Genomic DNA, 72,089 nt, shown 5'->3' on the forward strand with positions numbered 1-72,089 from the left:
TCTCCCCGACCCTGGCCAGGCAAGGTAGACCCATTCAAATCAGGAGGAACTGGGCCCCTCCAGTTTTCATTGGAGGGGGAGAGGAGGCAATCAAGTGGAGCTTCCACGTTTGAGTGGAACTCTGTTTTAAAAAGCTTTGAGCGGCTTTGGGGCCACCAGTTTGGTGCCTCCGTGTTCCTAAATCTGCTGGGCACCATATTGTCATCGTGTTGGGCGTGTGGTGCTCGATTGGAGGTGTTTGACCAGTGCTTTGTTTCCGGTTCCATTGAGAGTTGTGCATTTGAGGTATGTCCCCTCCCTCCGGTTCTCCAGGGGCTTTTTTCTGAGTTTTATGTGTCACTCGATACCTGTTTTTACATTTTATAATAAAATGTATGTTTTTATAAAAAAAAAAAAAAGCTTGGAGAACCTGATCATGGAGCATTGTGCAGATCCCCTGTTCCTGGTCTAATCTAATAAGAACCGAAACTGTTGGCCAGGTCAATGTAATCTGGACAACACCTTCTGCCTTCCAGATTGGTTGGACAGGAGCTGTCTGGCCAGGTCTTCCAGTACTTGCAGACACTTCTACTACTATATCACCCGACTATCATGTGCGACACTAATATTGTTTGCTGGTCAGATGAGAAATCTATGAGAGTTGAGTCTCCATGCTAATCAAATTAAGTGAAAACATATTTACTCTAAAGATAGGGCCAGAGAAAGTGTTTGCTTTGACCAAACCAGGTGTTCCAGCTTACACATGCACCACCAGAGCACGTGATAAGCAGATAAAACAGAAGATTTTCAGGGTGACAAAGAGAATTATGCACAGCGCTAATCTTTAAATGGGATCCATGCTGGTGACCATGAAGTTCAAAGCTTCAAAATCCTAAAGTACATTGGCCGATATTATCTTCTGTGAGGCCTGCAGCTTTCTCAAGGGGATGAGCCTTTGTTCGGGGTGCCGACAGCTGCATTAATATGCAAAGTTTCAAATGAAGTTACTCTTAGGAATAAGGCTGCAGACGCACCTCTGCTTGGAGGAGGATTGCACTCATTGTGCCCCCCAACGCAGGCCGGCTTTGATCATCCCCAGCGATCATCCCGGCTGCCGTTTTCAGCAGCATTTAAAGCATATCTGACGAGGCTTTTGTAAAAGTGATGCGCTCAATGAAGCTGTCATTAACAAAAATTTCAAGCTGACATTTAATCCTCTTTTTTTTTGCCTCCCCCCTTTAATCAAATTGCTAATTCATTTATTTAAAAAAAACCTTTCCAAGTTTATTACATCCCTTTTTTTTAGAGACCTAGTGATGATATTGCTGGGACAAAGGGCGGACTGACAACTCATGGGGCCCCCGGGCAATAGGGGATCATGAGGCCCCTGTGTCTTTGCACACACTCAAAAAAAGCCTACAAAAGGTACCAAGGGCATTTCATGGGGCCCCCTACTGACCCCGGGTCCTCAGGCAGTGCCCGAGTTCTCGAATAGTCAGTCTGCCCCTGGCTGGGACTTAGTGCTTCTCTATGCAATGCAGGCAGATCATGGATGGTGGGAGGGGCCAGCAAGGTGCTGTACATACCTTCCTGAAAACATCACAGCACTGTGCCTCAGTACTCCTTTCAAGAAGCCCTCGGTGACTTATTTATTTAATGTACTTGTTGTACAGTCTCCTTTATATCCATCAACAATTTATTTATTTCAGGTACTTATATAGTGCCATCCATTTGCACAGCACTTTACATATATATTGTACATTCACATCAGTCCCTAACCCTCAAGGGGTGTACAATCTAAGGTCCCTAACTCACATTCATACATACACATACTAGGGACAATTTGACAGGAGCCAATTAACCTACCAGCATCTCTTTGGAGTGTGGGAGGAAACCGGAGTACCCAAAGGAAACCCAAGTAGGCACAGGGAGAACATGCAAACTCCAGGCAGGTGGTTCCGTGGCTGGGATTCGAACCGGGGACCCTAGTACTGCCAGGCAGAAGTGCTAACCACTTAGTTACTGTGTTGCCCAACTTCACTCTCTCAATCAATATTGACTATTTTGAATCCTTATGTTATTATTATTATTATACAGGATTTATATGGCGCCAACAGTTTGCTCAGTGCTTTACAATGTAACAGGAGACAATACAGGGGTGAGCCAGGAACAGTCAAGCAAGTCCTCCAGCCAGAAAATGAGGCTGTATCCGAATTGCTGCTGCTTCTAATGCACCCTGTGAGAAGCTCTCAGTGTGCAGTAAAATCAGAGTAAAAGCAATTGCAGTACAGGAGAGGAGCAGGTACAAATGTGCAAGACTGAAGGTTAGGCTGGAGTTCAGCTTCAAAACATATGTGATAAGGCTGCATGACCTCAAAATGAACACAAATTGACTGCTTAACGCAGAGGAGGTCATCTTAATGCGATCAAAATATATCTAAAGCCAAACCTTTTTTTCTGGTTTTGAATAGAGTAGAGCAGTAGCCTCCAAACTGGGGCCCGGGGGCCGGATGTGGCCCTTTGCTTCATTTTATCTGGCCCTTGGGGCATTATTCCCTCACTGTCAGCAATAGTGTGGCATAGGTCCTGCCACTGACACCAACAATGGGGCACTATTCCTCCCACTGACACCAATGATGGGGCACTATTCCTCACACTGACACCAATGCTGGGGCACTATTCCTCCCACTGATACCAATGATGTGGCACTATTCCTACCACTGACACCAACGATGGGGCACTATTCCTCTCAATGACACCAACAATGGAGCACTATTCCTCACACTGACACCAATGTTGGGGCACTATTCCTCCCACTGATACCAATGATGGGCCACTATTCCTCCCATTGATACCAATGATGGGGCACTATTCCTCCCACTGATACCAATGATGGGGCACTAATCCTCCCCCTGATACCAATGATGGGCCACTATTCCTCCCACTGAAACCAATGATGGGGAACTATTCCTCCCACTCGCACCAACAATGGGGCACTATTCCTCATATTGACACCAATGATGGGGCACTATTCCTCCCACTGCTACCAATGATGGGAAACTATTCCTCACACTGACACCAATGCTGGGGCACTATTCCTCCCACTGACACCAATGATGGGGCACTATTCCTCCCACTGATACCAATGATGGGGCACTATTCCTTCCACTGATACCAATGATGGGACACTATTCCTCCCACTGATACCAATGCTGGGGCACTATTCCTCCCACTGACACCAATGATGGGGCACTATTCCTCCCACTGATACCAATGATGGGGCACTATTCCTTCCACTGACACCAATGATGGGACACTATTCCTCCCACTGACACCAATGATGGGGCACTATTCCTCCCACTGATACCAATGATGGGGCACTATTCCTCCCACTGATACCAATGATGGGACACTATTCCTCCCACTGATACCAATGATGGGGCACTAATCCTCCCCCTGATACCAATGATGGAGCACTATTCCTACTGCTGATACCAATAACTTTTTCTACTCCCGCTGGCCACAGTCTGGCCCCCCTAAAGATTGAAGGACAGTAAACTGACCCTTTCTTTAAAAATTTTGGAGTAGAGGATGGTAAAGCAGTCGTAAGCTTGCCAAAAAATAAATAAATCTGGCCCCCATCAGGTTTATGTCATAATTTGCTAGTAAGCAATGCATACTAGCACATGATGGCAAACCTACCTTTGAAACAAAGCCCTTTATGTGCTGTCCCCGCTGCTGAGCTCCATCTTCACCCGGTCTTTCTTTTGGGTTCACAGGCTTCAGCCATTTGAATGGCTGGGCGGTGATGATGTCACTCCAATGCATGTGTGTGGGAGAAATGATCACGGCACTCCACTTTACATTCCACAGCATAGTTTGTGACCCTGAATGCAGAGGATCACTGCACATGCACGGGCTATTGCCGAAGTAAATATCTCCAAAAGGAGATATTCATTGTATCTACTGGTAAGCTAAACTGTAAGTCCACACACCGAGCTAACATTTTAAAGTCCCTTTCAAGTTTTGGGGGGTTTTTTCTACTGTCTGTATCCCATTGAGGAGATTTTTCATCACTTCTTGTCTTGGTGACTGTCAAGGTCCTACCTTTTCCCAGAGGTTATGTTACTCCATGTGCTAGCATCCATCTTGGATTTCTGCTGAGCATGATGGGAATCTTTTATGCCTTCAGGTCTCTGAGGTCCATCCCCCAGAGGGGTGTGGCTGAGTACATATAAGCCTGGGATCTGCACATGCTCTTTGCACTTGTGTCTTTGTCTTGCTACAGCTCTGTGTATACGCTCGTGACTCTTCTGGTATTCTGACTCGGCTTGTGACTAAGACCATTCTCTGCGTTTCCCTTTGATCTGACCTTCCGTTGCTGAACCCGGCCCGTGACCTGTGATTCTCTGTCTACTGTTCTGTACTGTTTTGTCCCGTTGTTATTGACCCGGCTTGTCTGACTACGCTATTGTCATTCTCACCAACTACACGCCATTGGCGGCGGCCATTACCGCAGCTGGGGTGTCTCGGGGGCCGCGACCTGGTCCCTGGTTGCGTCAAGTCCATCCCCACCATCAGGGGCCCTGGTGAAGGGCAGCCTGGGACTTAGACTCCGCGCCCTGAGGGACTTCAGTCTGTTGGTGGTGGTTGTCGTCAGCCAGTGCGTTACCCTGCCACTAGGCCTACCTGTCCGTTCCACAGCCCTGCCCTGACAGTGACGGAACAGGAAGTGAGGGAACTCTCATTTTGGATGGTAACCACTGAAATAAGTGACCTCATTGGATGATTTCATCCCTACTCTTGATCTGGTGGCATCTCATAATTTTGGCTTTTCTCTCTCTTCCAGTCTTGGTGACATTGGCCACCAGGACAAAGAAAGAGCGAATCCTCCCAACAGGGACACAGACAGTAATAAAAACCTGAAGGGGCTCTAACCCCTCACCACTCTATCCAAATTTGCATTACTTTATTCAACTGCAAGGCATTGTTCCATCAAGGTTTGAAGCCCATCTTTGGGAAAAGTGTAAGGATTAGGTTAGTATAAGGACTAGGAAATATGAGGTTTAGCTTGAAGCAGTGGTCTCCAAATTGTGGCCCTTGAGGTACTATTCCACCAACTGACACCATCAACGGGGCACTGTTCTTTCTAATGATATGAGGCACCATTTCTCCCACTGACACCAACAACGGGACACTATTTCCTCTACTGATACCAATGATGGGGCACTAGTCTTCCCATTGAAACCAACAATGGGTTACTATACTTTCCAATTTTACCAACAATGAGGTACTATTCCTTCCATTCAAACCAATGATGGGGCATTGTTTATGCCCACTGAAGCCAAGACATTTTCTGCTCCCACTGGTCACAGTCTGGCCCTCTAAAGTCTAAAGAACATTAAACTGGCTCTTTGCTCAGAGAGTTTGGAGATCCCTGGCTTAAAGTTTAGGTATCACCAAAAACTATTTTACATTTTCTGATAAAGTATGGAATAAGAAGTTAGTGGAAATCTGCCAACGTGAGGTGCCCTACTTGGAAAATTTCTCACCATTCCTGTTCTGGGGACAAATTGAGAAGGGTTCAACTCTTCAATGGGGACACAGACAACAATAAAAGGCCAACCCAAGTCCAAACCTTTTCTTTTGTTTTATTTATTATCACACAGACTACAATTGTTTCTTTTTTTATGGTAAAATGGGAACAAGACATTCACAAGTGTACTCAACCAACACCTGCCAGCCAAAACAGTAAGTGCAAGGACTGAATGATGTCTTGCCAGGTCTGTCCACATGAGCTGTAGAATGCATCTCTGAGATCCCCCTTGCTGGGTGTGTATCCTCCTTGTTATGTGTATTATTTGATAATACAGGGTTCTACAATGGAACTTTCATTACAGTCAACACCAGCCACCTTGTCCTCTGCTTGATGAGGAGCTCCTGAACCCAAACCCATTCATTGTAGATTTGCATGCCTCTCCCCCATTCAACTACTGCCGTAATACAAACACCTCCTCTATACCTAGGAGGATGACGGTGAAAGAAATTATCTCTGGCCTTGATCATTGCATTTCAATGGACAGGGAGTCATGAAAAATGCCTGGGTGGTAGTCCCAGCAGTTGTCTGATCCAACACTAATATATATGGGCTTCTAAATCCCACAGGGGCCCTCGTACAGCTGAAAAATGGTGCATCCACCCCGATCCTGAATTCCTGAAAAGTGGTGTACCCAAGGTCCAATGTTTCTCAGATGTGAGGCTAGTGGGGGCTACCAACATTGGGGACTCCCAATGATACCTGGAGCCAGGTCTTCGCTGCTCCGGCAGTATGAATGGCCGGAGCCGCAACGACATCACTCCGTTACGCGCTGGAGCTCTCAGCCATGCCACGGAGCTCTGAAGGACCAACGCACTATGCCGTCCCTTCAGAGCGCATGCGCCGGTGATGTTACTGGCTGCATGTTGTGTGAAAAGTTCCTAAACGGTGCACGTTTAGGAGATATTCACTGTAGAGACAGGTAAGCCTTATTATAGACCTACCTGTAGGCACAACTTACAAAGTGGACTTTACTAACATTTTAAAGAATTCACATTGAACCATGTCATTTGTTTTCTGAAATGACTTTGATGGGTACATGTGATGTGACCAGTATGGATGCTCATAGTCCTGATAGGGGGCAGGGTATCCATGTTCATCAGAGATCCAAGCTGTCTGAGCAGAGATTAGGAATCCAGTAGATGACTCTGCCGAGCCTGCATCCACTTGTCACTCAGTCCAGCCCTGCTACTTAAAGGACTAATTACACTCCCATTTGTCTGTATAAGTCAGCCATTACCCAATTACACTGTAAGCTCCCTCTATAATACAGGCATGCCTGTACCTCCCACTGCGTCTTACTGAGCTCTTGTATAGGAAGCACAATACATGGACGCCGCTGCCATAAACATCATAGGATGGCAGGAATATTTGGTTTAGTAATAGTTCTGTGGTCTATCCATTGTCAGCATTCAAGATTACAGTATACCTACCTGGCTCTGTTCCCCTCACTTCTGTTCAGATAGCTCTGTCTTCCTCCCCTCCACCTAACTCTGTACCCCCTCTTCTGTTCACCTGGCTCCACCCTCCCCTCCACCTGGCTCTGTACCCCCTCTTCTGTTCACCTGGCTCCACCCTTCCCTCCACCTGGCTCTGTACCCCCTCTTCTGTTCACCTGGCTCCACCCTTCCCTCCACTTGGCTCTGTACCCCCTCTCTCCTGTACACCTGACTCCATCCTCCCCTCCACCTGGCTCTGTACCCCCTCTCTCCTGTACCCCTGACTCCATCCTCTCCTCCACCTGGCTCTGTACCCCCTCTCTCCTGTACACCTGACTCCATCCTCCCCTCCACCTGGTTCTGTACCCCCTCTCTCCTGTACACCTGACTACACCCTCCCCTCCACCTGGCTTTGTACCCCTCCTCTTCTGTTCACCTGACTTCATCCTCCCCTCCACCTGGCTCTGTACCCCTCCTCTTCTGTTCACATAGCTCCGTCCTCCCCTCCACCTGGCTCTGTACCCCCTCTCTCCTGTACATCTGACTACACCCTCCCCTCCTCCTGGCTTTGTACCCCTCCTCTTCTGTTCACCTGACTCCATCCTCCCCTCCACCTGGCTCTGTACCCCTCCTCTTCTGTTCACATAGCTCCGTCCTCCCCTCCACCTGGCTCTGTACTCCTCCTCTTCTGTTCACATAGTTCCGTCCTCCCCTCCACCTGGCTCTGTACCCCTCCTCTTCTGTTCACATAGCTCCATCCTCCCCTCCACCTGGCTCTAATTTTGCCATAAATTTAGGCCAAACTGTATTCTGCTCCATGTCTTTGCTAAAAAAAATCCCATTACGTGTAAATTAATTGGTTTACGTGAACTTTTTAGCATTTACAAATGGCGGTATAGATACTGGAATTTTTTTTTTTTTTTTACCAACAATGGCGTCGATCAGCGACTGCAGCTGGCATTTTGACACTGTGGGGGGGAACTGACTTGCTGTCACTGACATCCTCAGTGATACCAATACAGTGATCAGTGCTAACAAAAAGCACCAACACAGTACTAATGGCACTGGGCAGGAAGGGGTTAACATGAGGGGCAATCAAAGAGTTAACTATGTGAAGGGATTTTTTTACTAGAGGGCGGTATGTTGGTGCTTCACTGTAAGCATGCTGCTCTGGATGGCTGTGCTGTGCACAGCCATCTAGAGCAGTGTGGCCGAGCTGACAGGGAGGAGGAGTGTTGGTAAACAAAGCAGCCCTCCTCCCCGTCGGAGATGCTCGGTAATCACTGGCCGGGACCACAAATGGTGGAGCGGATAGGGCGCCCCCTACTTGGAGATGCAAAATCACATAAACATACGTGATTTTGCTCACCCCTGCCATCCTGTAGCAGTATATCTGCTATAGGGCAGCGGGGAAGCGGTTAATATTTTGTTGGGGAATGTTTATATTATTGTGCTCAATGTGTTAAGCCAAAAAAACACAAAACAAAACCCCACAGGGGGTTTAATACTACTTTGACCACTTGCCGAACACTCGCCCGCATTATACTGCCAGCAGCTGGCTCGTACAGGCACAGTCACATGACTTCTTCCGGGTTCAGGGCACACGTGCGGGCCCCCCTACCCCCGGCTGACACAGTGGGTTTCAGCCAATGATTCATAGCTGAGACTTGATGATCGGCTGTGTCCAATAACAGCCCAGAGCCCTGTGTTTACAAACAACACAGGACTCTATATAGAGGAAACGATTTGGTTGTTTGCAGGGAGAAGGAACAGATATTTAATAAAAAGCAGCACATACTACACACATTACACATTGTTCGGCACACAGCTAGCCCTCTGATTGGCCCTAGAGGATAACTGCTTTCCTAGCCAGTGTCATTAGTACAGTGACAGTGTATAGTATTATCACTGTATTAGTATCACTGGTGATGTCAGTGACAGTTCAATTAGTGTACTTCCCAGTCAGCATCAGTTAGTGTCAGATTGCTCACTGCACCATCACAGTCCCACTATAAACCACTGATCACCGACATTACAAGTTTACAAATAAATAAATATTCCAGTATCTATACCTTTGTTTGTAGGTGCTATAACTTTCTCACAAACCAAACAATATACACTTATTGGGATTTTTTTGTATACCAAAGACATGTAGCAGAACACATTTTGGCCTAAATTTATGAAGAAATTAGATTTTTGCGTTTTCTATTAGATATGTTTTATAGCAGAAAGTAAAAAATATTTTTTTTGGTCTTTTTTTCATTTATGTAATAAAACATAAAAACCCAGTGGTGATCAAATACCACCAAAACAAAGCTCCATTTGTGCGGAAAATAAAATGTTTTAAATTTCATTTGGGAACAGTGTTGCATGACCACGCAATTACCAGTTAAAGTAGAGCAGTGATAAATAGCAAAAAAGGCCTGGTCATGAAAGGGGTAAAACTTTCTGGAGCTCAAGTGGTCAAATTGTATTTAAATAGCCCACACGGTGTGATCACCGCGAGGAGGGGGTGAGGAGATGGGCCCATTCACACCATGTACATTGGGGTGCATTTCCAATTGCAATAAGGAACCAAACTTCATTGTCTCCAATGGACAATGCACTGCCTGGGTGTGTGCTGAGTGCAAATAGCACATGGTGCAACTAAATGCATTGCAATGAGCTGCAATAAAGAAAAAAATATTTTAAAAATGATAAAAATATATTTAAAAAAATAAATATAAATACATATATATATATATATATATATAAATACACACACACATACATATATATATATATATATATATATATATATATATATAGTGTTCAATAGTGTTCAGCCTAAATAAGTACACCCCTTTTGAAAATTAAGATTTTGATGAATATCTCAATGAACACGAGAACAATTTTCTACATTTTGACAAAACTGAGTTTTTATAGAACATTTGTTTTGCTCATTACACGAATGTAAGGTTAACAATATCACGTAGATTACAAAATCTTCAGTTTTACTCAAATTAGTTGATACAAAAATGAATCCACCCCACAACAAAAACTACTCCGTCTAGTATTTTGTATGACCTCCATGATTTGTAAGGACAGCACCAAGTCTTCTAGGCATGGAATGAACAAGTTGGCGACATCTTGCAACATCGATCTTTCTCTTTTGAAGCCTGGATGCTGGATGAAGAGTGATGCTCCACTTGTCTCTTCAGAATTCCCCATAGGTGTTCTATTGGGTTCAGATCAGGAGATATACTTGGCCACTGAATCACTTTCACCCGGTTCTTCTTCAGAAATGCAGCAGTGGCCTTAGATGTGTATTTTGGATCATTGTCTTGCTGGAAAAGTGCAAGATGACCGAGGGCACGGAGTGATGGGAGCATCTTCTCTGTCAATATAGAGCAGTACATCTGTGAATTCATGACACCATCAATGAAATGCAGCTCCCTGACACCAGCAGCACTCATGCAGCCCCACAGAAGGACATTGCCATCACCATGTTTCACAGTAGGTGCCATGCATTTTTCTTTATACTCCTCACCTTTGCGACACCATTCAGTTTTGAGGCCATCAGTTCCATTTCATTGATGGTGTCATGAATTCACAGATGTACTGCTCTATATTGACAGAGAAGATGCTACCATCACGTCGAGCCCCTGGTCGTCGTGTACTTTTCCAGCATGACATTTATCTTGGTCTCTTCACTTCAGCGTACAGAGTCCCAGTAGTCTTCTTTTTCAGCCTGGGCCCTAGCCAAATTCTAGGCGAGCTTTTTTGTGCATGGGCTTCAGGAAAGGCTTCCTTTGTGGATGACACCCATGCATGCCATTCCTCTGCAGTGTACACCATATTGTGTCACGGGAAACAATCCCCCCAGTTTGGCTTTCTACTTCTTTAGCTAACTGCATTGAATTTGCATGGTGATTTTGTTCAACCCGTCTCATCAGAAGACTCTCCTGTAGAGGTGTTACCTTCTGTGGACGGCCTGGACATCTCTGTAAGATGGTTGCAATTCCATCTTTGGTCAATTTTTGGATCACTTTTGCTAAATTATTCTGACTGATGAGTAAAGCTTTGCTGATCTTCTTGTAGCCTTCACCTTTCTTGTGTAAAGAAATGTATTTTCTTTCTCAGGCCTTGTGACATTTCTCTTCCATGTGGTGCCATTGCTGACAGCCTGGGAGGGGTTTTCTTTGTTAAGTAACGCCCTTTTGTAATCACCTGTCTGCTGGGCACCTGTTTAATGAATAACTAGACTCACCTGTAAGAAAATTCTTGTTAATTAGGATTTTGTTGTCTAAAATCACCCTTTGCTATTAGGACTTTCATTGGGGGTGTATTCATTTTTGCAACATGGTCTTGAATGAATTTGTCAGGAAAAATACATTTTTGCGTGTGTAAATGAACAAATCTTGTTTGCAATCAAGGGCCCGCATTTGTGGGAGGATTTTGTAGAATAGTGTCCCACAGAAAATGTTGATTCTGAAAGGAATGTGAAGGTTTTCTGATAAATCTGTTGGGGTGTACTCATTTATGCTGGTATATATATATATTACATAAAATTGCGCATCAATGCAGCATAATGCATTAAAACATATATGTCTGTGTGTAATCATGCGCCAAGCAGCGTGCATCTGACCAGGGGCCGACTATTTGGGAACTCGGGCATTGCCCAAGGGCCCGGGTCAGTAGGGGGCCCCATGAGATGCCCCTGCTACCTTTCATAGGCTTTTTTGGGTGTGGTTTGGAGCCCCATGATCCCCTATAGCCCGGGGCCCCATGAGTTGTCAGTCCGCCCTGCATCTGACCCTCCTGGATGCTGCCTGTATGACATGACATAGCAGCCTATACAGAAGCTGTGTGGTCAGGAATGTCGGCCAGTCCCTGCAGACATACACACACATGTGACAGTTTGACCTCTGGGCAACCACATGAATGAATGACTTCCCAGCCGCCGGCCCCGCCCAGCCTTCCCTTCTATGGAGCATCCGCTCAGTTAAAGAGCCACAGCTCGCCACTCCATTGGCCCGTCCGCCGCTGATTGACAGGTCGCTCACTTCCTCGTTCCACGCCAACATCAAAGAAAGGAGCGGGGCGCATGCAAATGACAAGCCGTCGTCGCCCAATAGGCGAGCGGGTGCCGGCGGGCGGGGGCGTGTCCGCGGCTCCTGGGATAAAGCTCGCGTTCCCCATTGTTAAAGAGATTTAAAGGGGCCGTGGTGCGAGGCCGTCGCGAGAGAGAGGCCGGGCGGAGGGACGCAGGAGGCGGCCGCGCCCCGTGGGAAAGGCCGGGGATCGCACAGTGGGAGTAGGCCTCGCCCGAGTGGACTGTCATTGGGTTGAGCGGCGGCGTTGGTTGGAGGTTATAGAGAACGCTGGGGAGGGTGGGGGGGACCCCGCACATTCCGGACTATGGAGCCGCCGGCCGCTAAGAGGAGGTGTTCCGGCCTGAGTCCCCGTTATAAACCGGACTCCCTGCTGGATCTCAGTGCTAAAAAAGTGGCCGAGACCTGGGCCTTCGAGCAGGTAAGACAACCGGGGCCGCCGATCGAATGACTGCTGACATGGGCCGGACATGACAGATCGGCCGATCATCGTCTGTACCGCGTGCCATCACTTCACGTAGCCGGATAATGACACACCGATCGTCCGATCTGTATATATCCGGCATCATTATCGGGGACTGGGATTGACTATGGAGGAGGGGGAATGACGAGGTCATGTGACCGATAATCTCTAATATATATATATATCTGTATCTCTATATACACACATCACGTCACATACTATATACACCCACATCACATACTATATACACACACATCACATACTATATTCACACACATCACATACTACATCACATACTATATTCACACGCATCACATACTATATACACACGCATCACATACTATATACACACGCATCACATACTATATACACACGCATCACATACTATATACACACGCATCACATACTATATACACACGCATCACATACTATATACACACGCATCACATACTATATACACACGCATCACATACTATATACACACGCATCACATACTATATACACACGCATCACATACTATATACACACGCATCACATACTACATCACATACTATATACACACGCATCACATACTACATCACATACTATATTCACACATCACATACTACATCACATACTATATTCACACATCACATACTATATATACACACATCACATACTACATCACATACTATATACACATACTACATCACATACTATATACACACACATCACATACTACATCACATACTGTGTGCATTCTTTCTTCTATAATGTGTGTCTGTAAACATTCAATCTCTAGTAAAAATCTGAACACTACCTATAGATACTATTACATATATACCTCACATAGTCATTTCTGAATGTTACCATAATACTACCGCTACTACCAATAACCATACTACTGATAATACTGCTACTACTACCAATATCCATACTACTGATAATACTGCTACTACTACCAATAACGTTACTACTGATAACACCGCTACTACCGATTCTAACAATAATAACACTACTATTAATAACACCGCCACTAATAATAAAATTATTATTATTAACTACTATAACAATACTAATAGTACAGCTACTACCAATTCTAACAATAACACTACTACCAAATCAACCAATAATAACAATAATATTAATAATACCACCACTAATAATAAAATTACTATTCTTGATAATGCCAACAACCACTACTACCAATAACAATACTACTACCACCAGTAGTGGTACATGTAAGAGTATTATTGGTAGTAGTATTGGTGTTCTCAGTAGTGGCGGTATTAGTAGTAGTACTTTTGGTGGTATTACTACTACCATCACCAATGCCACTACTAATAATAAAGTAGTAGTATTGGTGGTAGTAGTCGTAATACCACCAATAGTACTACTATTACAACCAATACCTATATTACTAATGATAACACCAATACTATTACCACCAGTAGTGGTACTGGTAAGAGTATTCTTGGTAGTAGTATTGGTGTTATCATTAGTAATATAGGTATTGGTGGTGTTACTACTACCACTACCAATACTACTATCACCAAAAGTACTACTACTAATACCTATATTACTAATACCGCCACTACTAATGAGAACACCAATACTACTACCAATAATACTCTTACCAGTACCACTACTGGTGATAGTATTGGTAGTAGTGGTTGGTGGTATTATCAATAATAGTAATTTTATTATTAGTGGTGGTATTATTAATAGTAGTGTTTATTATTTGTAGACTTGGTAGTAGTGTTATCATTAGAATTAAGAAGTATTATTAGTGGTGGAATTTGGTAGTATTATTGGTGGTAGCGGTATTATCATTAGTATTATTATTGGTAGTAGTGGTATTTTTTTTCGATAGTAGCATTATTGTGGATAATATTGGTAGAATTAGTAGTAGTGGTATTATGGGTGGTAGTGGTAGAATTGGTGGTCGTGTTAGTAGTATTTTTGTTGGCATTGGTGGTGGAATTGGTGGTAGTAGTAGTATTGGTCAGGGGTGGACTGACCATTTGGAAACTTGGGCACTGCCCGGGGTCAGTAGGGGGCCCCCATGAGATTCCCCTGGTACCTTTTTGATAGGCTTTTTTGAGTTTGGGCAAGGACACAGGGGCCCCCATGATCCCCTTTTGCCCGGGGGCCCCATGAATTGTCAGTGCGCCTCTGGTATTGATATTAGTTGTGGTAGTAGTACTATTGGTGGTAGTAGTATTGATGGTGATGGTAGTAGTACTGGTGGTATTATTGGTAGCATTATTAGTACTTGTACCTATTTGTACATATTGTAACAATTTAAAAAAAAATTCTGAATATGTCATAAATACTATTGCCTACATGTAGTGTAATATATATAATAAAACATTTATTTTTAAATGATTATCTAGAGAGGGATCTGTACTAGTTATTCACATAGTAAACACAAAAAAATATTAATTTTGTGCATTTTATCATGTGATCAATAGATTTTTTTTTTTTTTATGTTACACTACATATGGGTAAGTATTTGAGTATGTACCTTTTAATAAAATGACAACATTAAACGGGGGGGTAGCAATAGTATTACCACTAATAATGAAAATACAAAAAGCAGGCCTATAAATGGTATGTATCTCGTGTTGATCATGTGATCAATAGAGAACTAATATAGATACATCACATTCTACAGTGTCAGATTTATGACTTCTTGATCTCTAGCCAGGGTCAGTGACTGTGTAACAATAAATATATACATATTGATGGGCTGGCAGCATTTGTTACATTGTAGAGAATTGGCTCAGTTCCCAAATCCTCAACAAAAGGGTGATGTATCTTTTTTTTTTATTTCAGCCATGTGACTGTCATTTTCAGATCTCATTGGAGTCAACTGAAAAGAACTGTCACGGCTCTCAAAATAAGTAATTATATCCTGGCGTGCGAGCTTTGCGAGTTGAAACGATGCAATCCGTGTATGTATAGGTTCAGTGTGTGCGTGTATTTATTATTTAATTAGTGTCCATAATATCTATATGCCATCACCACCTTTTGATTACTTGAACCTTATTCATACTACTATTGGGGAAGTGGGGGGGCGCGGGCTGTCAAAAAATTGGTAGTGACCACACAGACTCAACTCTGCCCCATGAAAGAACAGCTGGGGAGCGAAAAGCTTTCATCTGATTGGCTGTTACACTTTTTGTATGTCACTCGTAAGGGGGTCTTGTTTGGATCCACATGACATTAGATTCCATAGGAATCCTGGGTGAAAGCACTTATAATTAGACCCCTGATTTTTTTATTTATGTGTGTGATAGAGTATATATATATATATGTGTGTGTGTGTATGTATGTATGTATGTGTATGTATATATATATATATATATATATATATATATATATATATATATATATTAGTGTGTATATATACACCCACACTATCTCCCAGAAGTGAGTACACCCATCACATGTATATGTGCGTGTGTGTATATATATATATATATATATATATATATATATATATATATATATATATATATATATATATATATATATATAGTGTGTGTATGTGTGTATATATATATATATATATATATATATATATATATATATATATATATATATATACCCACACTATCTCCCAGAAGTGAGTGCACCCATCACATTTTTGTAAACATTTGATTCTATCTTTTCATGTGACAACACTGAAGAAATGACACTTTGCTACAATGTGACGTAGTCAGTGTACAGCTTGTATAACATGGAAATTTGCTGCCCCCTCAAAATAACTCAACACACACCCATTAATGTCTAAACCGTTGGCAACAAAAGTGAGTCCACCCCTAAGTGACCAGGTCCAAATTGGGCCCAATTAGCCATTTTCCCTCCCTGGTGTCATGTGACTCGTTAGTGTAGTTTTTATTGATCGTTGTATACTCTCCTCCCATATGATTTGGGATGGACATGGTGTTTCTCTTTGGCGCTTTAGCTGGTGAAATCAATGGAGATGCATAATAACGTATGTTGTCACATGTTCTGCATTGAATGGCATCATAACGCATTTCTGTGCATCATGGCGCACGTTGATGCACATCTCGATGTGTGCTAAGGGGCATTTGATACATTTTCCATTTGTTTCAATGGAAAAAGCAACTACTTAGATCAAGTCTTATGGTGGCTCTACACCCGGGGATAAAACAATGGATTATTTTTCAGATCAATCTCGCCTGTTAGGAGTCATTGATCTAGAAGTGACAACCTATTTAGTCGAAATGCCACACGCAGGGAACTGTATTTCAATCAATAGTTAAGATGTGATCATAACTTATTGTAAATTATCGATCGCGTCTCTATCTCCATGTGATTTCATTAGATCGATCAAAATACAATGGTATTCATGAACCGAGTATCTTGGTGCTGCAAATTGATGGAAAATGATTGATCGGTTTGCATCAGTTGACTCCTTGTAATCGAATCCGGTCTAAATCAATTGGAAAGGAGGTTGTGGCTGGTCAACAGTTGGTGGGTCGTTTTGATCAAATTGCAGATCGATCAGATGATAAAATCAGTGTGTGTGGTCTCCTTTTAGGTCGTCTTCAGATGCGGTTTTTACCACCCCCCCCCCCCCCCCTTCCAGCCACCGACCAGAGCTGTAAAATAACAGCTGGATGGGCCTGCGCACCTATTGCGGGCATGACCTTTTTCCCTCGGGATGCTGAGTTTGACAGGTGTCTTGCCCATTGAGTTTAATTGGGCTAGGTCATAATCAGGGGTGTAGTTACCACAAGGCATTTGCCTAGGGTGGCATTTTTCGGGGGGGCAGCGCCGCCCCCCGAAAGAAGGGATGAAAGAAGGGACACACGCAGCATGGGGGCCAAGTGGGATCTGAGAGAGGCTGCTTGAGGGTGTATGCGGAGCCTGACTCTTGCTCCCAGGGGATGTCTGGAGCTGTGAAGGTGAGTGTCTTATCTCTTCCTGGGGTGGGGGGTTGCCAGTGTCTGGGGGGCGGTGGGTGGTAGTGGAATGCTCTCTCGTCTGGGTGGGGTGGTGTTGGTCAATGTAAGGCTCTTTTCATGGGGGAGGGAGGTGCTGGATGGTGTCAGGGGTCTCTCTGTTGGGGGGGGGCAATTTTTGTGTTGCCTAGGGCAGCACGAAACCCAAATACACCACTGGTCAGAATTGCGGGCAATGCGCTCAATTGTGGCATGGTAGGGTTAAATCAGGCGTCGAGGAGACTATTTTAGTTTGTCAAATTCCCTCTGAAAAGTGATTGAATGCAGATTGCTCTTCAGACAGCACTGCACTGTGGGGGTAAAGCAGCCGTTGGGCTTGGCATCTGTCCATCGTGTTGCCTAGTTAGGCGATGGCGGGAGAAATGTGACAGCCGTACGCCACTGCCTGTTCTGATGTAGGGTAGTGATGACGCAGAGCACCTGTGTGAGAAATGTCTGATGGAAGCAGCCATTCCACTCACTTGGGGTTAGATTTGGCTTTTCTAGCATGCAGTTTGTTGATGGCTGCTTTGATCAGAGCCCAGTCACACAGGTGCCTATCCCCCCCCCCCCCCCCCCCCCCAAACAATGGTGTAGATTAGGATGTGACACCCGGCAGGGAGTGATGTGTGTCCTGGGTGCGATTTGCACACGCTGAGCCTTGGCAGTGAATGGATGTGTTTGTTCATGTCACGGTGTGGATCATAGTATCGTCATGACCTCATCATTCCTCATAACTCTCCACCCTCCCCGGACTCTCCCGGCATGCCATCACCTCGGGAGTGTCTGTCACCTGTCCCTTTCCTCTACACCTGTAGTCGCTGCGGGGCGACTTCACCTGACCGGGGAGAGTTCATGTCCAAAATTAATTCGCCTGCGCTACATTTGGCGACAGGATGTGATTGTTTGGTCACATGACCAGGAGCAGACTGACCATTTGGAAACTCGAGCACTGCCCGAGGGCCCGGGGTCAGTAGGGGTCCCCATGAAGTGCCCCTGGTACCTTTTTCATAGGCTTTTTTGAGTTTGGGCAAGGACACAGGGGCCCCATGATCCCCTATTGCCCGGGGGCCCCATGAGTTGTCAATCCGCCCCTGCACATGACTGATTTGTCTTAACGTGCGTCAAACCGATGCCGCCACGAATGAATGGGTGTGTAGGAAACGGTTTGACGTGTGTGTGTGACCAGCAGTGCCACGTTCAGTAACCCATAGCAACCAATCATCATGGTTGTGGCTTACAAACAGGGAAGGAATAAACTGGAATCTGGTTGCTATGGGTAACCACACGGGGCTGTATGGAACGGTGATTTGCGTTGACGGGTGTGCCTCACCTTCATTGAGAATGTCAAGTCCAGTAACCCGCAGCAACCGGTCCTAACTGGTTTAGAAAATGGAAAGGGTACATTGAAATCTGGTTGCTATGGGTAACTGTGGGGGGATTTATCTGTTGACAGGTGCAAATGCCTTTTTATTACAAAAAAAAAAATACAATCCCATATGGTAGCCAATGGCAACTAGATGTCTGTTTACCGCTAACATTTTGCAAATTGGTTATGATTGATTGCTATGGGTTGCTGGACTTGACATACTCCATGCCGGTGACACGCTCCTGTCAAGTGGTTGCGTGCTTCTGTCAACCAACACCTAAATCGCCAGCACTGGGAATGCCAAGTCCGGTAACCCATAGCAACCAGTCCTACTTGGTTTACAAAGAGTAAATGGAAATCTGGTTGCTATGGGTAACCATGCGGGGTGATTTTGTGTCGATTGACAGGTGCATGGGGCTTTTTTTTTTTCTTTAAATACAATCCCACATGGTTGCTAATAGCAACCAGATTTCAGTTTACTCTTGACATTTTCCAAATCCGTTATGGTTGCTACGGGTTACTGGACTTGACAGATACGTGTCACCACCGTTGAGTATGCCAAATCCAGTAGCCCATAGCAACCATTCATAACGGATTTCCAAAATATCAAGAGTAAACTGAAATCTGGTTGCTATGGATAACCATACGGGGTGATTTCTGTGTTGGTTGACAGGTGTACTTTGTTTATTAAAAAAAAAAAAATATCCCAGATTGTTGCCAGTAGCAACCAATTCTGTTTACGCTTGACATTTTGCAAATCATTTAGGACTGGTTGCTACGGGTTACTGGACTTGGCATACTCAACGGTGGTGACAAACGTCTGTCAAGTTCAGTAACCGGTAGCAACCATTCATAACCGATTTCCAAAATGTCAAGAGAACTGAAATCTGGTTGCTATGGGTAACCATGTGGGATTGTATTAAAAATATATATATTTTTTTAAAAAGTCACCTGAGCCTGTCAACCAATTCATAAATCCCCCCCACATGGTTACCAATAGCAACCAGACTTCAGTTTACTCTTGACATTTTGCAAATCTGGTAATCGGGGCCACCAAGGAACAGCAGGTTTTCCTGCAATCTTCTAGAAAGGCCATCTTCACTTTCTACATTCGGGTTGTTGATCTCCTTCACATGTGGCAGGCCTCGCTGCCCCTCTGAAAAGCAATCCGTGGGGTTTGACAGTTGCTGTCGTCCATTCACCACTTTATTTAGTCCAGCAAGCGTGGCACCATCACACTGCAATGGCCCCTTGCTGCACATATAATTGAACCCTAAGGGCTCATTCACATGTGAGGTTAGGGGGTGGTAAAACTCCACTATTGATCTGCGCTTTTACCACTTCCCATCTGCTACTCCCTTGAGCTTCAGGGGCAGCAGCCGGTGGTGTACACACGCCGTGGCTGCAGTTCTTTACTTGGTGGAAGAAGCAGGAGTTATGCCCCCTGTCACTTTTGACAGGTGTGGCACTCACTGAAAGCATACAAATGGGCTGTTCTGTAACTGCATGTAATGTACGCACTTCTGGTGCGGTGATCAGGGGGTTAAATGAGGAGTGGAAGCAATATGCCTCCTCACTGCCTGTCAAATGCTCTCTGAATAGCAATCTGAACATGGATCACTCTTCAGAGACTAAAGCTTGTGTGAATGATCCCTAAGAGATGGTGCAAAGTAAAATTTCATATATTTTCCAGCATGCTGGGAATATTACGAGCTGTTGGGTGTAAAGAAGTGTGGGTTCTGCAGCAGCTCCTCGCCTGCACAAGTGTCAACTGAGCCTTTAAAGGGAATCGGCCATGGGAAGAACATGGGACCGGCAATTGCTGACCTCTCCTGCATGAAATGCCCACTGCCTGGCTGCGATATGACTCTTGGCTTCAATGGCCTACAACAGGAATCTCCAACCTTTTCCCCGTGGCCTAGGACGGGGGTCTCCAACCTTTTCCCCGTGGCCTAGGACGGGGGTCTCCAACCTTTTTCCCCGTGGCCTAGGACGGGGGTCTCCAACCTTTTTCCCCGTGGCCTAGGACGGGGGTCTCCAACCTTTTTCCCCGTGGCCTAGGACGGGGGTCTCCAACCTTTTTCCCCGTGGCCTAGGACGGGGGTCTCCAACCTTTTTCCCCGTGGCCTAGGACGGGGGTCTCCAACCTTTTTCCCCGTGGCCTAGGACGGGGGTCTCCAACCTTTTTCCCCGTGGCCTAGGACGGGGGTCTCCAACCTTTTTCCCCGTGGCCTAGGACGGGGGTCTCCAACCTTTTTCCCCGTGGCCTAGGACGGGGGTCTCCAACCTTTTTCCCCGTGGCCTAGGACGGGGGTCTCCAACCTTTTTCCCCGTGGCCTAGGACGGGGGTCTCCAACCTTTTTCCCCGTGGCCTAGGACGGGGGTCTCCAACCTTTTTCCCCGTGGCCTAGGACGGGGGTCTCCAACCTTTTTCCCCGTGGCCTAGGACGGGGGTCTCCAACCTTTTTCCCCGTGGCCTAGGACGGGGGTCTCCAACCTTTTTCCCCGTGGCCTAGGACGGGGGTCTCCAACCTTTTTCCCCGTGGCCTAGGACGGGGGTCTCCAACCTTTTTCCCCGTGGCCTAGGACGGGGGTCTTCAAACAAAGGGCCAGTATACAATCTGTCGAACCTTAGGAGGGCCTGATTAGGGCCAGTGAGAACAGAAAATGTCCTGGGCCCAGCATCAATGAGAATAAACATGGCTTCAGGGATGTTGGTCAATAGGAGGAGGAATAGTGCCCCACCATTGATATTAGTGGGAAGAATAGTACACCATCATTGGTTTCATGGGAAGAAGTACTGCCCCATTGTTGGTCTCCATTGGAGGAATAGTGCCCCAAGGGCCGGATAAAGGGTAGCAACGGGCCACAGTTTGGAGACCCCTGGCCTAGAAGAAGTCTGTAGATAAGGACGTCCGACTTTTTCTCTCAGTCAATGGTCTGAAACAATTATGTGAACGAGGGAAGTCAAAGTATGGAGCCAGAGGACCAGTATGATAGCCGGGCAACTGGCTTTTTCAGAAGTGAGCCAGCAAGAACCGCTCCCACATGTCTCAGTGAACAGCATTTCTGCCATTTTGTGGGGGGCTTCACCCTACTGGGTCAGCTCAGAGTATTGAGGTTACTGTGGATGAGTAATGTGACCCCTTCCTGGGGAATTTCGATTGAAACGTTTATCAAAGCTGGCGAGGAACATATTGGTTCATGCAGTGCTGATTTGCATGTCCTTTACCTGAGCGCAGCAACGGCTGCCATGTCTGTGCCAAAAGGTGTGCTGAGGTGATCCTTCAGACGAGGACTCTGAGAGCACTTGGAGGGTTCTGAGTGTTCTTTATAGAGGGAGTTTTCTGGGGGGGTATAAAAGCGCACGAGTCACCTCATCCTTTGTTTTTTGAGGTAAACATTTCACAAACTGGAGATATATTGGAATGAAAAAGCAGAACGTGCCGGTTTTATACCAATTTACCACATAGTAACAGCAAAGTATAGTCAAGGCCAGCCTTCCCGCTTTTTCTAGTTTTGGATAGGAAATGGGTTACTATTAGACTTTTTTTTTTTCGTTTTTTTCTGTTTGGTCGGTCTGTGCCTCCATTGATTAGGCTTTTCCTTCCATATCCTGTCTCTGAGCATACAACAGGAAGCGAGGAAATCTCTACAACGTGCCCTGATGAGGGGACATCCTTTCCTGAACACGTGTCCCCATTGGGACCCTGCCCGCCACTTCCTGTTCCATTATCAAACGTAACATTTTAGATTTCCTGTCACCAGGACAAATAGCGACTATTCATCTCCTCCAGAGAGAAGCCAATAGATATTTTAACCCTTTCCTACTAAACCCACAACAGTAAAATCGGTCCGTATATGCAGTAAAGCATGTTTGTTATACTCACTGTGCAGCCTAAGGGGTTAATCCTCCACATTGTGTAAAATGGAGATTTGATCCTATCTTCTCTGATCCTTCCCTTCTACTGTCCCCAATCCACGTGCTTATAGTACAGAGCTCTAGGAGTCACCCTGCACATGCTCAGTTTAGTGTGCATTGCTAGAACGGTTTTTGGGGGTGTTTTTTTTTTTTTGTTTTGTTTTTGTTTTTTCTTTGGGAGAGTGCATGTGGTCAGCACTGTCCAGATAGAGGGTCAGGGGTTATGCAGTCTCATAGGACAGTCAGAGCAGAATGAAATCTCCTACAAGATTAACCAGTGCTCAGCACTGATAGAAGATTGCTATATACTGCTGATAAGAAAAGGTATTTAGTAGTTTATATTTACTAAAATAATTGCAGTTCCATGTTGTGTGTACTGTGGGAGACCAGATATACTCCGATGAGGACAGTCTGTGAAAGGGGCCACTCCGATGAGGACAGTCTGTGAAAGGGGCCACTTGGGTGAGGGGGGGGTGGGCTGCCTGATTTAAGGGGGCTCTGTGATGGCGACGGCTGTTGTAAGTGGGCACTCTGAAATGTATGGTGCACAGAGAAGGTGATAAGTTGCGACGGGAAGGGGGGGGGGCAATTACTGGAACCGATCTCCTGGATGGCCTTTTCTGCAGCAGCTGAAAGCCAGTGGGAGGAAGAGGAGAAGAAGCCAGCTTACAGCTGCTGCAGAGAGCCATACAGGGAATCAGTTCCAGTAATTGCTCCCCCCACCATGCCGATCACCCTCCTTGCCTACATCCAATTCACCCAGCTGCCTGGTCCCCTGCTGGTCTGGGTCCCATACAGAAGTAATGGTGGTACTCCCTTATCCACAGCCCTGGTGATGCCTCATGTAGGGGGGGCTCTCTGATGGCGATGCCTGATGTGGGGTGGGGGGGTTCTGGGGACAATCCATGAAAGGGGGCACTTTGGTGGCAATGCCTGATGGTAAGGGGCACTCTGGTGGCGATGCCTGATGTAGGGAGGGTTCTCTTGGGGACAATCCTTGAAAGGGAGCACTCTGGCGAAGCCTGAAGTAAGGGGGCACTCTGATGTGGGAACCTGATGGTAAGGGGGCACTCTGATGTGGGAACCTGATGGTAAGGGAGCACTCTGGTGGCGATGCCTGATGTAGGGAGGGTTCTCTTGGGGACAATCAATGAAAGGGGGCACTCTGATGTGGGAACCTGATGGTAAGGGAGCACTCTGGTGGCGATGCCTGATGTAGGGAGGGTTCTCTTGGGGACAATCCATGAAAGGGGGCACTCTGATGTGGGCGCCTGATGGTAAGGGGGCTCTCTGATGAGGACAATCCATGGCAGGGGGACACTGTGATGGGGATGCCTGTTGAAAAGGGGGTACTCTGATGGGGACGCCTGATATACAGTTACATCTGATTTAGGGGGCACGGGTTCTGTTTACCAGTTTTTCCCGGTTGGTCACTGACAGTGTGACAGACTGTCATTGACTCAGTGTTGACATTGTGCCCTCTGACTTTTCCTGCACCCCCAGATCAGATAGGCTAGATCTGTCCCTGTTTGTCAGGCAAGAAGGCGCCTGAAATCAAGTTATGTATGTTCTGTTTTTGTTTTACAGATGGGGACAGTTTATAGGGCAAAGCTCCATGCTAGAGCTCCACTTTAAACGAGTCCTACTAGAAAGTAATGCAGAGCGAACGTTCACCGCGCCATGTAAACTGTAGAGGAAGAGGAAAAGGTTTCTACATGGATATGTGAGCCCTCATTTCCATTTGGGCTGTAGAATGACATGGCCAGCTTGGGCATGTCCTCTGAATGCAGTGTGTTGTCCTGTCTGCTGAGAGTCTGGAGGCCTCAGTACAGGATTGATTGAAGAATTGGCCGGGTGTCTATTGCTCATAACAACCAATTCAGTTCCTCCTTTCACCCGCCATTTTCCTGGGAGGAGAAGTTGGCCGCACTTGTGAGCTCTGTACTGTGTGAGAGGATTCTTTTAGGCCCTTTTTGTGGCTGCGGATAGGAATAATCTTTGCAAAGAAATCTTTGAAAGCTGGAATACAGTCATTATACTGGTTAGTGCTTTGGAGAACTAGTGACTGAGGAAAATCTACTGTGTGTGTGCATGCGCTCTCGTGTGACACAAAATGCTTTACTTTCAGAATAAGGTGTGTGTGTGTGTGTGTGTGTGTGTGTGTATATATGTATATGTGTGTGTGTGTGTATGTATGTGTATATATATATGTGTGTGTGTGTGTATGTATGTATGTATGTGTATATTCAAGCCTAACAATGGTTAAGCAGTTGTTCATGTGTTTGTTGTGTTTTTTTTTTTTTTTTTTTCCTGTGCTCTATTAGGGGGGTTTCTCCTTATTTCCTATCCCAGGAAACATGACAGGAAGTGAGGACCGATCTCTCATGATGGTAACCCCCCTCACTTCCTGTGTCCATAAAATTCAGCAGGACAGAGAGTAGGAATCGCTCCAGTGGGGACGCAGACATCAGGAACAACCTTTCAGGGCTTCTAACCCTTCCATTACTTGTGGTCAGGAAACAGGATATTGAGCAAAATGTCTCCAGTATTATTATTATTATTATACAGTATTTATATAGCGCCAAAGGGTTTGCTCAGCGCTGTACAATAGCAAGGGGGACAGAACATGAGACAAGACAGAAACAGTACAGACAGATGTATGAATTAAAGCTGAACTTGATGAATGTTTTGTTTCCAACTCATCCAATTGGAGTGCACCTTGTGTTCATTTATGAAAAAAAAAATACAAGTTGTCTGATGGCAATTCCAAGCGAGTGACCTCGTGTATTCAGTGCACAGAACCCGACGCTGTAGTAGTGCCAACTACTATGGTGATTATCCACTTCCCCAATTGGGTCATAGTATGCTGGACCAATGTGACTCTGCAATAAAGAGCGTGTCTGGACCTTTCCTTTAAAAAAAAAAAAAAAAAAATGGAGAAGAGTGAGAACGTATTGCTCCCTATGTCCATACAGGTGAGATCACCTTACTTCCTGTTGAAAAGAAAGTGAGATGTAATTTCCTAGCGAGGATGCACATGCCTCTAAAACCCAACAGAGGTTGGAACCATTCCACTCGCTAAAACCAGAAATTCCATACTGGTGACAGTTGGGTTAGAACCTCTCTGTATCTTTGTTGCAGAACTAGTAAAAGAACTGAAGTTAGATGGTCAGCATAATAGCCAGCCAGTTAGCATTTTCACGTCAACTGTAGAAGGCCCCCATCTTTCCGTATTATGAAGGGTTTACTTTAAAGGGACTTTAAATTTTAGAGCAATGCATATCTCAGAAGATGTAGGACTTCATGCTGGGCACGCCTCGGGAGCGTGCAGGGGGGGCCTCCCGCTGGGCACGCCTTGGGAGCATGCTGGGTGGGGGGGCCTCCCGCTGGGCACGCCTCGGGAGCGTGTGGGGGGGGGGCCTCCCGCTGGGCACGCCTCGGGCGCTACAACAACAAAAATAGAAAAAAGCGCCAATCTATATGTGTCAAAGAAAAATATGTAAAAGTTGTGTATAAAGCAGCAACACCCCACCAAAAATATAAATAATAAATTTGGCAAATTTTAAACAATATCATATAGGCATGTGCTAAAAATATACAACACCAAATAATTAAGTGTCCGTATTAAACACTGAAAGTCCAAAAAAATTAAAATTCCATTGTGAACTGTGAATGATCCACTACCAAATGAATTAAATAAACTCACCAGAGCTAAATGCTGATCAGATTATAGACCAGCACCAGCGCTTGTGCTCTGGGAGCGATGAAGGCAATGATTTCCAAATATTAGATGAAATAAGTAATCAAATCCTGATGATCAATAATGGCAGTCGGCATAAGGAACAGCATATCTCTATCAGAAGCAATACTCTGCAGCCAAAAGGACTTCTATTATATCCCTCCTTTCAACTCCATCTCTCCATAATATATAGGGTGCACTCAGGGACAAAAGAGAAATATAATGGTGCAATACGTTTTCATAAAAAGTATATATTTAATAGAATCTCCAATACAATACGCCTCGGGAGCTGCAGAGGGGGGGGCCTCCATATGAGCACGCTCGGGAAGGTGCAGGGGGGGGGCCTCCCGCTGGGTATACCTTGAGAGCTGCTGGGGGCCACCCGCTGGGTATGCCTCTAGAGCCTGAAGACCACATGCTAGTTTTTGTTGCGGGCAGATTGGGTCACAGTGATCAGATTTGATGCGATTTTTATATATTTTTTTTCATACATAGATGATTGTTCTGGTCACCCTTTACTTATAAGATTGCCTCTCCCTAGGTAGAAGAACGGTTTTCCAGGGTCCCCGAACCCGTCCAGAAACGGATCGTCTTCTGGTCATTCCCACGCAGCGAGAAGGAGATCTGCATGTACTCCTCGCTGGGGTACCACCCTCCAGATGGCGAACGCGACTCTCGGGTGCCCTTTAACCGCGGCCTGCAGCTCTTCCAGTCCGGAGCGGTGCAGCGAGTGCTACAAGTCGGTAAGTGTTGACACAAGCCTGCGAAGAAGTCCGGTTCTTTCCTGATCCTGTGTTCTCTGCCCTCTGCCTCAGTGAGGAGGCTTTTATCTGGTGTACAATGAGCACAATCTGTTATTATTGTGCGGGCTTTAGATAGCATTCACCATGCCTGCTTGTCCCTCAGGGGCCCAGCCATGCTTGCCGATCAGGTTTAACAGAATTATTTTGAACACAAACATAGGCCTCTCTATAGCAGGTGCCAAGTTTTGTCTGTTTGTGTGCGTGTGTACACGGAGGCAGCTTTTATTCACATGTGGAACTCTTGAGATGCTTCTATGAATGGACTGCATTGTCGGCACTTCGGGGCCCATTTTGGTTCAGGCTGACACCCTGGCAGCCAAGAGCAATAGGCCGGAACCACTGGTGCTTGAAGGATGAGCAGTTGCTGTTGCCCTTAGCAGTCTGTCTTTTGGTTCTGGTTTGGCACACTGCACTGCTAGTATTATTCGGATAATCAGGTTGCTGTCGACTTCAAGAATTTTTTCTTCCTTTGGATGCATGTATGCAGCACAAATATTCTGAATTTCCAGGTTTCCCTGCTCTTGTAGGTTCGTTCAATAAGTAGTACTGTCAGGTTGACCGCTTCTTTTTTAAAGTTTATTTAAAGCAAAACCTTTATTTAGGTTTTTTTGATGAGGTATAGAAGGGTTAAAATCCAGCCAGGTTTTTGTTGCTGTCTGTGTCCCTGATTGCGGTATTGGGGGGGGTTGTCCTAGGTAGAGAAAATCCATACATTTGAATTGTCACCAGAACAGGAACAGAGGGGAATTCTTCCACTAGTGACACTTTTTTTTTTTTTTTTTTTTTTGGAGAGTTTCTCTTCCGGTTCTGTCTACAGAACAGGAAGTGAATGAAAATCTTAGTTACTAGAATTCCCTAGTATTGGTAAAGTACAGATTTATGTTCAAGAGCAATATTCACATTAAGGATTCTTTCACGCTGATCATTAGTGTTTCTATCGTGAACGTAGTTTATTTATTTCAGGTACTTATATAGCGCCGTCAAGTTACACAGCGCTTTACATATATATTGTACATTCACATCAGTCCCTAACCCTCAAGGGGTGTACAATCTAAGGTCCCTAACTCACATTCATACATACACATACTAGGGACAATTTAGACAACAACCAATTAACTTACTAGCATGTCTTTGGAGTGTGGGAGGAAACCGGAGTACCCGGAGGAAACCCACGCAGGCACAGGGAGAACATGCAAACTCCAGGCAGGTGGTGCCGTGGCTGGGATTCGAATCAACGACCCTAGTACTGCCAGGCGGAAGTGCTAACCATTTAGCCACTGTGCTGCCCACGTAGTGCGGGGTTTATTTTTTTGTTTTTTGTTTTTTGTTTTTTGCAGGACATGTGACTCAAACACCAATATCTCAGAAGTTGTGGAACTTCATGCTGGTCATGTCTCGGGAGCCGCAGGGGGGCCACCCACTGGGTGACTCAAACAGAGCACCAAAAACGCAACGCAGTTGCGTTTTTGTTACGTTTTTATCACGTTTTCTATTGATTTCAATGGGGAGGTGATTATGCAATTTTTGGTGCGGTATGAAATGCAGCCTTGAGGTTTGTTGATGCCAGCTTGCACATTTTGTGTGTGTTGTGTTGTTTTTAGTGGTATTTTTATTTTTTTTTCCCCTTCAACACAGTGAATATAATAGAATGACACTTCATTCAACTCTGAGACATGAGTTGTGGTGTCCTGTTGCCTAAAAATACATACTGCATTTTCACACAGCGCATATGTGCAATGTGAACAATGTCTCCTGAATAAGGCTTACATAACCCAACATCTATGAATATCCTGCTTGTGTCCTGTAATGTACAATCTTAAGAAAGATTTTGTTTTCTATGTGCCCTTGCTCTGATCCTGCATTGATCTACCATGATGGGAACAAGCACTTTTGGCTCTCTGTCAGCTTTTCTTGACCTCTCTTCCTCAAAGTAACCCTTGCTGCTGGTTCTGCCAAGTGGCGTTGGACCCAGAATGATACAAAGGGACATTAGATGGGAGAACAATCAACCACAGCCCAAGGAACCCCTAGTAATGGTCTAGAGCAGGATTTCTCAACCAGAGTTCCTCCAGAGATTTCTAGGAGTTCCATGAGCAATTTTCTTCCTCTCCAATAAGTACCCACTGACACCATTCATCTTCTTAGCTATCTGTAAGGGGGTCATTCTTCCCATAAACCACAAGTGTGTAAGGAGCATTCTTCCCACTGACTATCACAATAATGGATCAAGAGTTGTAGATAGTTATTTTTAACTGGGGGTTCCCTGAGACTGGAAAATGTATTTCAATTTTATTTCTTGTGTTGAAAGGTTGGTCTAGAGCAGGGCTCTCCAAACTTTCTAAACAGAGGGCCAGTTTACTGCCCTTCAGACTTTAGGGGGGTCGAACTGTGGCCATTGGGAGTAAAAAGGTTCTGAAGTCAGAGGGAAAAATCAATGCCCCTTCTTTGGTGTCAGTGGGAGGAAATGTGTCCCATTGGTGTCATCCTAGATTGTAGGCTCCAAGGATCAGGCCCTCAAATTCCTCTTGTATTGAACTGTACTGTTGCTGTATTGTCTCCCGTTATATTGTAAAGCGCTGAGCAAACTGTTGGCGCTATATAAATCCTGTATAATAATAATAATTGGGCCCTATTTGTGTCATTGGGAGAAAATGTGTCCCTTTCATTGGTGTCATTGGGGAAAAATTGTGCCTCATTACTTGTGTCCCACCATTGGGATCATTGGCCTCGGTGTCATTGAGAGAAATTGTGTCCCCTTCATTGGTGTCATTGGGAAGAATTGTGCTTCTTCATTGGTGTCAGTGGGGGGAAATATGCCCTCTTGGTGTCATTGGGAGAAATTGTGTCCCCTTTATTGGTGTCATTGGGAGAAATTGTGTCCCCTTTATTGGTGTCATTGGGAGAAATTGTGTCCCCTTTATTGGTGTCATTGGGAGAAATTGTGTCCCCTTTATTGGTGTCATTGGGAGAAATTGTGTCCCCTTTATTGGTGTCATTGGGAGAAATTGTGTCCCCTTGGTGTCATTGGGAGAAATTGTGTCCCCTTGGTGTCATTGGGAGAAATTGTGTCCCCTTGGTGTCATTGGGAGAAATTGTGTCCCCTTGGTGTCATTGGGAGAAATTGTGTCCCCTTGGTGTCATTGGGAGAAATTGTGTCCCCTTTATTGGTGTCATTGGGAGAAATTGTGTCCCCTTTATTGGTGTCATTGGGAGAAATTGTGTCCCCTTTATTGGTGTCATTGGGAGAAATTGTGTCCCCTTTATTGGTGTCATTGGGAGAAATTGTGTCCCCTTTATTGGTGTCATTGGGAGAAATTGTGTCCCCTTTATTGGTGTCATTGGGAGAAATTGTGTCCCCTTTATTGGTGTCATTGGGAGAAATTGTGTCCCCTTCTTTGGTGTCATTGGGGGGGAAATACGCCCTCTTGTTATCGGTGATTAAATGGTGCCCCAAGGGTCAGATAGAAGCAAGCAAAGGGCTGCAGTTTGGAGACCACTGGTGCAGAGGAACCCCAGGGCAGTCCAGGCATACTGTAGGAAATCCATGGCAGCTGTATGCAGTCCAGTTACCAGAACACATGAAACTGATTGCACATTCCTAGTAGATTTATTTCTAGTGATTTCAGGAGGAATCGGGATGGTTTCACCTGTAACTGTCCACACCTGACACTGCAGGCAGTGGCTTGTCATGCAGGTGACAGTTGGTGACAATTATCACATCACACCAGTTTTTCTTTTCCCTTTTGTCCGTCTGACTCAGTGGCCTGAGAGTTGCGCTGGCTTGCCCAGGCCTGTTGCCCTGTATTTAGTCAGTGGGCACGCCTGTGCATGTGCCAGAGCTCCACAGGAACCCAAAATACGATCTGCCTAGATTAGCCGTGATGTGTGTATTGGAGAGCCCGGTCACACAGGTTGTGGCAGTTTCTGAATCCCCAACATCCGTATTTGTTCTAAGTATTAATATGACTTCTCTGCTATTCTTGCCTGCAATCGTTCTGAAAACAAAAAAACTGCTGTATGGGTTTTACAAAACCTCAGATATGTCTGTGAAAATACTGCACCCAATCTATGGAGGTTCTGAATACGACTTTGAAATCGCACTACTTCACTTGTAGTACCCGCAGGTCAGCACGATTTCATGTGCAGTTTGGCATCTGTGCGACTTCATGTCAGATGTCTTTGCAAATCACACATGAAATATACAACAACAAAACCAGTGCAGGAACAGGGGCGCACTGACAACTCATGGGGCCCCTGGGCAATAGGGGATCATGGGGCCCCTGTGTCCTTGCCCAAACTCAAAAAAGCCTATGAAAAAGGTACCAGGGGCATCTCATGGGGCTCCCTACTGACCTCAGTGCCCGAGTGTCCAAATGGTCAGTCCGCCCCATGCAGGAACCCTTCTTCTTTTTCTTCCTTCTTTTCTTCCTTCTTCTTCTTCTTTTTCTTCCTCCTTCTTCTTTTTCTTCCTCCTTCTTCTTTTTCTTCCTCCTTCTTCTTTTTCTTCCTTCTTCTTCTTTTTCTTCCTTCTTCTTCTTTTTCTTCCTTCTTCTTCTTTTTCTTCCTTCTTCTTCTTTTTCTTCCTTCTTCTTCTTTTTCTTCCTTCTTCTTCTTTTTCTTCCTTCTTCTTCTTTTTCTTCCTTCTTCTTTTTCTTCCTTCTTCTTCTTTTTTCTTTGAAATAATGATGAGCATAGTTGGAGAACTGAGCACGCTGTGCTCTCATGCTTAGTGTGGTCAGTTTTTAATAGAAAAGCAGAGGGACTAGCAGGCACAAAAGGGATTTCACACACAGGAGAATTTCATAGAGGTACATCAGGAATATGAAATATTGGGTTCAGGGGCGGACTGACAACTCATGGGGCCCCCGGGCAATAGGGGATCATGGGGCCCCTGTGTCCTTGCCCAAACGCAAAAAAGCCTATGAAAAAGGTACCAGGGGCATCTCATGGGGCCCCTTACTGACCCCGGGCCCTCGGCAGTGCCCGAGTTTCCAAATGGTCAGTCCACCCCTGATTGGGTTTACATATTCTTAAATCTCCAACTGTTCAGCAAGGCTGATGACTGTACTGCCCATATACAGATGGCCACTAGAGGGAGACCTAACAGATCCTTTTTTATATATAATTATAAAAATATACCATTTTATACTTTTGGACATTTAATGATGTGAAAGTCTAATCGGAGAATTTTGGTAAAAGCTGCAAATGTGTGCTTGCTGAAGGTATGCTGCAATCCTACACCAGTAGAGAAGTCCTCAGTGATGTTGGAGTTAGAGAATGGGGTACATGGACATCAAACACAAGAACTCTATTTTATGTGTGTATATTTTTCACCCTTCTACCTGCCACTTTTGATTCTCTAAACCCCCTAAGTGGTACTTGTACAAAGGACAGATGAGAGAAATTTCCTTGTATTTGACCAGCCTGCAGCATTTTTGTGTTAAGGCAGTTGTTTCCCCTTTGTCAGCAAATCTATGGAAATACCAGAACCCCCCCCCCCCCCCCCCCATCTCCATCCCCTGCCTATTTGGGTGAAATTCTCTTTATTAGGATATCAAACCTGAAAGACTAATCCCCCCCTTCTTCCTTTTTTTTTTTTTTTTTTTTATATCACTGCTCTGTTCTGCATGGGGACCCCCCCCCCCCCTTGGGGAGCCCCTCCCTCATTGATGATTGTGTTTTGTATACAGCAGATAAAAGTCTCATTGACAGAGAGGGGCCCGAGGCGTGTGACGGAGGACAATACCAGGCTGATACTCAGTCTGTCATGCGTCACAGATCCCACACATGTCCTGACCGTGGAGACCTGAGACCGACTGAGAGCCCTCAATGGCTTTATTGAGGGCCCAGCAAGCCTGCGCACATCGCTGCACTAAATCGCAGCACTAAATCAGCGGTGGCTGGCTAAACACTCTGCTAGTGAGATGTGAAATGTGTATGTGCTGACCTTGCATATAAACATATCAAGTTATTGTGTTTGAACTCTACTTTTTTCTTCTTCCTTCCTTCCTTTTTTTTTTTTTTTTTTTTTTTTTTTTGACTCTGTAAGGTTAAGCTACATTTATTTATTTCAGGTACTTATATAGCACCATCAATTTACACAGTGCTTTACATATATATTGTACATTCACATCAGTCCCTAACCCTCAAGGGGTGTACAATCTAAGGTCCCTAACTCACATTCATACATACACATACTAGGGACAATTTAGACAGAAGTCAATTAACCTACCAGCATGTCTTTGGAGTGTTGGAGGAAACCAAAGTGCCCGGAGCAAACCCACGCAGGCACAGGGAGAACATGCAAACCCCATGGCTGGGATTCGAACCAACGACCCTAGTACTGCCAGGCAGAAGTGCTAACCATTTAGCCACTGTGCTGCCCATGAGTTTCTACTTCTACCAGTCAGTTGGGGAGGGACTCTGTTGCAAGGATCTCTGTGCCCCATATGTAGGTTTCCCAGTAGGGAAGGACAGGGGAATGTTGGCCCTGGGGAGGCATTTTATAGCCAACCAGCCCTTTCTAGCATGGAAGTATTTCTATGGGATAAACGTGTACCATGGTGCTGCATTCCTTGGTGGTCAGGGTCAAAGGTGGGTGTTCTGAAGAACATGGTCTACTGCGACACTTTTTTTTTTCACACATTCCAGAACTGGCTTTCTTTTTGAAGATCTATGCATTCAGTGACATGACATTTCAGAGCTGCAGAGATGTTGGTGCTGAAAGCCAGTAACTATATAATGCCCATCGATGTGTCATTGACTCTTGATCCTGTTGTGATCAAGTTCTGAATGGTGAAATACCTTTACTTGGGCCACCAACCCAACATAGCTTCTTAGTACTGACCTAATAGTAATGCCCCCAAATATGTCCTTTCCTTGCTCCCATTCTTCCTTTTCTTGTATTTTCCATATTATAAAAAGGAGTAGCCAAAACACATGAAGGTTGGCAGTAACAACCCCCCCAAACTACAAGGTTGGCAAGAACGGTGTTGGGAATTGAATCCAAGACACCAAGGGTTGACTTGGTCCACCAGGCTCTACCATGTATTTTCTATAGATATTCTATGGTCATATGAAAGCTGCATAGTTATCTATATAGTGCCTCTAGAAACATATTGCCCTTGTTTAGCCCCACATAGGCAGATATGTCAGTTGGGGCAAATTCCTGTTTGTTTGTTTTTGGGGTTTTTTTTTTTTTTGTTTTTTGTTTTTTTCAGCATTTATTCAAGCATTCTCGTGGAAGATTTTTAAGTTGCATTAATCTGCAGCAGCTACAGTTTTACTTGTCGTCCTTTTATGCATCAGCTGCCTGATTATCTCGCATGGCCTGCTAAATATCACATGTAACTAGAGACTATTCTATTATGTATAAAGGGGTCCTGATAGCCGGGCCCCTCCTCTCTTCTCCGTGTGCATGAGAATTGGGTTAGGGGGAGCTTGTGAACAGATGGGAAGCGGAGGGTTGGTTGCACCGTGTTGCCCCCATTGCTATGATTGTAGCAGAGATTATAAAATGGTGTCGTGACTCCTCCCTCTGATAATAATCAGGAGTCCATCTGTGTTCGTCCACAGCCCGATATGTCTGTCTATTCTATAATTAATTGAATGTCCGATGCGAGTCTGGAAAATGTATGGGCCTTTTTGGTTGATTTTTGGGTCCTATGTGCATGCAAGTGTGGGTATGCTCTACAATGAAGGGACAATTATAAAGGATTTAAAGCGTTGGACTTTAGATTTTTTTTTTTTTTTTTTTATCAATTACCAGGGGCAGATTTCTTTTTTTGCTGTGAATTCTCACAACCCATAATTAGATTATGCTAGTGGGAAGCTCTATGGAACACTGCTCAATGGGAGGTCAATGAGACAGAAGATTGGGGAGGGGGTGATTTTGAACTGCAGATAACCAGTAAACAAATGGTCTTTTATCTCAACTCTCCTATTGTTCTGTTCACACAATATAAACCAATTTGTGGTGGTTTTTAGATTTGACTTTGGGTTTGGAACTTTAAGGAAACTTAATAAGTTGGCCATAGGTGGATCGAAATTGGCCCAGTTTAGCAGGGACTGGCTGAATTTTGCACCATCTTTGGGCGTTCTCTTTCAAGAGGCGTTGACATGGTGATTCGCTGCTATCAAATGGGACTGTTGGGGAAAAATTGCATTCGATTAGCACATGCAGCCAGTTGGTTACAGTACTGATCAATATATTGTGACAGGGGAGGAGTCCCTCTGTTAGAATACAATAGTGCCGCAGGGTGGATTCCCCATCCACACAATCTGGTGGTGGTGTGTTTGTGTTTTTTGTTTGGTGTTTTTTGTGGTGTTTTTTTGTTTTTGTTTTTTTGATCAGCCAGCTGGCTTTAAGCTTAAACTTGGCCAGTTCAGCAGGGACCGGCCGAATTTCGATCCTGGTATGGCCATGTCTGGACATGATTGTCATCTTCTCACCTCCTCTCCTCTTCTTCTTGCAGGTTTTCACCTCAGTGGGTCAGTCACAGAAGCGGGGGAACCAGAGCGAACCTACCAAGTATCCATTAGCTTTGACAGATGCAAGATCACATCGGTCAGCTGCGGCTGCGAGAACAGAGACATTTTCTACTGCGCACACGTGGTGGCGCTGTCCCTCCATCGCATCCGACGGGCGCGAGGGGTGGAGCTGAGGCTTCCTATCTCAGAGACTCTGTCCCAGATGAACAGGGACCAGCTTCAAAAGTTTGTGCAGTACCTGATTAGCGAACATCATACGGAAGTGCTGCCGACCGCCCAGCGATTAGCTGATGAGATCCTTCAACTGGGATCTGAGATAAACAGAGTGCATGGTAAGATTGGGAGTTCCTTGCTGGGGGGGTTCAGAAGGTCAAAATCTCCAGCAGGCCTCGCTTTATTCTGAATGGGATAAACTCGAGAGCTGCTATTATTGGCTTGTTTTTAAAGGGCTGTCAACTCCATTCTAGCTCCATTGGTTAGCAAATCTCTGACCTGGAAAAGCATGGGTACATCCAGATGACCTAACTTGGCTGTTCACTTGTTCCAGGCAGGGGCGAACTGACCATTTGGTAACTCGGGCACTGCCTGGGGTCAGTAGGGGGCCCCATGAGATGCCACTGGTACCTTTTTGTGCCTGCTATTACTTCTGCTTTGCTATTTAAAACTGACCACACTGACCGCATGAGAGCACAGCGTGCTCAGTTCTCCAACTGTGCTGTGAACTCAGCCTGCTCCCCCACCAGTGATCAGACTTAGCCGTGGTTTACACCAGTGAAACTTGTCATGCGATCTGAAACTGTCAGATCACATGACAAGTCACACCCTATTTGTAACTATGAAACTGGACAAGTCAGTGCGACTTCAACTTTGCGGTGCCGCACTGATTTTGAAAAAAAAAAGGGTTCCTAGACAGGGCGGACTGACCATTTGGAAACTCGGGCACTGCCCGGGGTCAGTAGAGGGCCCCATGAGATGCCCCTGGTACCTTTTTTTTTTTTTTTTTTTTTTTTTTTTTTTTCATAGGCTTTTTTGAGTTTGGGCAAGGACACAGGCCCCATGATCCCCTATTGCCCGGGGGCCCCATGAGTTGTCAGTCCGCCCCTGGTTCCAGGTAGTCAACTACTAGAAGGAATGACGGTAACCTTGGAGCCTACGTCTTCAAAGCCAACCAATGAAAAATCCTGCAGTTCCCTTTTAAATTGTATCTAAAGCCTTTTGATTACCACCATCGGCAAAGCTCATATTATAAAAAAATTGATCTAGTGGGCAGAGAAGGCAATATCAATGTGCAAAAAGGAAGTCCTTTTCAATATTTGATTGGTAAAACTGATTGTCAAAGGGGCTTTCCCAGAACATTTAAAAAAAAAAAAAAAAAAAATACTGGTCAGGTTGCCTACCTTACCACAGAGTAACGCCATCCAATATGGTATCCGAGGAAAACTGCATCTGTGACCACATGTATGAGCCCAAGCAAGCATGCTCTCTATTGTGATTGTATTGCTGTGTATTTGTAACAAATGACAACACAGTTCAGGTTGGGTAGCATTTCTTTTATTCCTAATTTAAGAGACGTTGACAGGTAACTTTTACCTTTTTTAGAAAGTATGAACATTTTTATTATAGGTACTTATTTAGTGTCGTCAATTTCTGCAGTGCTTTACATACTCCCATATGGGCAGCATGGTGGCTAGCACGTCCACCTAGCAGCACTAGGGTTGTCGGGTCCAATACCAACCATGGCACTATCTACCTCAGCGAAGGGGCACACCGCCTTCTTCACAGCCTAGACTGCCAATCTGTTGGAGGTCCCTCCCCGTCACCATTTTTTCTCTTGGTGTCAGGAAAACTTGTCGGAAGTGATTCATGCCGATAGTTGCATAATGAAGCAGCGGACTGAAACGACACTTGATGCTCTGAATTGAGACAAGTACACACTATAGAGGGATATGCTTTGTCTATACTTCATGTCTGAGGTTTACAACCATTTTTGCCAGCACAAAAACGTTGTTTCCACACACATTCAAGGTATTCTTTCATGGGGGCCGTTACTATAATCTAGGAAAACCTATTTCGTATATGTGTAATACTTTTCATACGTCTAATAATTTCCTGCTTTTTAGGAGCCCCAGACCCCACTGCTGGCGCAGGTCGAGAGGATGACAACTGTTGGCATTTAGATGAGGAACAAATTCAGGAGCAAGTGAAGCAGCTTCTGTCCAATGGAGGGTATTATGGAGCGAGTAAACAGCTGCAATCTATGTTCAATAAGGTGAGCGTTACCATTCGTGGTCCAGGAAAGTCCCCGGGTATCCTCCTCCAAATTTCCCTTCTATACCGATTTTAATGCCGTTGCTTAGCAAAAATCAGATAAAATGTGAGTACTTCTGGGGTGTGGACGGTAAATAAACATCCAGATCAGCTGTTGCCTGCTAACTTCTGAGCTTTCAGTGCTTGGATTGGGGGGGGGGGAGGGTAAGGACTGGGGGCCAATCTGGTATGTTTCATACTGATATTCTGACGGGAAGAGATGAGTGAGCATAGACCTGTTCAGTCAGCAGGGAGTGGAGAGAGGATACCATGGTATTCCTTGACTCTGGTGCTATCCACCCGACTGGATTGTGTGGCAGGCCTGTGTAAATCTCAGGACTGGATGGACAAATACAAATCATTTGGCAGGAAAATTGGCTCACAATTGTATTTCAGCTGAGCGTGTAGCCTGTAGTTTAGCTTTAACCCCTTTTGACCATACTCTGCACATCCGCATCTCTGTGTTGAGAGCATACTATCGTAGACGGCTTTCAGTTTGGACTACACATCAATAGCTGGCAAGATGGGCTTACAATCATGTGATCACTATAATAGTGGTCACATCATCACCTACTACCTACCTAACTACTGACTTTTTTTGTGGTGGGGTGTTTTTTTTTTTTTTGTTTTATTTTTTTTCCTTTATTGCTGTATGTTACGTGTCAGGCATACTTGGTACTGAAGGTCTGTGTTAATGTGGCGATTGTGCTTGTTCTATTGGGGTTTTTTAACTTCCTTTTTTATTCCTTTCTTTTCACCAGGTAAGGGAGATGTTGAGAATGCGAGACTCCAATGGAGCACGCATGCTCATCTTGATGACCGAACAGTTTTTGGAGGACCCCCGCCTTGCACTCTGGAGGCAGCAGGGAGCTGGCATGACTGACAAATGTAGGCAGCTATGGGATGAACTAGGTGAGTTTTGTAGCATGTACAGTGGTCTAACTAGACTGCAAAGGACCCTGATCCAGGTTTGGCTGGATTTTATATTACTTTGGCACCTAAAGCTCTGGTGCCAAACCTGTGACCTGAGGGCCACATGTGACCGTTTTGATATGTGCGGTCTTCGGACCTCAGCAGTCTGTAGTGGGAACATTCTCTAGTAGCATTATGTAACATGTTCCCAGTTTACTATTGACTTCAGCATTTCTCCAGCCAAAACTGTATCCTGTCCACAGTCTGACCATCATTTCCTGTATTAGGTCTGCAGTTTCTGGCAGTCCTCTCAAGCATTACATATATTGAACATTTTATGTGCGGCCTTTTGGGGATGTCGGGGGGGGGGGGCCGCAGTTGATTCCCCCTACAGCTCATAAGTTGACAGCCACTGACCTAAAGGGTTTGTGTTCTACATGTAGCTCTATTTAATCCACACTTTAATCATTTGATGCTTAGGATACTGTATACAGATTTTCATGTATTTCACCCACTCAGCCAGCCCTCTCTCCCTCGCCAGCTATGTTTTTTTTTTTCTGCATATGTGTGGGCATGCAGTTCAAGTCTTGGTCTCAGAAATTGCTCCTAAAACACTTTATCCAGTACACCCCACCAATAAATCCGTTTTAAAGGGTTAGTTCAGCTTTTACCGAGTAACTGCCCAAGCAGGTAAGGGTCGCCTGTAGATAAAAACAAACTGTTCCAGTTTGATTAACGCTAGATAATGCTTTATAAGTGTAGGCCATTTATGTACTTCCCAAAGTACGAAGTGTGTGTGTGGTCCACTATCTCCTCTGTCGCAGCATAGCAGAGCTCAATGGTACTGCTGCAGGGAAGAGTGCAGGTGGGAGTGTCTAAATGGTAATCTCCTATAGATAGCAAGGGCAATATTTACCTTTTGGTTAAAGTTTGTTTTTCTCTACAGGTGCCACTTACTTGCATAGACCTCTTTTTTGGTAAAGTTGAGCAAACCCTTTAAATGATCTGTGGGTCTGTCTTCTGCAGCTTTAGAATGGCTCATGATGATAACAGATCTAAGGCTGCAGTGAACAACAGCAAATGCTTTCCTGGGCATACTGTATAACCTTTTACAGTGAAGGAAAGAAGTATTTGATCATTTCTTTGTGAGTGGGCAAACATTCAAAAATCAGCAGGAGATCAGTCTAAAAATCTAATGTTCTGTGTATTGTAACACTGAAAGACTGAATAGCAACAAAAAAAATTCTAAAGAAATGCATGTTTAACAAATGATGCACTGATTTGCCTGTTCATGAGGGAAAAAAGTATTTGATCACCTTCACAAAACATGACTTGGTACTTGGTGGCAAATCCCTTGTTGGCAATCACGGAGGTCACATGTTTCTTGTAATTGGCCACCAGGTTTGCACACATCTCAGGAGGGATTTTGGCCCACTCCTCTTGGCAGATCCTCTCTGTCATTAAGGTTTGGTGGCTGACGTTTGGCAACTCGAACTTTCAGCTCCCTCCACAGATTTTCAATCGGATTAAGGTCTGGAGACTGGCTAGGCCACTCCAGGACCTTAATGTGCTTCTTTTTGAGCCACTCCTTTGTTGCCTTGGCTGTGTGTTTTGGGTCATTGTCATGTTGGAACACCAATCCACGACCCATCTTCAATGCCCTGGCTGAGGGAAGAAGGTTCTCACCCAAGATTTGATGGTACAGTGCCCCGTCCATCGTCCCTTTTTAATGCGGTGCAGTTGTCCTGTCCCCTTAGCAGAAAAATACCCCCAAAGTAGAATGTTTCCACCACCATATTTGACAGTTGGGATGGTGTTCTTGGGGTCATAGGCAGCATTCCTCCTCCTCCAAACACGGCGAGTTGAGTTGATGCCAAAGAGCTCGATTTTGGTCTCATCTGACCACAACACTTTCAACCAGTCCTCCTCTGCATCATTCAGATGTTCAGTGGCAAACTTCAGATGGGCCGGGACATGTGCTTTCTTGAGCAGAGAGACCTTGTGGTTACTGCGGAGTTTCAATCCTTGTCAGTGTAGTGTGTTACCAATTGTTTTCTTGGTGACTGTGGTCCCAGCTGCCTGGAGATCATTGACAAGATCCTCACATGTAGTTCTGGGATGATTCCTCACTGTTCTCATGATCATTGACACTCCACGAGGTGGGATCTTGCATGGTGCACCAGACCTAGGGAGACTGACAGTTGTTCTGTGTTTTCTTCCATTTGCGAATGATTGCACCAACTGTTGTCACCTTCTCACCAATCTGCTTAGCGATAGTTTGGTAGCCCAGTCCAACCTTGTGTAGGTCTACAATCTTATCCCTGACATCCTTGGACAGCTCTTTGGTCTTTGCCATGGTGGAGAGTTTGGAATCTGATTGTTTGATTGCTCCTGTGGACAGGTGTCTTTTTATACAGGTAACAAAATGAGATTAGCAGAACTCCCTTTAAGAGACTACTTCTAATCTCCGCTTGTTACCTGTATGAAAGACACCTGGAAGCCAGAAATCCTGCTGAATGATTGGGGATCAAATACTTATTTCCCTCATGAACATGCAAATTGGGGTATAATTTGTTAGACACGCATCTCTTTTGAATATTTTGTTGCTTTTCTGTCTGTTACAATACAACTACCATTCGATTTTTAGACTAATCATTTCATGAGTGGGCAAACATTCAAAATCATCAGGGGAGCAAATACTTATTTCCTTCACTGTACATTATGTATTTTGGAATATTGCATTTTTTTATTTTTTTTTAAATACTTTTTTTCCTTCTGTGACAGGTGCATTGTGGGTATGTGTGGTTCTCAGCCCACACTGCCGCCCAGAGGAGAGGGAGTCTTGGTTGCAGCTGCTCCGACGATGGAACGCACTGGATATTTGTCCGTTGGAAGAGGGGAACTATTCACTGGATGGTCCAGGAACACAGACGATGCCTCAGAGTTCAACTGCAGGACAAGGTATTTCTACATGGAGGATATGTGCAGGATGAAATCACGGTGTGAAGCAATATATTCCCACAGGATTCTCACAAAGGCTAATCAGTCACCCAAAAAGCTTAGATCTCGTTTTATATCCAAATTGGTTTTGTTTTTTTTGGGGGAGCAACTTGCTTTGCAGCTAGCCTTGTTGCATTGAAACACCAAGCTGCTTTCTGATAAGGGAGGAGTCATTGCTTTGACTTATGAGAGTTCTGTAAACAAACCACAATATTTGTCGAAAAGACAACCTAGAGCACCAACTATTGGACGAATAGAAGACTGCAACATATGTAATTTGAACCTAACTTGCAATAGAGATTTTTACGGCCGGTTCACACTGAATTGCTCAGGAACTCCTGTGCGATTCACATGCAGTCCGGGTGCAGTGTGATTTCAGCCTATTTATTTGAATGGGTGGAAATTGCACCAGACTACAGCAAAAGTAATGCATGCACTACTTTTTTATATATATATAAACCCCCCCCCCCCCCCTCAAAGCAACCAGCTTTATTGGTACTAACATAATACTTGGGGTGTCATTAAGTTTTACTTTGACACCCGCTGCAGGTTGCAATTGCAGTGTGTTTTTTTAAATGTGATGTGGGAAACGCGCATGGAACGTGGGTTTCCCATACCATGTTCTGGTGTGAACTGGTGCTTAAGGATAAAACCACTAAAAAAAAATGGTAAAGGATACTTGCAAGTAGCATATTCAGGAAAAAAAAAATTTTTAGAAAATGACATGGGTAGCATATTGCTAAATAGGGGATTCAAAGGGGTGTTTGATTACCCTTTTGGTTGAATTTATGAAAACATTCAATGTTAAAATTGAGATCAGGATAGAGGCAATTTAGCTTTTTTTTGAGAACTGTACATCTAAAAAAAAAAAAAAAAAAAAAAAAAAAAAAAACTTTTCAAGGCTATAGGTTAGGTAAAGCAAGCCTAAAAGTGACCATTTTGCAGTCAATACCTCATGTTTCTATGCCTGCAGCTCCCCCGTCACCCCGTCAGACCGTTTTTGCCCGGGCTCTCAAGGCTGGAGAGCTGCGCTGGAATGATCCCCACCTACAGAAAGTGCTGAATGGAGAGACTGCCACTCCAGGTGCTGGAGTGAAGAACACCACTGACAAGCTGTCCTATGACCCGCAAGGACGTCCGTTATGGCTAGGAGACCATTTCCCTGTGGCCTGCGCTCGCGTTGACGCACTTCGGTCCCACGGGTATCCGCAGCAGGCTCTGAGGCTGGCTGTCTCTGTGGTGAACACCATGAGGCTTCAGCGACAACATCAGATGGAGGGATTGAAACAGCAGAGAAAAGGTGAGAAGGAATGATGGCAAACATGAGAATTCTGACTGTTTTGCACCAGGTCAATGATTTGTTGTCATGGTTGGTGGTTTTGCTGGTTTGGTCAAGAGGCATTGGGGTAATATTGCAATGAAAACAGGGAAAATTTACATAACATGGTAACATAATGCCACTGTTATTTCAGGAAGGGAATCCTTTTTGAATGAGAAAATTTGCTGTCCTGCTGATTAGCCTTGCCTCATATGGCTCCTATGATGGTCAGTGGCAGAGGTACAGGATGGCTCCCACGGACTCTAACAGTATGGGCACAAACACAGAATCATTCCTATAAGCTTTGCCAGCGTTGGCATCTGAAATCAAGTAAATAAACCCAGAGACTGCGGGCGCAGTGCCGGGGATGACCCAGAGACTGCGGGCGCAGTGCCGGGGATGACCCAGAGACTGCGGGCGCAGTGCCGGGGATGACCCAGAGACTGCGGGCGCAGTGCCGGGGATGACCCAGAGACTGCGGGCGCAGTGCCGGGGATGACCCAGAGACTGCGGGCGCAGTGCCGGGGATGACCCAGAGACTGCGGGCGCAGTGCCGGGGATGACCCAGAGACTGCGGGCGCAGTGCCGGGGATGACCCAGAGACTGCGGGCGCAGTGCCGGGGATGACCCAGAGACTGCGGGCGCAGTGCCGGGGATGACCCAGAGACTGCGGGCGCAGTGCCGGGGATGACCCAGAGACTGCGGGCGCAGTGCCGGGGATGACCCAGAGACTGCTGACCTTTGGGGAGGGAGGGGGAGTGGGTACCTGTATTTGACAGGTACCCGCTCCCACTTCCGCGGAGTTGTCCTCCCTTTAGTGTGGGCACCCGGCTGACAGCCGGGTGCCCTGTGCGCATGCACAAGAAGCGCTGTGCTTTGTGATTGGTCCGGCGTCTTCTGGGAAATGTCATGTGTCCCAGAAGACGTCGTACCATTCACAAAGCGCAGCGCTTCTCGCGCATGCGGACTGGGCACCCGGCCGTCAAGCCGAGAGCCCACACTAAAGAAGCTGGTGTGGAAAGACTGCGCAGCGCTGGACCGAGGAACAGGTAAGGTCCTGCTGCAGAGCTGAGTGGCCGGCCCGGTATTCTGACATGGCGGCGGTGGTAATACTGGACCGGTTGCTCCTTATTCGCTCCATAAGACGCACTGACATTTTCCCTTTTTTTGGGGGGGAAAAAAGTGCGTCTTATGGAGCGAAAAATACAGTATTGCACATTCACATCAGTCCCTGCTCTCAAGGAACTTGCAATATACGGTCCCTAACTCACATTCATACATACACATACTAGGAACCATTTTAGACAGGAACCAATTAACCTGCCAGCATGTCTTTTGGAGTGTGGGAGGAAACCCATGCAGGCACAGGGAGAACATGAAGGTAATGCCATGGTGGGGATTCGAACAAACGACTCTAGTGCTGCTCAGCAGAAGTGCTAACCACTTAGCCACTGTGCTGCCTTAAAACATTCTATTTCCTTAACACTGGGCACATGCTGTATGGATAGTAGCCCTCTGAACTGACTGTAGCTTTTCCATGACCTCTCGATTCTGAGTCATCCCATAATGCACTCCACAAGCAGACCCCATCATCTTGTGTAGAAGGTCTCGGTATACATAAACTTGTCACAACTTTGACACCGATTGGGGATTGGTGCAACCTCTACCTGTAAAGATTTTGCCTTAGTGTCACAAATGCTCTGGGGGACAAAAATTGGATATGGCAATTCTGATTTGTGGGACGTTTTGGCCAAGGAGTTGGTGGTTATGCCTGCAGCCCCTTCCTTTTTAGACGAGAGTGTCAAGGTTTGCAAATGTTTTACAGCTAAAGGTAGAGGTAGGAATAATTAGTTTCTGCTACAATAAAAGTGAGTATTGCTATACATGATCTAGTGATGTGTTTTCTTTGATTGTGTATTCTGAGAGTTTTTGGAGATGGGGATGCAACTAAAGTAGAATTCCAAAATATACTGAATAATCCTAAAAAAAAAAAGCTCCCTTCCCCCCTCTTAATTCCTATACTAACTTGTGTAAGAAAGATCTATATAGTTGCCTGTTTTCAAGATGCTCCAGTCTGGTCAGCTAGTGCCGGCTGCAGGGGAGAGGAGAGAGTGCTCAACGGCTAGCCATGCCTGAAAGTGGCAACCTCACCCATAGGCTTACTATGGCCCATCCATTGTTGGCGCTCCCCTGAAGCCACTCCTGGCTGACACGGAAGCTGGATCACTTGACCGGACTGGAAAGCCCTGAAAATGGGTAAGTATACAGAAATTTCTCTTACAAACAATAATCAGAATAAGTTGTAGGAACAGTTGTGTTTTATCCCAGAATTCTCTAACTTAGAGTTCAAGTCTCTACTGGAGCTTTGTGCTGGTTTGAAAATCACATTCTACATTTCTCAGGTCCACCTCTGATCGTAATCATTTCTTACAGAGCTGCAGATGAAAGGTAGCACCACTCTTACCAATCTGGAGGGGTGGATTGGCCACCCACTGGATCCAATTGGCTGTCTCTGCAGGACCTTCTTAGAAGCCAGTTTGCCCGAAGATGAAGGACCAGCGCCATTCCCAGGTAGGTTGTTTGTTTTTTGCAGTGTTTCCATAAGCTGATACAGTTCATTAATCCTTTTGGATCTAGAGTTGTGACCTCAGATAAAAATAGAGTTGGCTGGTATTGGAGATTTTTCATGTATTTTGGTTCTTTTGAGAATGCTGACACTGTTTGTTTTGCAGAAATAGGCGGGGAGCAGAGGAAGGTTATGTACCAACATGTCCCAGTTCTTGGAGGATCCCAGTCTGGAGAGTCTCTGCTCTGCTTGGCACTGGAAGTGGCCCTCATGGGCTTGGGGCAGCAACGAGCAATGCCGGAGGGACTGTATGCACAGGACAAGCTGGTGCGAAGTGAAGAACAGATCATAGGACTGCTGGGTACATTAGAAATGGGGGAGAGGCTGGTGCAAGTCCTGAGGAAGCAGGCGATGCTGCTTTTAGAAGGTATGCATAAAGCAATGGTAACAAGTCTGTCGCGATGAGGGGTTGACACCTTGTATAGGCGTTTTCTATGGCGCATTCTGCCATACTATGGGTTTGCTTTTTATTGCAAAAGGGCATTACGCATACAAAGTGAGTCTGCCCCAACCCCAGATGGTGGGGGCTAATGGGAGAGTAATATTTTGGCATGTTGTATCCCTGCTTAAAGGAGAAGTTCACCTTCTGAAAAAAAAAAATAAATGCAAATTTTTTTTTTTTTTTTTTTTGCAGGGTAAAAAAAATGCATTTATTTTTTTTCTTGGGAGTCTGTAAAGCATTTCACCCATGATCAGCAGATCGCAGGTGCAATGTCAGGCTCTCGCAGACTGTCTGCCTATACCTCTGATATGGGCAGACCGTTTACTTGAGTCCTAGAAGCTCAGTGGACTAAGAGTGCTCACCAGTGCCCTCACAGTTCATTGAGAACTACAAGTCATCAGCCACAAAGGCTTGTGTCAGAAGTAGGGCTGTGGAGTCGGTAGATAAATGTTTCCGACTCCTCAGTTTTTTGTACTTCCGACTCCTCTATATTAATATGTGAATGTATTTTATACATTCCTTGAAGGAAAGAAAGGCAACATACATGTCATTATCACAGGACTACTGGCTGGGAAGCCAACAGTCTACTGTATTGAACAGTTTAAGCAAAAGACAAACACAATGAAAACTGTTTTTTATTAATTTTTTTTTATTAATTAATCAAGTGGCTGGATAGTAGCAGCAGGCATAAACATCAGGAACAGGAACTTTACCAGTCCAAAAATACAAACCACATTATTTGGTTGTTTTAGAACAAAAACAAAGCTTATCTATATGAACCAAAAACAAAATCTGTAAAACACTATGGAAAGTATAAGTATTGGCGCTCCTAATTGTGCGTTGCGTGCCATATAGTGAAGCACTTGAAAAGCATGCTTCTTCACGGTCACTTAACATGTTCATTTTGCGGTTACGTGAGGCACTGCATGCATTGGTCTTTATTCTTACAGTAGAGAAGTCATTAATTATAAATTTTTGTGAATTGGGACATTTAAACTACAATCTAAATTTAATCGGAGTCGGAGCATTGTTTGCCGACTCCGACTCCAGGTACCCAAAATTTCCTCCGACTCCACAGCCCTGGTCAGAAGGCATGGGAAGGAGATCCTAAAAACGAGTGGAACATGTTCCAAAAAGTGCATGCATTTACAACATACTAATGTGTGTGTGGTTTTTTGTTTGTTTTGTTTTTTTCGCTTCAAGGTGGTCCATTCAGTGGTTTTGGTGAGGTGATCTATAGAGAGAGCGTTCCCATGCATACATTTGCTCGCTTCCTATTTACGGCTTTACTTCCACATGACTCTGACTTGGCCTATCGAGTTGCTTTACGGGCTATGAGGTGAGTTGATGTGAGAACAGTGGCTCTGATCTATTCTTCACTGCTGGACCTGTCATCTGTTCGTTCCTATTTTAATGGTCTCTTCTCTCTTCAAGGCTGCCTGTGCTGGAGTCAGTCCTTCCTCCTCATGGCTCAGACATCATGCCATTGGACTCCATGCTGACCAGTCGCTTCCCCCGCTGGTTTATTTTGGGCCATCTGGAAACACGACAATGCGAGCTAGCGTCAGCCATGTTGACTACTGCCAAAGGCAAGTTCCCTGAAAGGAGATATCTGTGCGTGGGCAAAAATCTTGGTTTATTAAGTGTTCTTGCATGGCAGACCACTTACTGTTATCTCACATATATATTCTTATTATAGCCAAATTTACCACCCTAACTCCTCCCACAGTTTTTACACTACATAGACAGTAATATACCGAAACGTGCGGATTGTTCCCGATTGGTGTGCTATTACTTTGTGAAACGTTTCGCCAAATGGTTCACGAAATATCGGTGTTTTTGTGGTGAAATTGGTCCCATAGGAATAAATGGCAGAATGTTCAAAACTAGAGTGGAAGCTGACAAAAGCTAGAGTGTGAGCTGAAAAATCAGGACCTGATTTGTAAACTGCCATCACTCCCTCATTTTCAAGCCCACCTACACAAATCTTATATCAAAACGTTCAGCTATCCCCGCTGCCACTAAAAATGGCTAAGCCATAGTCCTGATAGTTTTCACAATATGACCATTTGTTTGCAACTCACTCAAGCCCATTGACATTCATTGAAACTCCACTCTAGCCACCTCAAATTTGAAGGGCAATTTCTAAACTGCGACTGTGCCTTTATTTTTAATATTTCAGAGACATACTATGCATCAAAATGTAGGTCTGGGTCTGGTGCTTCTCACAATATAAAGCTCTTCGCTGTAGGATTTACAATTTTTAAACTACAACCGTTTGAAGATGGCAACCGCCAGTGAAGTGAGCAAGTTGGAGCAGTTTGTTTTTAGGCGCTCTTCTCTGCCCTTGCTGTAGAGTGAGTTGCCATAGGAACAGTTACTCCAGCCACTCCACCCAGTTACTCCGCCCACTCCAGTTGTAGACTGCTGGTGGAGGCAAGAACACCACACAATATCCCTAGAAATTGTAGCTTTTCTAGTTCATGTTGGTGTCCTAGAATCAAATGAGATGGGCGGTTTGGCTGCTCAGGAGATGACCACTCTACTATGTTCAGTTATTTAACTAGAAGTCTGATCTGATGGAAATAAATGATGAGGCAGGCTGCTGGTCATTTATTGGCACGTGTCCTTATATTTTTAGCAATACTTTTACATACTGTCGATCAGTTGCTGATTCTCTTCTGTCCTTCTCCACAGGAGATCCTAAGTGGCTTCACACAGTCCTGGCCTCCATCCAGCAGCACATCCATTCCCCAGCTCTGCTCTTCAAGCTGGCCCAGGACGCTTGTAAGACTGCAACACCCCCCAACTCTCCTCCTGACACCACCCTGCTGAACATCTCTCTGGAGCTGGGATTACAGGTGAGAGGCCCAAGCTTCTGAGTGGGCCGAGTGAACTATCAGAATATATAATATGGAGTATTACCCGAACTGTGGTAGCTATGGTAGTCCTAAAATTCTAGTGGATTCAGAAATGTATATTTACTCAATTGAAGGCTCCAAAGCAAAAGGCCTCCAAAGACACCTTTTTACTGAGCGAAATCAGTAGGCTGCCATTGTTGAACTCCTTTTTGAAAATGCCAGTTGCCTGACTGTTGATGCTTTCATAGTTGCTGATTATTGACTTGATATTTCAGCCAGAGGCAGCCAAGCAACTAACTTTTCAGCTATCAGTTTAACATGTGTGGAAAGTAATACATAAATGCTCAAATTTTGTAGTGGTATCCATTAATAAGGTATAAGGCCAGGTGTACACTGGTGCGCTGCAGTCTGGCCACAGTGTGCAACCAATGATTTTCGTGCCCCTCGCCCCCCCATAGACTTTTAGGTTGCGTGTTTTTGCTGCATTTTTGGAAAGTGCATTAAAAGTCTTGCATGCTGGATCTTTTGTGTGTCTTGAGGAAACGCAGCAAAAACACAACCCAATAGAAGGTCTGAGACCGTGACTAAAATGTGCAAAAATTTTGGATACACCCATGCTGTGGCCACAGTGTGAGCCATCCTGAAACATCTAGAGAGGAGTAGAGCGGTTAGGGCCCTTTCACACGGACCGACCAATAGGGTCCGCCTTTCCATTTTTCAGGCATCCCCAATCGGACCACCCATCGTTCTTTGAGGAGGCTGATGGAAATGGACATGTGTTCGTTTACACCTGCTTTGATCTGATCTGATCCGATCTGCTAAAAACAGACGGATGGGGGGATTTGTTTCCAATCCACCTAGTGGATCGGATGACTGTTGTAAATGGACATGCGGTCCGTTTACATCAAACCACCCCTTAGAGAACAGCGGGCTGTGTCCGTGTCCACTATGTACAAATGGAGGGGACACAGATCTGTCATCCACCTGCTTAGCTGGGATCAGTGGACGGATCCCCCGCGGACCAGCTTTGCGGAATCCACCCGTGTGAAAAGGCCCTTAGTAGTTCTTGTATATCACATGAGTCAAGATGTCAGTCTCAAAAACTACTCTAAGGCCGGCCATACATGGTTCGAAAATTTACTGATTTTTTTTTTTTTATCTGAAAATTGTACCTAAGAATGATCCGCTAATTTTTGCTCTGTTAGTGGGTTAATGGCACCGGCTGATTTTCATGGTTCCTCCCCTTTTCGGTGATCAGGCATGTTGGAAAATTCGTGAAAAACGACCGGTTTTCGACTCGGTGATGGTCAAATTGTATGATCGTTTTTCCGAAATGAATATGCGCATAAGCTGTGACCTGGAAGGAACAGAAGTTTCGCCTGTTATATGGGGTGAACTTTATGACTTGGTTGGCCTATTTTCGAAATCAATGATGGCAACTTCGGATTACCGAGCAAACGATGTTTCCGATTTTTGGACTAAAAAATCGTTCGGAATTTGAAACTTGTATGGCCTGCATTAGTAGTCTCCTTACTATGATTTTAACCTAGAAAAATTCCACTAGTATAATGCAGTGTGTGAGCAGTGCAGTCCTGGTGGCATGACTGTATCTTTCTATTATAGGCATGCTGTTTGTAAATATACCGTATTTTTCGCTCTATAATATGCACCTGACCATAAGACGCCTAGGTTTTAGAGGAGAAAAACAAGAAAAATATTCTGAACCAATAGACTGCAGACACAGGTACAGGAGATGACCAGAGGCTGCGGACGCGGTACAGGAGATGACCAGAGGCTGCGGACGCGGTACAGGAGATGACCAGAGGCTGCGGACGCGGTACAGGAGATGACCAGAGGCTGCGGACGCGGTACAGGAGATGACCAGAGGCTGCGGACGCGGTACAGGAGATGACCAGAGGCTGCGGACGCGGTACAGGGGATGACCCAGGGAGGGGGAGCGGGTACTTGAATTTGACAGGTACCCGCTCCCACTTTCGCGGAGTTGTCCTCCCTTTTAGTGTGGGCACCCGGCTGTGACAGCCGGGTGCCCACTGCGCATGCGCAAGAAGCGCTGCGCTTTGTGAATGGTCCGGCTTCTTCTGGGATCTGTCATGTGTCCCAGAAGACGCTGGACCATTCACAAAGCCAGCGCCTCTAGGTCATGCGCACTGGGCACCTGGCTGTCACAGCCGAGAGCCCACACTAAAGATGCTGGCACGGGAAGACTACAACGCTGCAGAGCGGAGCGGCCGTCCTGGTATTCTGACACTGTGGTGGAAATACCGGACCAGTCGCTCCATAAGACGTACTGACATTTTCCCCCCTTTTTTTTTTGGGGGGGGGGGGGGGGAGTGCGTCTTATGGAGCAAAAAATACGGTAACTGAAAGATTGCATGCTAACAAGATATTTGTCCCTGTTATTCAGGTTATGAGGATGACATTGACCACTCTGACATGGAGACGAAGGGAAATGGTGCGTTGGCTGGTGTCGTGTGCCACAGAAATTGGTAAGCGGGTGCAATCATAGCTTGTGTATGCATTTTTTTTCCTTTTACATTCAGCGCCATGATCAAAACTGACCTCTTATTCTTCATGTCTTCTCAAGGCGCACAGGCTCTGATCAGCATCATGCAGAATTGGTACACCCTCTTCACTCCCATAGAAGCCACCAGTATTGTTGCTGTGTCCTGCACGTCCCCGGCCACCCTCCTCCGTTTCAGCACAGACCCCAGACAACGAGAAGAACTCTGTTCATGTGCCCGGGCACTGGCCCTGCAGTGCGCCATGAAGGACCCGCAGAGCTGTGCACTGCCTGCGCTGACTCTGTGTGAAAAGGACCATACATCGTTTGAGGCAGCCTACCAAATTGTATTGGACAGTGCAAGCTCTGGCCCTGGTGCCCACTCTCACCTGTTCACCGTTGCCCGTTACATGGAGCACCGTGGTCTGCCCATGAGGGCGTTTACCCTTGCAACGCTGGCCCTATCCAACCTAAACATTGGCTTCAGCCAGGATTCCCATCCAGCAGTCAGCGACGTCCTGTGGGCTTGTTCCTTGGCACACTCTTTGGGTAAAGTGGAGCTGAGCACCGTGGTGCCCCTAGTCATCAAAAGTGTACAGTGCGCCCCGGTCCTCTCTGACATACTGCGCCGCTGTAGTCTGGCCCCTCCTGGCTTAGCCCAATCTCTTTCTGCTGCTAATGCCCCACGGGGTAGAGGAACAGGACCCCGGGCTGATAAGCCACCCCTCTGCCAGCTTCTGGAAGCCGCCGTTGGAGCATACATCAGCACCACGCACTCCCGTCTTACACACATCAGCCCGCGCCATTATGGAGAATTTATAGAGTTCCTGGCCAAGGCACGAGACACTTTCCTGTTGGCACCAGACGGGCATCGGCAGTTTTCCCAGTTTCTGGATAATCTTAAGCAGACTTACAAGGGGAAGAAAAAATTAATGCTTTTGGTAAGAGAGAGATTTGGCTGAGCAAACAATGAAGGCGATTTCCACCCTCTAAAAGAAGAAGAAATAATAATAAATAATAAATAAAGACTTGCTGCTCCCCCACCAAGGGTCCAGGTAAACGAGTATAGGAGAGGTTCCCCATACCTCCTATCTCTCCATTGGACAGCCCTTCCTGCAGGCGGAGACATAAATATTTTTTTTTAATTTGAAGGAAACTTAATTTTGAAGAAAATCGCCTAGTAATTCTGGGTGAAATTTGTGCTTTTTTTCTTTTTTTGTTTAATAACTTATATTTATTTATAATATTGGTGAAACCTCTCCTCTTCCCCACCGCAGGAACTTAATCCAGTCTATGCGGCCCACTTTGACACTTATGTTTTTAACATAGAAATCCTGTGTACCGACGGCACAGGAGGTGGGTGCATTCGTGTGTGGGAAAGCGGAGCGATCTGCAAAGAGCAGAATTTATATATTTATTTCTGAAGGAATCTCTGTATTAACTTATTAATATTTTTTTGTATGATTAAGTCTGACTTGTAATCGAATCGAGCATCCTTTTTATTTGTTGGATGCGAAACATCTCTACTCCGCTTAACTCCAAAACGCTGCAGCTGATCTATAGCGTAGCTAAGCTTTAACGGGCTTGAACCAAGTATTAAGCCAAAGGCAGCCATTTTGTATGACGCTGGCTTTGATTTTACACGTAAAAACAGGATAGGCTCTTACAAGAGGGTATGAGCGCTGGTCATTTCCCATTATTGCCCATATTTTTTTCATTTAAACATGAAGTAGCTTGGCTATTGTGACATATTTAGTTATGCCTTCACAGATGGGCTGGATATAGCCTGACCCACAAAATGGTCACTGATGCTTGGGGTAGACGAGAGGCTTTTTTTTTTTTTTTTTTTTTCTCTCTTGTGAGCATTGACAAAATGAAATGTTTTAAATGTAATACTACCCCTCTTTCAGGGGTGTTTGTAAGGTTGAGGCAGGGCTCCGTTGCCATCTCCCCGAACCTGTGGGTGCAACTGGCGGTAGTGCTTTTAATATCGCCCTCCCTGTATTTTCAAGCAGGTTTGACAGGCTTCGCCACCAGGCGATCCAGATTCATCAGTTGCTAGGATGCAGGCAGCTAGTCTACATGGCGTCATTGGTTGTTGTGGTGCAGAAGGATGGGCCACCTGCATCCTAGCAACCAAGGATACTATAAAGCCTTTGTCTGCATCCTAGCAACCAATGAAGATGAGTCACCAGATGGTGAATCAGCTGAGCCTACCACCGCTTGAAAAGACGACAAGATGGAACAGAGTAACTGACAACCTCCCTTCACTGCATTCTTAGTGATGGGGCTTGTCACTGAAAAGCCCCTGGTGCTTGATGCAAGTATTGTCCTTCACCAAATATTCATCTTCTTGTTAGATGCTTGGTCAGACAGTGTTGGGTAGAGGGTAGCATTCTGTCGATCTTGCTATATCAGGGCTAACATGCAAAGAAAGATGGGACTAAAATCCTACATGCACTTTGCCACCTGGGGGACAGAACTCCAAGAATGTTTAAGACTTCTTCTTTAAGGACCTCCTTTTTATGTTTGATTAGTCTAAACTAAAATGACCAAAAAGTATGTTTACCTTGTGATAAGGTAAATTTTGTCATTCCAAAACTTGGGTGCATACATCGGTGAGTGGCCATTTTGTGGCTCGGTTATGTCGGCATTTGAAAGGCTGCATCCTCGTATGTATTGCTTTAGGACAAAATGGCTGCCATCCATTGATCATAGGCCTAAGGTGATCTCCTAATTTCTGTCCTTGTATTGGATCAGCCTGTGTTTTCCGTAGAGTGGCAGTAGATTGGAGGTTGATGGTTGACCAAAATTTGCTGTGAAGGTATTTTTGGTGGTCAGCTTGCTGTGTATACTTTGTGTATATTACTCTGTGTGTATGTATATGTATTAACACTGACAGAACTACCCCATGTTATTAGACTGTTCAGGGTAGGGAGAAATCACAGGAGACTAGTTAATTTGGTCTCGATAGCACTGAAAGAACTGATTTTTGGAGGGGTGACCTTGCTTAATACCTCAAAATCCTCCTCATTTCCATATTGCTTAGAAATATGTCGCTTATAATATAACTCAGGAAAGTACAAGCTGTCCATTTGGTATCTCCACAGCGCTGCACTCTGCTTTTTTTTTTTTCCCATTCCTCGGGGGAGGGTCTCTACACCTCTCTGCCCTCCCCCAAGTTTCCCCCAAATGAAGGTTTAAATCCCTTAATATATGAAAGCGACTCACTGATTAATATAATTTTGTCGGGGAGGGAGCTGATCTATTAAAAATGATGACTTTATTGCTGTTTTATTTATTGACTGCTCTGTAATACTTTAATGACAAATACATTTTAAAGAAAATCTGTGTTCTGCTGACTTGTATTTCTGTGAATTTTGGTTTTCTACTGAAGAGCCCAGTGATTATCTTCATGTATACTGCAGTGATCTAGCTGCTGAAACTGTCTGGAAAATCTTGATCGTTGATTATATGCTGACCAGCATCTCCTATATCCTCAAAAATGGTTGAGTTGATTTATTAAAACTGGAGCACTCGGAACCTGGTGCAGATGTAGCCAATCTGCTTCTAACTTCAAAAGCAGAATAGACAAACGACCAGATGCTAAATCCCTCAACCAATGCTGGGTAAGACCAAGATAAGGCCAGTCCCACAGCTGCCCAATGACCATTAGGAGTATGGAGTAATATGAAGAGTATTGAAAATGAGAGGGCTTGTGGTGAGAACCAGGAATAAATGCAATGGTGTTCATGACCAGCAGTCAATGTCTATACAAAGTTTTTAATAAAGCAATAAAACCATAATCGCCATATAAATTGTATCCATGAAATATGATGCAAGAAAAGGATTGGTGCAAAACTTAAGCTGAAAGGAATGGTGGGAGCTGCTTACTGTTGTGTAGACATGGCTATGGGGATCCTGGATGGTGGACTCAGTCGATGGAAGAGTAATGAACCACAGTTGGTGGTAAATAGGGTGTCCATAGGCCAGCAGGTCTGATGAAATGCCACTAGAGAGATGAGGAACCAGGAAGGACCTCCTCAGTGTACCAAAGATCGCGCACCAGAAGTGATGTCACGGCACACCAGAAATGACCTCAGTGGAATGCAAGCATTGTTTGTTAGTGTTCCAATGAGGTAATTTCTGGTGTGCCATTACATAACTTCTGGTGTGTGATCTTCGGTACACTGAGGAGGTCCTTGCTGGTTCCTCTCATCCCTCTAGTGGCAGTTCATCAGGCCACTGGCCTATGGACACACTATTTAGATGGAAGAGTGATGAACCACAGTTGGTGGTAAATAGGGTGTCCATAGACCAGCGGTCTGATGAAATGCCACTAGAGAGATGAGGAACCAGGAAGGACCTCCTCAGTGTACCAAAGATCACGCACCGGAAGTGATGTCACGGTACACCAGAAATGACCTCAGTGGAACGCAAGCATTGTTTGGTTTCCAATGAGGTCACTTCCGCTGCGCGATATTCGGCATACTGAGGTGGTCCTTGCTGGTTCCTCTCATTCCTCTAGTGGCATTTCATCAGGCCACTGGCCTATGGACACCCTATTTACCACCAACTGTGGTTCATTACTCTTCCATCTACTGAGTCCACCATCCAGGCTCCCCATAGCCATGTCTACACAACAGTAAGCCGCTCCCACCATTCCTTTCAGCTTAAGATTTGCACCAATCCTTGTCTTGCATTGTATCATTTCATGGATACAATTTTTATATGGTTTGATTGCTTCAATAAACTTTTTATAGATGCTGACTGCTGGTCATGAACGCCATTGCATTTATTCCTGGCTCTCAACACAAATCTGCAAGCTGATTGGTTTCTATGCAGAGCTGCACCAACTTTTTTGCACTCTCCAATTTTAGTAAATCAACCCCAGTGTGTCTGTTCCACCCCATCCATGTGTCTGAAAGACTGATTGCAGCTCTGTGAAGCAGTGAAGTGGAAATCAAAGTCTGGGTTTGAAACTTATCATCCACATCCCTGTTGTCCAAACCATATCGTACTATGAGCAGTTGAATAGGCAGTTGGTCATTGTAGTGAATGTAAATCTATCAATGGCAGCAGAGGTACTGCTTCAGAGATTTACAGCTCTCTGCAGGCTTAACATAGAATGAATGTTTTGTTTTGGATGGAAAAAGGGAATGATGGAGAAATATTGGGGACATTTCCCTTCACTTTCCATCCAGTGCTGTAGAAAGTGAGAGAAAATACATCTTAGAGGTCACCCAAGCTAGTGTCCCCATAGGACGTTTTCATCCTCTATCCTTATCCTGGTGCCAATTTTCACAATTTCATTTATTTTTCATTAGGCTTGCAAGCTGAACAGAAGGGAAAAAAATGTATCACTTTTTTATCTACGTTTATACAGTGCAAACAATATTGGTCTTCAGTTGTGGCTGTCGTGTTTTGACGGCCAGCACTGGCAGCTGTCAAAATACCACAACAGTGCTTGTCTATCCACCTTCCACTCGCCATATAGTAATATGACGGACGCAAGGTGGTTCTCTCATTCTGGGAGGACGTCATATTACGTCCTCCTATTCTCACCGCGCATGCGCGGCTCGAAAGCTATCGGCGGTGCGCTGTGTCCCTCGGACACAGCAGATCACCGATCATGGAAAGAGCCGAAAGTGTCGGCTCGGTCATGTGATCAGCTGTGTCCAATCACAGCTGATCACATGTAACAGAGAAATGCCGGTTATCGGCATTTCTCTCCTCGAGCTGTCACACTGACAGCTCGTGAGGAGAGGAGAGACGGTAATCTGCTTTCTGCGTCGGGGACATGTACACTGATCATCAGGGCACTGATGATCAGTGTAACCCCAGAAGTGCCACCTGTCAGTGTCCATTGTGTCAGTGCCTCGTGCCAGTGCACATCAATGCCACATATCAGTGCCCATCTGAGCTGCCTTTCTGTATCGCCCATCAGTGCCAGTGAGTGCTGCCTATCAGTGCTGCCTGTCAATACCCATCAGTGTCCGTCAGTGCAGCCTATTCGTCCAGCCCCATTAGCACATATCCGTGAAGGAGAAAAATCACTTATTTACAAAATGTTATAACAAAAACTAAAACTTTTTTTTTTTAAATTTTCAGTGGTTTTTGGTTTAAGAAAAAATAAAAAACCCAGAGGTGATTAAATACCACCAAAGTAAAGCTCGATCAGTCACAAATGATAAAAATTTCATGTGGGTACAGTGTTGCATGACTGCACAATTGTCATTCAAAGTGTATCATCTCTGAAAGCTGGAAATTGGCCTGCGCAGGAAGGGGGTATAAGTGCCCTGTAGGCTAGTTGCTATATGGATGTGGGTAATGTTTGGCTGATCTATTTTTTTTTTTTTCTCTCCACCCACCACCTTTTTGATTTTTCAATGGGAAGATGCAACAAGGCCTATCGCTGAGTATCAGGAACTAGGCAAAATTCTAGCCATGTAGAGCCAGCTTTACTTCCAGTCCCAGTGACACTAGGAGTGTTCTAATGACCAGAGTGAATCTTCCCTAAGAGGACTTAGATGGCAAAAAAAAAACTGATGGGTATTATATCCCCCCCCCCCCCCCCCCACTCTCCAAATCTACATTTTGGCTGTAGAAACACTTTAGGCCACCACTCCCATTGACTTGCATGCCATATACTGCATTATTGTATTGTGGCTGTGTGTGTGTGTTTTGTACTCTAAAGCAGATTTAGGTAGTTTAGCGGCTGGTTCACACCATGTGCCCTCAGCTGGTGTAAAAGGCACATAGACAACGTTGTCTTCTATGGTCCCCATTCACACCATAACGTGGCATTGAGGTGCAGTGTAGGGCCCCATGCACGCTGGGTGTTTGCCCAGCTCCTCTGCGCACATTTTGCTCCTGGAAGGAAAAAAGCAGCTTAACCTCTTCGCGCCGGCCGCACAGTTTGTGTGGCCTCCTGGCGTCTGGGCCTAGAGGCCAAGCGACCACACATTTGCGTTCTATTAAAGGACATATGTGCCGAGAGCGCGCGCTCCCAGCACACATGTCCGGTACTCACGGAAAGGTCCCGATCTCCTCTTTCGATCGGGACCTTTCCCAATCATGTGACCGGCTCGTCACGGCGGTCACATGACCCTAAACCTTGCCTCACCTCCCAACTTCTGGAACCCTTAAAGGGCCGGGAGGCGCTGGCGTGAAGGGGTTAAAAAACATACCTAAAAGCTGCGGTTTGCAAATTCATTCGGTCTTTCCATTGGCCAGATAAATAACTGACCGTTGGAATGAATGCTCAAGTACTAAATGTGCCTAGCGCCTAGATGTGTTGTGTGTTTTTCTGCTCAAATGCTCCTCTCCTGAACACCAAAGTGATGTGTGTTGTGTCCTCCCCCCTGGCCTGTAAATTATGTGTATGTTAGGAAATAAGAAAAAAATTGCTGTAACATTGGCGTTTTTGATGCCCAGTGTACATGAGCCCTGAAAATGCATTTATGACAGAAAAACAAAATGCATGTGTTGTGGTGTGCAGGCTCCCATGGATGAGACCTAAAACTGGCCATGAAGACAATAGGAGGCCCTCTCACTTTGAACAGTTGGAGATTGGTAAGCAAGAGGGAGCCTGGCAAACAAACCAAAATAAAAGTTTTGCCTTACTGTTGTCTTTGTGTCCCTCAGCATGGTGTCACCATTATTTTGGGGAAGATTCCTGAGGAATGCAGAAGAGAAGGTACTATAGTCCAGTGCTCTCCAAACTGTGGCACAGGGCTTGGATGGTTTTTTCTTGGCATGCTTTTTTCCTGCCCTTGGGCTTCCTTTTGCCCCACTCTCAGCAACAATGGAGTATAGTTCCTGCCCTTGGCACCTACAATGAGGCATTATTTGGCGCACGATTTCCCCCCCCCCCCCCCCCTTAATACCAAACAGAGGACACTGTTTATTCCCACTGACACCAAGACATATTCTATTCCTGCTGGCCACAGTCCGGCCCTCCTAACGTTGGGAGGGTAGTAACCTGGCCCTTTGTTTAGAACGTTTGGAGACCCTTGCTGTAGTCCATTTGAAAGTGTCTTCTCACCAGTTTTGGCTGTTCTGTATTCCTCAAGATCTAGCTAAAAGGAGTGTGATGTTTTCCTAGCCCAGGGCTGGAGATGGTGAGGTAGGAATAAACACTCTTCCTGTGGTGGTGTGTGTACATTTTACACCTACTAACCGCTTTCCCGCTACCCTATAGCAGATACACTGCTACAGGGCAGCAGGGATGCGCAAAAGGCTGGTTCCCAGCAGTTGATTACCAAGCACGGGGAGGAGAACTGTTTTGTTTACTAACAGTTCTCCCTGTCAGCTCGGGCACACTGCTTTGGATGGCTATGCACAGCACAGCCATCCAGAGCATTGTGCTTACAGTGAAGCACCAACACCGCCCCCTAGTAAAACACTCCCTGTACACAGTTAACCCTTTAGTCGCTCCTCATGTTAACCTTTTCCTGCCCAGTACCTTTAGCTCACTGTCTGCTTTTTTTTTTTTCCTCTTTTTTTCTTAAAGCACTGATCACTGTAGTGGTGCCACTGGGATTGTCAGTGACACCAAATCAACCCCCCCCCCTGTGTCAGAATGTCTGCCGCAGTCCTGCTATTAAGTTGCTGATTGGCGCCATTCCTAGTAGAAAATCTATACCACTATTTATAGTTGCTATAACTTTCAAGTAAACCAAAAAATTTACACGTAGTGGGATAATTTATTTTATTTTGTTTTTAGCAAAGACATGTAGCAGAATACATTTTGGCCTAAATTGATGACAAAATTTAGATTTTTTTTTTTTTTTTGGACATGTTTAATATCAAAAATATTTTTTTCCTCAATTATTTGGGTTTCTTGTTTTTGTTTTTTTTTTTGTTTTTTTTAAATGGTGTAAAAATTAAAAACGCACAGGTGCTCAAATGACACCAAAAAAGGCTCAATTTGTGGGGGGGCAGGAAGGATGTACATGGCATTTGGGTGCAGCGTTGTATGACTGCACAATTGTCAGTTAAAGTAACGCAACGTCGTAACACAAAAAATGGCCTGGTCAGGAAGGGGGGGGGGGGGGGGGGGAGAATGGCTAACCATCTAATTTGTGAAGGGGGAGGGGCTGGGTTGTGTGTAGGTCTATTCATGCACATGTTAAAAATTCAGGGCTTGGATGCATGTTCTGCACACATTTTGTATACAATATCATACAAACTAACATGTCCCTGCACCTGGGCCTTGGTGGTTGCTGTTTAGTTCCCTGCCTGTAAAATTCCTGTGGTGTACATAAACCGTAAATGCATCTGATCACATGTACAGTCCAGCTAGATGCAATATGGATGTAAGCCCTGGTTCACATGGATGCGGCGCAGCATTCGCAGCGAATTCTGCACCGCATCAGAATCTCACCCTGTTCATGCAAACCGTGGCGGGTGTGTATGTTGAGCTAACATCCTGAAAGCGGTCCGGAAAACACGGTGTGATATGCAGAATCAGATTGCAGAGGTGTGAATACCCATACGTGATCCGATTCTAGTGTGGACCCAAAAAAAGGATCCTGCATGTTCTGGGTGTGGTGCAAATAGAGCCATACAAAATGTACGGCTCCAATCGCACCGCACACAAATCGCATGTGATTTGCACAGGAATGCGGTGCGGTTCCTGTGTGAATCCCATGTGCTGTTCCGCACCGCATATATGTGAACACAGGCTAAATGTGTTTAGATGAATCTAAATGCATCAAAACCCATCCCTTTCTCTTGTTGGCAGGAACCTGCATGCAGCATTAATGTGATGAATATGTGTGAGGCCTAAAGTGGAGTTTCACTCCAAAGTGGACTCTCTGTTTATCTGCCTTTTTTTTTGGGGGGGGGGGGAATTGATTAGCTGGTACCTGGTTTTGTTCTTGCCCCTGCAGCTCTCTGTGACACTTCCCAGGTCCCAGAGGGCTGCGGCTCATTCACATAGTGCAGCACACTTTGCGCATGCGCAGTAGGAGACTGGCTGTGAAGCAGCAAGGCTTCACTGCCTATTCCTCATAGTCAGGATGGTGGTACCAGCACCCGATAGCCGATTGAAGAATCACCCTGGGCTGAGGACACAGGTAAGTGCCCTAATATTAAAAGTTGGTTTACACCAGGGTTCCTTTTATCCCTGGACATTTATAAATTGTTCGATTCACTTTCTTGGGAATACTTGACATATACGCTGTCTAGATGGGAGTTTGGTGAATCATTCCTGACTTGGATCTCTGCTTTATATTCGTCTCCCTCGGCCTGTTTAATATGCAGGGTTTTTTTTTTTTTTTTCCCTCTTTCTTCCCTATTTTCAGGGGCATGAGCCAGGGATGCCCATCATCACCTGCTCTTTTTGTTCTCGCTCTTGAACCTTTAGCTGCAGCCATTTGAAATCACCTGGATCTTTCTGGTGTCCCCTATGCTGGCACGCAATACAAGGCCAACTTTTATGCGAACGATTCCCTATTGGTTTTAACCAATCCTCTCATCACTCTTCCCAACCTCTAGGTCATATTGGACTGTTTCTCGACTATATCTGGCCTTTGCATCAATTTGTCTAAAACCACGGCATTGAATATTATGCTCCCTGCTGACCTGGTTGAACGGTTGCAGACTCAATTTCCCTCCCGTTGGGCATCCCATTCTCTGGCTTATCTTGGCATTACACTTACTTCCTCCTACTCTGCCTTATTTTTGCCAATTGTTACCCCTTCCTGCGCTCCGTTACTTTCCTCCTTCATTCGTGGCAGTTTCCTTCTTTATCATGGATTGGCTGGATACATGCTGTTAAGATGACTATTTGGCTGAAGATCTTATACTTTTTCTGTACTCTCCCTATTCATGGGTCTTGAATCTTCGTCTTCGTGTACTACAGAGCCAGATTCTCCGTTTTTTTTATTTGGGCTCGTAAACATCCCAGAGTGCCTAGATCTACTCTGTATACGCATAGATTACAGGGAGGTTTGGGAGTTCCACGTGTTTCTAGATACTATTTGGCGGATCAGATTTCCCAGTTGTCTGTTTCATGGCACAACCGATATTCCATTGTGGGTACTCTTGGAATTACCCAACTGTTCTCTGCGTTCCTTAACTACATTGCTTTGGCTCCCTCCTAAGTTTCACCCTCCAGATTTGAGCTCTTTTATGCTTCACACTTTAAGAACATGGGATTCTGTTAAATATTCGGGGAATTTGATTTCGTCATTTCTACCCCTTTTTTGCCGATTTACTCATCCTTTATTTCCGCCAGGCCTAGAACAACCCTCTTCTTTCTCTTGGTGGACCTTCCATGGCTTTGTTATTGTACACGATTTTCTGAGCACTCGTACGCTTCCATCTTGAGATTCTCTTTGAGAATCTAGGTGGTCCCGCCACTGGGTCCTATCCCTCCGTCATACCTCTACATATCCTTACCGCAAAACGCCCTTTGAACACGCTTGTCAGCATTCCCCAGGGTCCCCTGCCCTTATTTCTGTCATTTTATGCCTCCCTTAACAGTAGGTCTTCCTCATCACCCCTGTCTTATGTCTCTCAATGGGAGTGAGATCTGGGTGTTTCGATTATGGCGGAGGATTGGCGTAGGGGATGGTGGCAAAAATGTTCATTTTATTACAGTCACTCTTGCAGCAGCCTACAAAGTTCTACTACGGTGGTACTGGGTCCTGGCGTGGACTGTTCACTTTAATCCGACTGGCGGAGATAGGTGGCTCCGGAACTTTGGTCTACGTGGGGGCGTTATGCACATTTGGTGGTCGTGCACAAACACTGGTGTATACAAACACTTACTTGTTAAGATATTTCTATTCAACCTCATGGGCATTAAAGAATATGTAAACCCAACATTTCCTAGTCCTGGTATGTACCTGGTGTACCATGTACTTGTGTTGAAAAGCATCCTGTTCTTTGTGTGAAATCCCTGGTGTTCCTGCCAGTCACTCTTCTTTCCTATTAAAAACTGACCACACCAAGCATGAGAGTACACTGTGGACTGTGTTCTGGTTGTGCTGGGAACTCAGCCTATGCTCAGATCCTGACACCAACCCTGCTTACCCCCTTCCCCAGCCTTTCACTGGGAAGAAGCAAGCAAAATCCTCTCTTGTATTAAAAGAGTTAGACTCCAGCGTGAGAGATGTCATTTTCCCTGGTCCAAATTATTAGTAAGACCTCATCTGGAATATACAGTTCAATTTTGGGCACCAATTCACAAAAAGAACATTGGGGAACTGGAGAAAGTACAGAGAAGGGCAAACAAACTGATAAGAGGCATGGAGGAGATCGGCTATGAGGAAAGATTAGAGGAACTGAATTTATCCTCTCTTGAGAAGAGGAGATTAAGGGGGGGGGGGGTATGATCTCCGTGTATAATACATAAGGGGGGGGGGGGATATGATCTCCGTGTATAATACATAAGGGGGGGGGGGGGCGGCTATGATCTCCGTGTATAATACATAAGGGGGGGAATATGATCTTCGTGTATAATACATAAGGGGGGATATGATCACCATGTATAATACATAAGGGGGGATATGATCACCATGTATAATACATAAGGGGGGATATGATCACCATGTATAATACATAAGGGGGATATGATCTCCATGTATAATACATAAGGGGGGGATATGATCTCCATGTATAAATACAAAAGTGGTTTATATAGTGAACTCGGTGTAGAGTTATTCACCCTGAGGTCATCACAGAGGACAAGGGGGCACTCTTTACGTCTGGAGGAAAAGAGATTTAATATCCAAACATGGAAAGGTTTCTTCATAGTAAGAGCTGTGAAAATGTGGAATAGCCTCCCTCAAGAGTTGGTTCTGGCCAGCTCAGTGGATTGCTTTTAAAAAAAGTGCTGGATTGTTTCTTGGAGACACGGAATATAACTGGATATAACACTTATAGGTAAAGTTGATCCAGGGAATATCCGATTACCTCTCGGGGGATCAGGAAGGATATCTTTTCCCTGCAGGAGCAATTGGATCATGCTTTACTGGGGTTTTTTTTTTTTGCCTTCCTCTGGATCAACTGTGGGTGTGGGATTATAACTTTTGTTTTTTAATGGTTGAACTGGATGAACTTTTGTCTTTTTTTTTTTCCAGCCAGACTAGCTATGTAACTGTACTGCTGTTTCTCCTCCACTCGCTCTTAGGCTCGCTATACATTATACCATTTTCTTGAGAATTGTGCTTTAGGTTTGACCTCATATTATATGATTTTTGGTAAATCTAAACAACACTTTCAGTTGTATCCAATTAGGCAGGCTATTGTACTACACAGTTGAAGGTAAATCTAAAGGAAATTGGGCAGAAAACTGTATAGTGTATGGCCAGCCTTATGCAGCTGAGAACAGAATGTATATGAGTATAAAAAAAGATGGGGAAGGGGATGGTGTATAACAAGAACACAATCTATAGCCAGGGTTTACAATCTAGGTTATCACACCAAACCCACACCAAAAATGCAGAAAGCAGGATTTAAAAAACGCAGCGGACCTGCAATTAATCAGTATGAAGCGTTCCATAGGAATACATGGTCACAGGTTTTTCTTTCCCTTTTTTTTTTTACGCAAAATCAGAAGAAAACCGGATCAATGTGAAAGCAGCCTAACATGCATTTATTTATTTTTTTGCTCATTCAAAATCCCAGAAAACAGACCTGCACTGGGGCGGATTGACCATTTGGAAACTCAGGCACTGCCCGAGGGCCCGGGGGTCAGTAGGGGGCCCCATGTGATGCCCCTGGTACCTTTTTCATAGGCTTTTTTGAGTTTGGGCAAGGACACAGGGGCCCCATGATCCCCTATTGCCCGGGGGCCCCATGAGTTGTCAGTCCGCCCCTGTCTATATCCCAGACATTTTGCTTTTCATTTCTATATTAAACTGAATAAACTGGCTGAATCATCCTAAAGCTGTCCAGTAGGGTTGAAGTCAGGACTGTGGTGTAGGCCACTAAGCGTTCCTCCACATCACACCATATCTACGGCTCTTGTTTTGTACACAGGATTACAGTCGTGCTGAAACGGAAAAGGACCTTCCAAAACTGTAAGGCTGGCCATACATTATACAATTTTCTTGAGAAATTTGCTTTACATTATTATTTTTTTATACAGGATTTATATAGCGCCAACAGTTTGCTCAGCACTTTACAATATAAAGGGAGACAGAACACGAGACAATACAGTAACAATACGATTCAATACACGAGGGGTGCGAGGGCCCTGCTCCTTGGAGCTTACAATTAGAGATGAGCGAAGAAATGAAAAATTCGATTCGACTGATTCGGCGAATTCGTGGACAATATTCGATTCGAGTCGAATAAATTCGCTGTGAATTTAACTTAAAAAAGGGTGTTTCTAGGCTTCAGAGAGACTTAATATTAGTGCAGAACACTGTACCTTTAATTTAAATGCCCTTGGAGTCTGCTGGGGAAGAGAAATAATACTGTCAGTCAGTATGACATGCAGATGAGTGCCGTCGATCTTAGAATCACCGCACACTTCACTCATTTGGGCAGTCACGGGGCCAAAACCAGAGTGTGGAGCCACAGTGTGGCGGTGGAGGCAGCAGCAATGGGAGGCCATACAGCACCCTATGACAAAAATGGAAACCACCAGCAGTGTGAGGAGACCTGAAAGTGGCACATGGCAGAGTGTGGCGATAGAGACAGCAGCAATGGGAGGCCGTACAGGGACCCATGACACACTCTGGACCTGGCAGCAGCATGAGGAGGCGGTACAGGGGCCCATGACAGATTACGGGCCTGGCAGCAGCATGAGGAGTCGGTACAGGGGCCCATGGCAGATTACGGGCCTGGCAGCAGCAATGGGAGGCCGTACAGGGACCCATGACACACTCTGGACCTGGCAGCAGCATGGGGAGGCGGTACAGGGGCCCATGACAGATTACGGGCCTGGCAGCAGCATGAGGAGTCGGTACGGGGGCCCATGACACACTCTGGACCTGGCAGCAGCATGAGGAGGCGGTACAGGGGCGCATGACAGATTACGAGCCTGGCAGCAGCAACTTGGACAGGAGGACGTTCAGCTTCTGCACCGTCGGGTGCGTGCTCGCAAACTGTTGTCTCTTGGAAACGGATTCCAAGAAAGACTGCTGACGGAATCCGTGAAGAGGAGTAGCAGGAGAAGGAGCATCTGAACGAGCGGAATATGCCAACAAGCGACAACAGTGGCCCATGACAGATTACGGGCCTGGCAGCAGCATGAGGAGTCGGTACGGGGGCCCATGGCAGATTACGGGCCTGGCAGCAGCTATGGGAGGCCCGTAATCTGCCAGCACCCTATGACAAAAAATGGAACCCACCAGCAGTGTGAGGAGACCTGAAAGTGGCACATGGCAGAGTGTGGCGATGGAGACAGCAGCAATGGGAGGCCGTACAGGGACCCATGAGAGACTCTGGACCTGGCAGCAGCATGAGGAGGCGGTATAGGGGCCCATGGCAGATTAGGGGCCTGGCAGCAGCTATGGGAGGCCCGTAATCTGCCAGCACCCTATGACAAAAAATGGAACACACCAGCAGTGTGAGGAGACCTGAAAGTGGCACATGGCAGAGTGTGGCGATGGAGGCAGCAGCAATGGGAGGCCGTACAGGGACCCATGAGAGACTCTGGACTTGGCAGCAGCATGAGGAGGCGGTATAGGGGCCCATGGCAGATTAGGGGCCTGGCAGCAGCTATGGGAGGCCCGTAATCTGCCAGCACCCTATGACAAAAAATGGAACACACCAGCAGTGTGAGGAGACCTGAAAGTGGCACATGTTTGGGGCATGATTCATGGCGGATTTAGTCAGTTGTGTCAGGAACTGGTGGTTTGAAATCCAGACTAATCCACGCCTGATTCATTTTCACAAACGTGAGTCTCTCCACACTTTGGGTGGACAGTCGTGTCCTCCGCGGAGTTGCAATACCTCCTGCCGCACTAAACACGCGCTCCGATGCCACGCTACTGGCCGGGCATGACAGCCTTTCAAGGGCAAATTCAGCTAGTTGGGGCCAAAGGTCAAGTTTCGTTGCCCAGTAGTCAAGGGGATTGTCTACCTCGGTTGGCAGGGTGCTGTCCAAGTAGGCCTAAGCCTGTTGTTTGAGGTCCTGCTCCAGGTCCACCTGATGCTGCTGCTGCTGCTGCGGCTGGTTAGTAGTTTCCTCACTGCGCTGGTGAAGAAAGCTACTCATCATCGACTGCAGACTGAGGCAGCCGCTGCTGGTGGAGCTGCCACTGCTCCTACCACCCCACCCCTCCCCTGCTGCCATGGCAGCGGAACACGAGCGCACAGGGCCCACAGTGTCTGAGGATGGACGTTGGCGCAGACAGGCAGAGACCAGCTGACTACATAGGTGTTTTTTATAGTACGTTATTTTGGCCTCCCTCTCAGCAGGTGTGAAAAAGGCCACCATTTTTGAACGGTAGCGAGGGTCCAACAAGGTGGACAGCCAAAAGTCATCCCTCTGTCTGATGGTTATTATTCGGCTGTCGCTACGCAAGCAACCGAGCATGCTATGGGCCATTTGTGCCAAGGAATGCGAGGGACTCCCTGCCTCCATCTCCACAGCATACTGCCACGGTGCGTCTAGGTCCTCTGTCTCCTCTTCCTCCTCCTCTACCAGATGCTCCTGCTCCTCCACTCCTGTCCGCTGAGTGGAAAAACCACCCATTTCACTCAATAATTCCTGAGCACCAATGTCCTCCTCTACCTCCTCCTCTTCTTCCAGTCCTGCCCCCACAGGGGCCATGTGGCGTTGAGATCTGTGCGCCACGTCTACCGCACCCTGACCAGCCATTGTTAACAGCATTTGTTCCAGGACGTGCAACAGAGGAATGACGTCGTTCATCCCATAGTCCTGCCGACTCACGAATAGCGTGGCCTCCTCAAAGGGCCTGAGCAAGCGCAGGTGTCACGCATGAGCTGCCAATGGCTGACATCTAAGTTACACAGGGAGTACCTTTATCTGCTTTTAACATCAGGAAATCTGTGATGGCCTTTTGCTGTTCGTAAAGGCGGTCTAACATATGTAGGGTTGAATTCCACCTTGTTGCAACGTCACAGCATGAGGAGTCGGTATAGGGGCCCATGGCAGATTAGGGGCCTGGCAGCAGTTATGGGAGGCCCATAATCTGCCAGCACCCTATGACAAAAAATGGAACACACCAGCAGTGTGAGGAGACCTGAAAGTGGCACATGGCAGAGTGTGGCGATGGAGACAGCAGCAATGGGAGGCCGTACAGGGACCCATGAGAGACTCTGGACCTGGCAGCAGCATGAGGAGGCGGTATATAGGGGCCTACGGCAGATTAGGGGCCTGGCAGCAGCTATAGGAGGCCCGTAATCTGCCAGCACCCTATGTCAAAAAATTCAACACACCAGCAGTGTGTGAGGAGACCTGAAAGTGGCACATGGCAGAGTGTGGCGATGGAGACAGCAGCAATGGGAGGCCGTACAGGGACCCATGACAGACTCTGGACTTGGCAGCAGCATGAGGAGGCGGTATATAGGGGCTTATGGCAGATTAGGGGCCTGGCAGCAGCTATAGGAGGCCCGTAATCTGCCAGCACCCTATGTCAAAAAATTCAACACACCAGCAGTGTGAGGAGACCTGAAAGTGGCACATGGCAGAGTGTGGCGATGGAGACAGCAGCAATGGGAGGCCGTACAGGGACCCATGACAGACTCTGAACTTGGCAGCAGCATGAGGAGGCGGTATATAGGGGCCCATGGCAGATTAGGGGCCTGGCAGCAGCTATAGGAGGCCCGTAATCTGCCAGCACCCTATGTCAAAAAATTCAACACACCAGCAGTGTGAGGAGACCTGAAAGTGGCACATGGCAGAGTGTGGCGATGGAGACAGCAGCAATGGGAGGCCGTACAGGGACCCATGACAGACTCTGGACTTGGCAGCAGCATGAGGAGGCGGTATATAGGGGCCCATGGCAGATTAGGGGCCTGGCAGCAGCTATGGGAGGCCCGTAATCTGCCAGCACCCTATGTCAAAAAATTCTACACACCAGCAGTGTGTGAGGAGACCTGAAAGTGGCACATGGCAGAGTGTGGCGATGGAGACAGCAGCAATGGGAGGCCGTACAGGGACCCATGACAGACTCTGGACTTGGCAGCAGCATGAGGAGGCGGTATATAGGGGCCCATGGCAGATTAGGGGCCTGGCAGCAGCTATGGGAGGCCCGTAATCTGCCAGCACCCTATGTCAAAAAATTCAACACACCAGCAGTGTGTGAGGAGACCTGAAAGTGGCACATGGCAGAGTGTGGCGATGGAGAAAGCAGCAATGGGAGGCCGTACAGGGACCCATGAGAGACTCTGGACCTGGCAGCAGCATGAGGAGGCGGTATATAGGGGCCCATGGCAGATTAGGGGCCTGGCAGCAGCTATGTGAGGCCCGTAATCTGCCTGCACCCTATGTCAAAAAATTAAACACACCAGCAGTGTGAAGAGACCTGAAAGTGGCACATGGCATGAGAGACTCTGGACCTGGCAGCAGCAGGAGGAGGCGGTATAGGGGCCCATGGCTGATTAGGGGCCTGGCAGCAGCTATGTGAGGCCCGTTATCTTGCAGCACCCTATGTCAAAAAATTTAACACACCAGCAGTGTGAAGATACCTGAAAGTGGCACATGGCAGCAGAGTGTGGCGATGGAGACAGCAGCAATGGGAGGCCGTACAGGGACCCATGAGAGACTCTGGACCTGGCAGCAGCAGGAGGAGGTGGTATATAGGGGCCCATGGCAGATTAGGGGCCTGGCAGCAGCTATGTGAGGCCCGTAATCTGCCTGCACCCTATGTCAAAAAATTTAACACACCAGCAGTGTGAAGAGACCTGAAAGTGGCACATGGCAGCAGAGTGTGGCGATGGAGACAGCAGCAATGGGAGGCCGTACAGGGACCATGACAGACTCTGGACTTGGCAGCAGCATGAGGAGGCGGTATATAGGGGCCTATGGCAGATTAGGGGCCTGGCAGCAGCTATGTGAGGCCCGTAATCTGCCTGCACCCTATGTCAAAAAATTTAACACACCAGCAGTGTGAAGAGACCTGAAAGTGGCACATGGCAGCAGAGTGTGGCGATGGAGACAGCAGCAATGGGAGGCCGTACAGGGACCATGACAGACTCTGGACTTGGCAGCAGCATGAGGAGGCGGTATATAGGGGCCCATGGCAGATTAGGGGCCTGGCAGCAGCTATGTGAGGCCCGTAATCTGCCTGCACCCTATGTCAAAAAATTTAACACACCAGCAGTGTGAAGAGACCTGAAAGTGGCACATGGCAGCAGAGTGTGGCGATGGAGACAGCAGCAATGGGAGGCCGTACAGGGACCATGACAGACTCTGGACTTGGCAGCAGCATGAGGAGGCGGTATATAGGGGCCCATGGCAGATTAGGGGCCTGGCAGCAGCTATGTGAGGCCCGTAATCTGCCTGCACCCTATGTCAAAAAATTTAACACACCAGCAGTGTGAAGAGACCTGAAAGTGGCACATGGCAGCAGAGTGTGGCGATGGAGACAGCAGCAATGGGAGGCCGTACAGGGACCATGACAGACTCTGGACTTGGCAGCAGCATGAGGAGGCGGTATATAGGGGCCCATGGCAGATTAGGGGCCTGGCAGCAGCTATGTGAGGCCCGTAATCTGCCTGCACCCTATGTCAAAAAATTTAACACACCAGCAGTGTGAAGAGACCTGAAAGTGGCACATGGCATGAGAGACTCTGGACCTGGCAGCAGCAGGAGGAGGCGGTATAGGGGCCCATGGCTGATTAGGGGCCTGGCAGCAGCTATGTGAGGCCCGTTATCTTGCAGCACCCTATGTCAAAAAATTTAACACACCAGCAGTGTGAAGAGACCTGAAAGTGGCACATGGCAGCAGAGTGTGGCGATGGAGACAGCAGCAATGGGAGGCCGTACAGGGACCCATGAGAGACTCTGGACCTGGCAGCAGCAGGAGGAGGTGGTATATAGGGGCCCATGGCAGATTAGGGGCCTGGCAGCAGCTATGTGAGGCCCGTAATCTGCCTGCACCCTATGTCAAAAAATTTAACACACCAGCAGTGTGAAGAGACCTGAAAGTGGCACATGGCAGCAGAGTGTGGCGATGGAGACAGCAGCAATGGGAGGCCGTACAGGGACCATGACAGACTCTGGACTTGGCAGCAGCATGAGGAGGCGGTATATAGGGGCCCATGGCAGATTAGGGGCCTGGCAGCAGCTATGTGAGGCCCGTAATCTGCCTGCACCCTA

The 72,089-nt window shown here is 46.0% G+C and overlaps 1 protein-coding gene across 1 annotated transcript; it reads left to right on the top strand.

Annotated features, from left to right (window-relative positions):
* The first annotated feature begins 12,208 nt into the window (after positions 1 to 12,208).
* ZSWIM4 (zinc finger SWIM-type containing 4) lies at positions 12,209 to 55,182 on the top strand. The gene is made up of 14 exons (XM_089652632.1): positions 12,209 to 12,528; positions 27,097 to 27,298; positions 35,833 to 36,180; positions 37,969 to 38,117; positions 38,917 to 39,067; positions 41,852 to 42,028; positions 43,041 to 43,367; positions 45,819 to 45,956; positions 46,118 to 46,378; positions 47,657 to 47,792; positions 47,888 to 48,042; positions 49,151 to 49,314; positions 51,740 to 51,821; positions 51,920 to 55,182. The coding sequence occupies exons 1-14, from the start codon at positions 12,415 to 12,417 to the stop codon at positions 52,795 to 52,797; spliced, it is 3,282 nt and encodes a 1,093-aa protein (XP_089508758.1). The 5' UTR covers positions 12,209 to 12,414; the 3' UTR covers positions 52,798 to 55,182.
* The last annotated feature ends 16,907 nt before the right edge of the window (positions 55,183 to 72,089 follow it).

Source organism: Staurois parvus, unplaced genomic scaffold (genome assembly GCF_062004578.1).
Source record: "Staurois parvus isolate SC_StPar_1 unplaced genomic scaffold, SC_StPar_1.0 ptg000689l, whole genome shotgun sequence".
Lineage (NCBI taxonomy): Eukaryota > Metazoa > Chordata > Amphibia > Anura > Ranidae > Staurois > Staurois parvus.

What these genes read in the sequence shown, in the direction of transcription:
- ZSWIM4 (XM_089652632.1), top strand. Translation starts at nt 12,415, where the DNA reads ATGGAGCCGCCGGCCGCTAAGAGGAGGTGTTCCGGCCTGAGTCCCCGT. An exon ending in TGAGATAAACAGAGTGCATG is followed by an intron (nt 36,181 to 37,968) that starts GTAAGATTGGGA and finishes CCTGCTTTTTAG; the next exon opens with GAGCCCCAGACCCCACTGCT. An exon ending in GTCGTGTGCCACAGAAATTG is followed by an intron (nt 51,822 to 51,919) that starts GTAAGCGGGTGC and finishes TGTCTTCTCAAG; the next exon opens with GCGCACAGGCTCTGATCAGC.